Source organism: Syngnathus scovelli, chromosome 16, assembly GCF_024217435.2.
Source record: "Syngnathus scovelli strain Florida chromosome 16, RoL_Ssco_1.2, whole genome shotgun sequence".
In the NCBI taxonomy this organism is placed as follows: Eukaryota; Metazoa; Chordata; class Actinopteri; order Syngnathiformes; family Syngnathidae; genus Syngnathus; species Syngnathus scovelli.
In genome coordinates this window covers 9,674,615-9,745,832 of record NC_090862.1, presented here as the reverse complement: position 1 = coordinate 9,745,832, position 71,218 = coordinate 9,674,615, and the positions used below count along the sequence as shown (strand labels likewise).

Below are 71,218 nucleotides of genomic sequence, written 5' to 3'. Positions count from 1 at the left end.
CAGGCGGCGCTGAGCTTTCTTTGCCAGTGATGAGGTGTTTGCGGACCAGGAGAGGTCCTCACTGATGTGCACCCCCAGGAACTTGGTGCAGCTCACCCGCTCCACCACAGCACCGTCGATGATCAGTTGTTAACAAAGCAAGAGCGGGACAGGCGAAGAAGAGATAATGCGCCGAAGAAGACGGGCTAGTTTGTGTTTACATTTCGCGCATCACGCGATCAAGACGGACATTACTGAAAGGAAGCCTTTATACACAAACCGTCATCATGGGGGACAAAAGAAATGCATATGATGCCGCTTTTAAGCCAAAGACAGTCGATGTTGATGACATTATCTTGTGTCTACTCTGGAGCGTACTTATGGATTTCTACGGCCTCCGGTCTCCAGGGAGCGCTCTAGCAGGAAGTAAGAGCGAGACAGACGAAGAAGAGATAATGCGCCGAAGAAGACGTGATCGTCTTGCGCATCACGCACACACCCGCATTCACACAAAGACAGAAAGCTTTTATACACAAACCGTCATTATGGGGGATAAAAGAAATGCATATGATGCCGCTTTTAAGGCGGCTCGGTGGCGCACTGGGTAGCACGTCCGCCTCACAGCTAGGAGGGTGCGGGTTCGATTCCACCTCCGGCCCTCCCTGTGTGGAGTTTGCATGTTCTCCCCGGGCCCGCGTGGGTTTTCTCCGGGCACTCCGGTTTCCTCCCACATTCCAAAAACATGCTTGGTAGGCCGATTGAAGACTCCAAATTGTCCCTACGTGTGAGTGTGAGTGCGATTGGTTGTCTGTCTCTGTGTGCCCTGCGATTGGCTGGCAACCAGTTCAGGGTGTCCCCCGCCTACTGCCCGATGACGGCTGGGATAGGCTCCAGCACGCCCGCGACCCCCGTGGGGACTAAGCGGTTCAGAAAATGGATGGATGGATGGATGGATGCCGCTTTTAAGCAATACGTGTCGCTCGCTAGTTTAATATAATTTAGCGCTTCGTGCATGAATAAGATTACCATGAACAGAACCTCTTCACACTCGAAGAAATGCATAAAACCGACGACGAAAGAGAGACTGACAAAGTGCGAGGCGAAGGATATCTAACGCTATTCCAATCGGACACTAAGGAGGAAGACTTCGATAGTTTCAGTGCACAGGAGGAAGATGAAGACGGCTCTTTTTTTACTTTTACTGGTATGTTTTTTTTTTAACCAGCCCTGTTCGTGCTGTGCTACCGTGTTGCTGCTGTGTTGGTGCTGTGTTACTTCCGTGTTGCTGCGGTATTACTGCCGCGTCACAGGCAGTGTTTGGAAAGAAATGTTAAGGTATGTTATTAAAGCTTTAAAAAAACTTTCTGTGTCCAGTCTTTCTTCGCTAATAACTCGCGTGCACACTTCTGCGTTGCTGCAGTACTACTGCTGCATCACAGGCAATGTTAAGAAAGACATGTTCAAATATGTTATTAAAACGTTAAAAAGGCTTTCTATGTACTGTCTTTCTTTGTAAAAAATTTGTGTGCACGTGCGGCTTATAGTCCGGTGCGGCTTATGTAAGAAAAAAAATGAAATATCCCTAAATTTTAGCTGGTGCGGTTTATAATCTGGTGCGGCTTATAGTCCGGCAATTACGGTACTTGAAACAGTTGCATGCTGGGTGTTCTCGGGTTACAATGACTCTTTTTTTTTTTTTTTTTAAAGGAAGCACTTGTACGTGTGAAGAACAAACAGTTGCCTCATACTTGAACTCAACGGCGTCATTTGTGTGTAGGGGCATTTTACCCTGTCAGCCATGGACGTCTATTAGACGTCTGGTCTATGTATAGACCTAATTTAGACGTCTACAATTGGTCTCGGTATAGACCTACAATAGACGTCTAAATTAAAAACATCAAATATGATGTTTCGAAATTTTAAAGTCTCAACCAGCTGTAAGTTGTATAAATAATGTACAGAAGTTGTTTGGATTTGTGTTTAACAAGCATATTGATCCGTACCTGTGAATTGGCGATTTCTGTAACCTGATATAGACGTTTATTTTAGGTTATTTTATACACCTAAAATAGACGTCTAAATTACATCGATATATAGACCTAAAATAGACTCTAAATTAGGTCTATACAGTGGAGCCTCAGTTTTTGAACATCACGGTTCTCGAACAAATCGGTATTCGAACAAAAAATTCGAGATTTTTTTTGCTTCAGATGTCGGACGAAATTCGGTTGCACTGTTAAAAATGGCTGTGAATGGCAGGAAATAAATGTGCTGACATGCCTGACTCATCACCAGCTTTGTCCTGAATGTCTTGGACATATTGTACAAGATTAAATGAGTTTAACCCCAACCTGATGTTTATTTCATATTTCACTCATTATTTAGTATATTTGATTCATTCATAAAATAAACTTTACTCATTATTTTCCAAAGTCACAGGGAGCCACAACAAAGGATGAAAGAGCCACATGTGGCTCCGGAGGCATGGGTTGCCGAACTATGTGCTATGCCATTGCCAGCCGACACAGGTTATACTGACATTGATGTTTTAATTTTGTATTTGTTGGCTTGTAGTTGATGGTGTTATTATGCCGAATGTGTTTGTGTTTGAATAGAAGGTTGAAAAAAAAAACGTTGTGCCGACATTTGTTATTTTAGAGGGCACCAACTCATATAACAACGCAAAACACATATACATATTGTCATATAAAGCAGTTAACCAAATGTCTGATTTTTATGTTTTAATTGGCGAATATAAAAACAAGGAATAAAACACTAGACAAGTTTTAACAAATGTTTATTCAAATAATAATAATACAAGTACATCTCAAACCAGCAATCTAATGTGAAACTGCAGTCGATATATTGGGTAACAATATTAAGGCATATATATGCATACAGGTTATTTAAAACCTACTATAAGTAAATCGTAAATCTACATTCTGGCTTACATAGTTCACGCTAGAAGACGTAACACGTCCACTGACTGATCACCCATTGACTCGTTCCCTCACTCTCACTGATCCGTTATCGCGATGAACTGGAAATGTGAATCACTCACTCACTGATTCGTTCACTCACAGATTCGTTCGTTGGTGAACGGGAAATGCAATTCACGACTCGTTCGTGAACGGGAAGTTACGTCACTGACTCGTAAAGTCCCTCCTCCATCTAACGCTCGCTGGCGCTGCTGATTGGTCTTCACGAGTGAGTGAGTGAGTGAGTGAGTGAGTGAGTGAGTGAGTGAGTGAGTGAGTGAGTGAGTGAGTGAGTGAGTGAGTGAGTGAGTGAGTGAGTGAGTGAGTGAGTGAGTGAGTGAGTGAGTGAGTGAGTGACAGCATTGCCGCTATGCCATTGCCGGCCGACACACGTTATGCCGACAATGATGTTTTAATTTAGTATTTGTTGGCTCGTAGTTGATGGTGTTATGTCGACATTTGTTATTTTGGGGGACTGTTGGATTTTGTCCACAATTTAGGGAGCGCGTTATCTGCGCCTCACGGCAAAAGCCTTTGCCAATCACCTGTTATCCAATTTACTCACTGCGTGCTCGTTTGATTTCTTCAGATTTAGGAAAATGCAAAGACACTGAAGCAGAAATTAGACTTAGACAGATTGGTTGAGTTCAATCACAATTCTTGTTCAAAAAGCTCTGTTTTCAGGAAAGTACAATACAGCGCTGGGCCCTTCAAGAGCGGAAAGTCTCCATTCAGAAAAGGCAAAGTCCAAGGTTGTTAGATCAGTTTTATATTCAGTAGCACATTGTGGGCTGGGATTGATGGGCGATGAGTCTTCGGGGTGGGGCAAGTTCGAAGGAGAGTCTGCTTCCATGGGAGTGGTGCTGGTTATGGGCGATTCGGTGTGTTGGTGGGGGGCTGTTGGTGTGTGTGTGTGTGTGTGTGGAGGGGGCTGTTGTCTTCCATCCCGTCTCTCGGCCTTGGCGATCATCTTTGGCCGAGTTCTCGGGTGGCTCCTTCTGGCACCCACTGGTTTTATCTCCACGTGACCTTCCTGTGAACATTCTTCTCCAATCTTGGACATACACTGTCGTACCGCATTCAACCGTATCTTTTCTTTGTTAGACAAACTATTTCCCTCTGTGCAGAGCGTTCAGTAGTAATCAAAAACTGGCGTCTAGCATTAGTCAAAACATAAGATACAATCAAGTACTGAGCGGTCAAGACGACTCTGGCCGTGTCCATGATTCAGAGAAAAAACATCAGGCATGCATTCCACAGTTCCTTAAGGGTCATTAAGCTATTTAGGCAATATATCAAAAGTCATTTGTTATTTCAAAGTCCTCAGAAATATATATATCAGATCATAAAGTTATAAAAACCTTTCTCATCACCACTTATCAAAAATGTCTAGTTATGTCTTCTTTATTGATTTGGTGTGTACGTATAATTATATGCTTCAAATGTTTCTTTTATTTATTTAATATGTGAATATACTTGTCTGCTTATGTACTTTATTCAATGAGGTTTGAGCATTTCTGTTTTTGTAGCGAGGCAGGACTTTTTGTATTTCGACCTCATTCCTTCAGGACACCAACTCATATACATAACGTAAAACTTATTGTCATATAAAGCAGTTAACCAAATGTCAGATTTTTATGTTTTGATTGGCGAATACAAAAACAAGGAATAAAACACCAGACAAGTTAACATAAATGTTTATTAAAATAATAATAATAATAATAAAAGTACATCTCAAACCAGCAATCTAATGTGAAACTGCAGTCGATATATTGGATAACATTTAGGCATATATATGCATACACATTATTTAAAACCTACTATAGTAAATCGTAAATCTACCTTGGTGGCACACTGGGTAGCACGTCCGCCTCACAGTTAGGGTTCGATTCCACCTCCGGCCCTCCCTGTGTGGAGTTTGCATGTTCTCCCCGCGTGGGTTTTCTCCGGGCACTCCGGTTTGCTCCCACATCCCAAAAACATGCTTGGTAGGCCGATTGAATTCTCCAAATTGTCCCTAGGTGTGAGTGCGAGTACAAATGGTTGTTTGTCTCTGTGTGCCCTGCGATTGGCTGGCAACCGGTTCAGGGTGTCCCCCGCCTACTGCCTGTTGACGGCTGGGATAGGCTCCAGCACACCCGCGACCTCCGTGGAGACTAAGCGGTTCAGAAAATGGATGGATGGATGGATGGATGGATGGATGGATGGATGGATGGATGGATGGATGGATGGATGGATGGATGGATGGATGGATGGATGGATGGATGGATGGATGGATGGATGGATGGATGGATGGATGGATGGATGGATGGATGGATGGATGGATGGATGGTAAATCTACATTCTGGCTTACATAGTTCACGCCAGGAGACGCAACATATTCACTGACTCAGTGTTTCCCAACCAGTGTGCCGCGGCACACCGGTGTCACGTGAGAGATGTTCCGTGGGAAATTGTGCAACATTAAATACCGAGCGAATTGTAACAGGATTACCAAACCACAGGTCAGTTTCCGCAAGGCTAATCGTGCATGCGTGGCAAATCGGAGAATTTTGAGATTTCATGTTGTGGCATCGGCACATACTCAATTTATGTGTGTGTTGCTGTTAGTGTTGGCTCGTGAGTGAACGATTCGTTCAAAAAAGGTTGGGAAACACTGATTTACTGACTCAGTGAGTGATTCGTTCACTCACAGATTCGTTCGTTGATGAACGACAAATGCAATTCAAGACTCGTTCGTGAACGGAAAGTTACGTCATTTTCTTCTTCGTTTTAATTTACGGCGAGGTGGCACCAGCTTCAATGGGCATTACCGACACCTACTGGTTGAAGTTATATGAACGGAAAAAAGAACGAATCACTTTAGGAGTGATTCGTTCACCCTCGTTCACTGAAAGGATCCGTTCTTTTTGAAGGAATCGTGCACTCACGAGTTCTTTTCTTCGAGTTGCATCGAATTGATAACAGTCGACGCTGCTACAGAAAAAGTATAAAACGACTTTTCTACAAAACAAAGAAGGACTGCATTTAGGTACGTAATAATTTTGAACAGAGCATGCTCTGTATGTTTCAAGAATGTTTTTGCGAGTGGTTTGTTTGTATGTTTGTTGGGGGGTGGTTTGGTAAAGTTTACATCCTTTACTTTTTAAACATGGTTAAAAGTTATTCATCCTACGCTTTCAATGTAAGGCGTTTTATGTTGCTTGAAATGTATGAAGTGACCCATATAAACTACTTTTGCGAGTAGTTGGAGTGAGCGTGTTGTTTTGGGGGGGGGGGGTGTATTTGCAGGGTATAGATCACAAATTTGCGATTTTCTGATGGCATGGCAAAGATGTAATTTCCCTTTCTTACCCATGTAGTGATTTGTGACTCCAGATTTAGCTCAAGGAGTGGCACGTGAAAAGGTAGGTTTTTATCTTCTGATGTCATTAAAATGTGCACCTAACTTTGTTTTGCGCTCAAGAGGGCTTGGAACTTGTTAGGTTACGGATTCTAGTTATGCATATGCTACTGTCGAGCATATGCAAAAAGCGTATGTCTTCAATATGGAACTTGCATTTATGACATGTCATTGCCTCGACTTTCAAATGTCAAAGTGCAAAATAAAACCCTGTATATTTTCATCATTTGGATAACAACTTGTAGAACAAGAAATTTTATCAGTACTATTTTAAAATAACGTGATTGGATATGTACAACAGCCAAATTAAATTGCAGCACATTCAGAGGCACAGACAGAATGCCATCATTTTTTTTTTCAAACAGGGCAAAGTTTATCATTCATTTGAATCTTGCAGCTAACATTTGCATCATTCTTCAAATAGCTCAGAAGTGAGTGTGAAACGCCCATGACAGGGAAAAGTAAGAGGTTTTTTTTTGTAGGCATTAGTCATTTAAAAAGAGGTCATGGCTGCAGTCATTTAAGTGAGTATTTTATTTCTATTTCTCTTTGTTCTCAGAGTTTCTGAAGGTCATCGTGGAGCCCCTTCTGGCAATCTCTGGGCTGAGGAGCCTCAACTCTCGTTCAGAATGTGACGGGGAGAGTGGACGGTGCCCATGACTGATCTGGAGACCTTTGACATGATGTCCAAGGAAATAAATGACAAACAGGATGCAAGACTGAATGACAGAATGATTAAGCTTGGAATTGGTTAGTCAAAAATTTGGATGTCTCTCCCCTCACTCTTGATATCTTACAAATGGAACCTGAAGGATTCTGTTTGGTTTAATTGCTGTACTGTCAAAGTTACTTTTCAATTATTTTTTGCTTGATTTACAAGAAAAAAAAAGTCCTCAATTCTATTTTGTCTATGCTTAATTCCACTCTTCTGAGACACTGTTCGTAATTCCTTGTATACAGATTGCAAAGCAGTCTGATTTGAAGACCTGCTTGTTTCCGAGACCATGGACACGTATGACTAGTTTGACATCTGTACTGTAGATTAAAAAAAGACAACAGTGAAGACTTACGATGTGGTGGCTGCGCTCAATGTTGACTTTTTTTTTCTGTTGTAGACTCTACACAAATGACAATGACTATGTTCAATATGCGTGCTCGTGTGACTCGTGCAGAGGGCCCTCAGGAAGACTGCTCTGATAGTGCTGGTAAATAAAAATAAAAAAACGTCTGCTCGTTCCTGTGCAATTGCTTCATGTTTGAAATGTGCGACTGACATGAGATGCATCAAGGAAAAACTATTTTATAGGTAGTCGCTTTTTTATCCCCCATATTTATATTCATTTTACAAGGTCTACAATGGGTGGTGCCTGATGTCCATCGAGTTCATCTTTGTAGAAGCTGTTGGCGACACGCAGAGAGGCCATGGATGATGAAACAAGGACCGCAATGGCTTTAAAATAAAACGGGCTCCAGCGCTGAGTAGCAAAGTGGGCTATCAAAACCCCACAAGAGAGTGATGTCTATATTGTTTCCCCCTTGTGTTTCGCCGAGCTGGTTGTTTTGTTTATTTGATATGTCCTAGTACATAAAATATGTATATATTTATATTGTAACTTAGTAGTTTTGTTCTATTAAGATAGCCCCCATTTTTTACAAACCAGATTCGGCTGAAGTTGGGAAATTGTGTAAAATGTAAATAAAACCAAAATACAACGATATGAAAATCCTTCTCAACCCCTATTCAGTTGAATACACTACAAAGAGAACATATTTAATGTTCAAACTCATAAACTTAATTGTTTTTTGCCAAATAATAATTCACTTCGAATTTCATGGCTGCAACACTTCTAGTAGAAGTTAGGATAGGTGGCAAAAAATACAGAGAAAGCTGAGAAAAGCTCATCAAACACCTATTTGGAACATCCCACATTTGATCAGGCTAATTGGGTACCATGATTGGGTATAAAATGAGCCTCCCCAAACATGCTCAGTCATTCACAAGCAAGGATGGGGCACAACTGCGTGAGAAAATAGTTGAACAGTTTAAGAACAACATTTCTCAAAGCAAAATTACAAGGAATTTAGGGTTTTCAACATCTACGGTCCATAATATCATCAAAAGGTTCAGAGAATCTGGTGAAGTCACTGCACGTAAGCGCCATGGCCGGAAACCAAGACTGAATGACCGTGACCTTCGATCCCTCAAACGACATTGCCTTAAAAACCAACATGAATGTGTAAAGGATATCACCAAATGGGCTCAGGAAAACTTCAGAAAACCACTGTCAGTAAATGCAGTTCATCATTTCATCAGTAAGTGCGGGTTAAATCTCTACCATGCAAAGCAAAAGCCGTTTATGAACAACATCCAGAAACACCGCCCAACATCTCTGGGCCTGAGCTCATGTAAAATGGACTGATGCACAATGAAAAAGTGTTTTGTGGTCTGATGAGTCCACTTTTCAAATTGTTTTTGGAAACACTGGATGTTGTGTCCTCCGGACCAAAGAGGAAGCGGACCATCCAGACTGTTATCAACGCAAAGTTCAAAAGCCAACATCTGTGATGGTATGGGGGTGCATTCCTTCCCATGGCATATGTGACTTACATTTATGTGACGGCAACATAAATGCTGAAAAGTACATACAGATTTTGGAGCAACGTATGCTGCCGTCCAAGCCACATCTTTTTCATGGACGCCGCTGCTTATTTCAGCAAGATAAGCCAAGCCACATTCTGCACATGTTACAACAGCGTGGCTTCAAAATAAAAGAGTCCAGGTTCTCCCCTGGCCCGCTTGCAGTCCAGACCTGTCTCTCATTGAAAATGTGTGGTGCATTATGAAGCGTAAAATACGACAGGGAAGACCCCGGACTGTTGAACAACTGAAGCGGTTCATCAAGCAAGAATGGGAAAGAATTCCACATGAGAAGCCAAGAGAATTAGTCTCCTTTCTTCCAAAACGTTTATTGAGTGTTTTTAAAAGGAAAGGTGATGTCATCATCATCATCGGCGGTCACTCGGGACGAGTATGACTGTCTTTTTCTCAGGGTCGTCTACTTGTGGGTCCGCAGGTGGGCGTAGAGGCCGATCCGGGATCCACATATTTTTGTGCAGTGTGGGCAGGGGAAAGTGGTGGTGGGTTGTGGTCGTGCTGGAGCCTGTTTTTGTCTTTCCTTACGGAGTTGTCGTTTGGTTTCTGCGACACGGCAGAGTTCCTTTTCGTGATGTGCTGCACCTTCTTGCACCGCTGCCCTCCAGCAGTTCCTGTTCAAGGCGATGCGCTCCCAGTCCTGAGATGTTATTTGGAATTTCTTGAGATTGGTCTTGAGGTTGTCCTTAAAACGTTTCTTTTGCCTGCCCGGGGCTCGCGGACCTCTCTCCAGCTGAGAGTATAACATCTGTTTGGGGAGGCGGGTGTCAGCCATGCGGATGAGATGTCCTGTCCATCGGAGTTGGTGCTGCATTATTAAAGTGGTGATGCTCGGTATCCTGGCTTCCTCCAGAACACTGATGTTTGTGCGTCTGTACTCCCATTTGATCCTGAGTATTTTCCTCAAGGTTCTCTGGTGGTGTTGTTCAAGAGCTCTTAGGTGCCTGCTGTAGGTTGTCCATGATTCTGCCCCATAAAGTAAGGTGGGGAGAACCACAGCTTTGTAAACCAGGAGCTTGGTGTCAGCCCGGAGGTCTCTGTCTTCAAAGACTCTTTTCCGGAGTCTGGCATACACTCCACTGGCACAGCTCAGGCGATGGTTGACCTCAGAGTCAATGTCCGCTTTGGAGGAGAGAAGGCAGCCGAGGTAGGGGAAGTGGTGAACATATTCAAGTGCAGTGTTGTCCACATTTATGATGGGCGGAGTAGATGGCTGGTTGGGTGGGGGTTGATGTAGCACCTGGGTCTTCTTGATGTTCACGGTCAGACCCAGGGCTCTGTATGCCTTAGCGAAGGAGTTCAGGATGCCCTGGAGGTCTTCTGCAGAGTGTGCTGCAATGGCATTATCGTCTGCATACTGGAGCTCCACAACTGTGGTGGTTTTGATCTTGATTTTGGCTTTGAACCTGTTAAGGTTGAAGAGCCTGCCATCAGTTCTGTACCAAATTGGGATTCCGTGTGGTAGTTCTTCGTTGATGAGGTGGAGTATGGCGGCAATGAAGACAGAGAACAGGGTGGGTGCAATGATGCATCCCTGTTTGACCCCTGTCTCTACAGTGAAAGGCTCAGTCAAGGAGCTGTTGTTGAGCACTGTGGCTGTCATTCCGTCATGTAATAAACGCAGTATTCTGACGTATTTATCGGGGCAACCATACCTCAGAAGGATGCTCCATAGGGCCTGGCGATCCACCGAAGGCCTTTGTCAGGTCTATGAAAGCCATGAACAAAGGCTGTTTATGCTCACGGCATTTCTCCTGGAGTTGGCGCGCTGTAAAAATCATGTCTGCAGTGCCTCTAGCTGGGCGAAAACCGCACTGCGATTCTGGGAGAACTTCCTCAGACAGTGGCAGTAGGCGGTTGGCAAGAACACGAGCAAGTACTTTGCCAACTGTTGAAAGGAGCGAGATACCCCTATAGTTTCCACATTCCGCTTTGTCCCCTTTCTTGAAAATGGTCACTATCAGAGCATCCCTGTGCTCCGAGGAGAGTACTTCTTTTTCCCAGACCTTCAGAAAGAGGGAATGGAGGTCGTGCTGGAGCTCTAGTCCACCTTCCTTTAGGACCTCAGCTGGGATCCCATCTGGCCCAGAGGCCTTGTTGTTCTTCAGGCTCCTGATGGCATCTTGGACCTCTGCTAAAGTGGGAGGTTCACCCATGTCTTCCCTGATGGGACTCTGAGGGATGTGACTGAGGAAATCTGACTGAGTTGTGCTATCACGGTTGAGGAGTTCCTGAAAGTGCTCTCTCCACCGGTTGTTTATGGACTCATTGTCCTTCAACAGCTCCTGCCCGTCTTTAGAGCGCAGGGGGTTTTGGCCGCGATGGCTTGGGCCGTAGACAGCCTTGGTAGCACTGAAAAAGCCTCTGGTGTCACCAGAGTCTGCCAAACTCTGGATTTCCAGTGCCCTTTCTGTCCACCAGGAGTTTTTAATCTGTCTCACCCGGCTCTGGACGTCAGCCTTGGCTCTGGAGTGAGCTTGTCTCTTTGCTGTGCAGGTGATGTCATTTTGCCAGACACGAAAGGTTTCCCTTTTCTTGGAGATGAGCTGTTCTATCTCTGTGTCGTTCTCATCAAACCAGTCCTGATGCTTTCTGGCCTTGTACCCGAAAGTAGCACTGCAGGTGTCGAGGATGGAAGACTTGAGCAGGCTCCAGTGTTCTTCAATATCCTCAGGGTATTCCTGATTGAGGCTTTCTCCAAGAGAGGCCTGAAACAGCTGCAGGGAGGCAGTTTTATTCAGGGTCTCAAGGTTTAGTCTTTGCCGGCTCAGCTTCTTTTGCAGTCTCCTCTTCCTCTTGAGTCTGATGGACATCGTGGATCGTATCAGGCGGTGATCTGTCCAGCAGGCCTCTGAATCCATCATGGCTTTTGTGATGCTCACGTCGCGCTGATCCCTGGCTCTGACTATGACATAATCAATAAGATGCCATTGTTTAGAGCGAGGGTGTCTCCATGAGCCCTTGAGTTTGTTCTTCTGGCGAAAGATGGTATTGGTGATGATAAGGTCGTATTGAGCACATTTGCTAAGAAGCAAAACCCCGTTGGAGTTGATGTTTCCAATGCCTTCCTTTCCAATGGTGCCCTTCCAGAGGTGGTGGTCACGGCCCACTCTGGCATTGAAATCTAGTCAAGTTTATCAAGTCAAGTCAAGTTTATTTGTATAGCCCTAAATCACAGACAGTCTCAAAGGGCTTCACATAGCCAAAATTGACAATTATTCTCAAAGCATCCCCTGATCATAAGCTCCCAAAAGGGCAAGGAAAAACTCAAAAAAACCCTGCCAGGGGAAAATGAGAAACCTTGAGAAGGGACCACAGATGGAAGGATCCCCCTTTCAGGATCACCAGGTTGTAATGGATGCAGAGAGTGCACAAGTAATACATAATATGAAAATCAATGAAAAAAAAAATGGATGTCGGAGGTGCCCTCGATTGTCCTGGCAGTGTCCTCAAGGGGGCCAAGCCGCAGCTCCCCCATCCCAAACTGGTCCCCGAGAATCCAGCCAGCCGCTATCAGCTTTTGAGCCACCTAACCCCCTCCCCAGCCGGGGAGGAGGTGGGCAGAGAGAACAGAACAAACTCCGGCCAAATCGGCCATCACAAGTTAGTTAAAGGCCATCTCATAGAAATGTGTCTTTAAACGCGTCTTAAATGTTTCTACTGAGGTAGTAGTTCTAATATCCATTGGTAGCGCATTCCAAAGCTCTGGAGCCCGAATAGAGAATGCTCTAGACCAGGGGTCTCAAACTCATGGCCCGCGTGCCAATTGCGGCCCTCGGGACAATATTTTGCGGCCCCCTGCGTGACATCTAAGCTGTGTGTTAGTGCGGCCCGCGAATTTCTTTTCGCACATGCATCTGGCCGTTTTACTTTTTTTGACACGTATGGACTCCCGTAGCTCAGGCTCGTGACAACTGGGCGAATTAGCAATTGGCTAATTGGCGAATTAGCACTTTGACATGTTTGAATGAGCGAGTGGAGGGAAATATCTTGTCACTATCACCTAGTGCTGTACATTGTCAGCCCCCGTCATGTCTGTTTCAAAACCTGCCGTGAAGAGAAAAGTTGCGGATGAGCACAGGCAATTTCAGGAGAAGTGGGAGGCGGAATATTTTTTTGTTGAGCACAGGAACGTCGCAACCTGTCTAATATGCATGGGTAAAGTTGCTGTTAACAAAGAGTTTAACATCAGACGTCATTACTCAACTAAACATGCTGAGGAGTATGCAAAATACCTGGGAGATGAGCGAGAGGATCGGGTCGCCAAACTTAAATCATCTCTACTGAGGCAACAAGTTTTTTTTCAAAAAAACAAGCAAAGAGAACGAAGCGGCTGTGAAAGCTAGCTATGTTGTGAGTGAAATGATAGCAAAAGCTGGAAAGCCCTTCAAAGACGGCGAGTTTGTAAAACAGTGCATGATCCAAGCTGCAAGTATTGTCTGCCCGGAAAAAAAGGAGCTGTTTGGTAACATCAGTATTTCCGCCAACACAGTGGCAGAGCGTATTTCTGATTTGTCGGGTAACATTTACGATCAACTGCGTGAGAAAGCTAAACATTTCCACTCATACTCGCTGGCTCTTGATGAGAGCACAGACGTCACTGACACGCCGCAGCTTGCAATATATCTCCGTAGTGTTGACAACATTTTTGAAGTTACGGAGGAGTTGCTCTCAGTGATTCCAATGCATGGCCAGACCACCGGTCAGGAGATATTCCGACAGCTGTGTGATTCCATTGAGGATGCCGGCTTACAATGGAAACGTCTGGCCGGAATAACTACCGACGGAGCGCCATCAATGACGGGGAGAAAAAACGGACTTGTAGCACTTGTTCAAAGAAAACTAGAAGAGGAGGGTGTGGAGGATGCCATTGCTCTGCACTGCATTATCCATCAGCAGGCGCTTTGCAGCAAAATCCTGGGGTTTGACAAGGTCATGTCTAACGTCGTGAAAATGATCAACCATATCAGATCCAGGGCTTTAAAGCACCGACAGTTCCGCGACTTTTTGGCAGAAATAGAGTCGGAATATGAGGACGTGCTCTACTTCACCGAGGTACGTTGGCTCAGCAGGGGGAAAGTCTTGAAGAGGTTTTTTGAGTTGAGAGAAGAGGTGAAAGCCTTCATCGAGAAGGATGGGATGCCTGTTCCTATGCTAAGTGATCCTAAATGGCTGATGGACTTAGCTTTTCTTGTTGACATCACACAGGAGTTGAATGTACTGAATAAGAAGTTACAAGGCCAGGGCCAGCTTGTCAGTGCTGCATATGACAATGTCAGAGCATTCTCCAGGAAACTTGTGTTATGGAAAGCCCACCTTTCTCAGAAAAACCTCTGCCATTTCCCAGCTTGCAAGACACTCATGGATTCAGGCACAGCATTCAGTGGTGAGAAGTATGCTGATACCATTGGGAAGCTACAAGAAGAATTTGATCACAGGTTTGCAGACTTCAAGACACACAGAGCCACTTTTAACATTTTTGCTGACCCCTTCTCCTTTGATGTTGAGGATGCCCCCCCTGTTCTGCAGATGGAGCTAATTGACCTGCAGTGCAATACTGAACTCAAAGCCAAGTTCAGGGAAGTGAGTGGAAGAACAGTGGAGCTTGGACAATTTTTGAGAGAACTGCCCCCCAGCTTCCCTGAGCTTTCCAGGATGTTCAAGCGGACCATGTGCCTTTTTGGCAGCACCTATCTGTGTGAAAAGCTCTTCTCCACAATGAACTTCAATAAGTCAAAGTACAGGTCCAGAATTAAAGATGAGCATCTTAAAGCCATACTGGGGGTCTCAGTTGCCTCCTCCCTCAAGCCAAATGTGGCTCAGCTGTGTGAGAGGAAGCGTTGCCAAGTCTCTGGCAGCAAGGAGTAGGAGGAAGTAGAAATGAAGCCTATGTTCTGAAGAACTTTTCCTGTTCTGCATGTTCTAACTGTTAATTTGTTCAAATTGAGAAGATTGGATCAGTTGACCTTTTTTATGGATTACTTTTGTGGATTACGATTTGATGCGGCCCAGCCTCACCCAGACTCTACCTCCAGCGGCCCCCAGGTAAATTGAGTTTGAGACCCCTGCTCTAGACCCTGCAGACATTTTCTTGGCCCTCGGTATAACTAAAAGCGTTTTGCGAACGAAGGTTACGAAACGGAACATAAGGAACGACTAGGTCGACGAGATATGAAGGCGCTAAGCCATGCAGTGCTTTATAGATTAGTAGAAGAACCTTGAAGTCACATCTTAAATGGACCGGGAGCCAATGTAATTCAGCTAATATTGGGGTAATGTGATCAAATTTTCTTGACCGTGAGAGCAGCCTCGCAGCGGCATTTTGCACTAACTGTAGACTTTTAATACTGGATTTAGGAAGACCAGAGAATAATACATTACAGTAGTCCAGGCGCGACGTGACGAACGCATGTATAATAGTTTCCGCATCCCCGGTCGAGAGGATAGGACGAATTTTAGCAATATTACGAAGGTGAAAAAACGCAATCCTGGTTATATTCTTAATGTGTTTTTGAAAAGAGAGCGTTTGGTCAAATATTACCCCGAGATAAGTTACCGTATCACTCTGAGTGATGGTACGGTTATCTATAGTTATAGTGGTTTCCTTAAATAAATGTTGATAACGAATAGGACCAATTATCAACATCTCAGTTTTATCCGGGTTAAGACGAAGGAAGTTGAGAGACATCCATTGCTTAATCTCCGCAAGGCACGCCTCAAGATTACAGCAGTCCTGTGGATCTGTCATCGATAACGGCATATATAATTGGGTGTCATCCGCGTAGCATTGAAAACTAATATTATATGTACGTATTATGTCCCCAAGCGGAATCATATAAATATTAAATAAAATCGGTCCGAGTACCGATCCCTGTGGGACACCACACGTAACATTATAAAACTCAGAGGACGTATTACCATGGACCACTCGGTGCGTCCTGCCTGATAGATAGGAATTGAACCAGCTTAGTGCTGACCCTGAGATACCAACACAACTTTTAAGACGCCCTAATAAAATATCGAAGTCTACAGTGTCAAAGGCAGCACTAAGATCAAGTAGTAACAATACAGACGACGTATTTGAATCCATAGCTATGAGGAGATCATTAGTCACTTTAGCAAGTGCTGTCTCTGTAGAATGATTAGCTCTAAAACCAGACTGAAAAGAGTCATATCGATTATTAGCGACCATGTAATCAATAAGCTGCTGTGCTACTACTTTTTCAAGAAGTTTTGCTATGAATGGGAGGTTTGAAACTGGCCTATAATTACTGAGACAGTCCGGGTCAAGATTTGCTCGCTTAAGTAGTGGTTTAATAATAGCGGTTTTAAAGGCTATTGGTACTATCCCAGAGGAAACAGACAGATTGATTATATTTAAGACGGACGGTCCTAAAATTGGAAATAATTCTTTAAGTAGTTTGGCTGGAAGCGGGTCGAGTAAACATGTTGTTTGTTTAGCCGTACTAACCAATTTTGTAAGCATTTCAAGGGACACGCTTTTAAAATTTGAGAGGGTTATTGCATGATCCCCAGCGCTAGTAACCGGCGGAGCGATTGGCATGGTATTCTTGATCTCGTCCTTAATGGACTCAATCTTTTGAGCAAAAAATTTCATAAACTCGTCAGCTGAGTGGAAGGAGCTATCGGGGGTCGGCTGGCGCAGAGTTAGTTTTGCCACTGTATCAAATAAGTATTTAGGATTGTTTTTATTAAGATTAATGACTTGCGAAAAATAACGAGTTTTTGCTAAAATAAGCGCATCTTTATATTTCAGGAGGCTGTCCTTCCATGCCTGATGGAAAACCTCAAGTTTGGTTAAACGCCATCTGCGCTCATGCTTTCTACATAATTGTTTAAACGTACGTGTTTCATCTGTGAACCACGGAGTTGGCCATCTACGGCGAGTTTTCAGACGTAGCGGTGCCACAGAGTCGATGGCTTTTAATAATGTCGCATTGAATTCATTTGTAAGATTATCGATAGAGCCACTGTACGCGGGAAACATGGCGGTTGCCGGCGACAGTAACTCAGATAGCACAGTTGCAGTCATGGAGTTAAAATTACGGCTGCTATAATTCTGATTGCTCTCTTGTCTTTGACAAGGAACTAAAATTTCAAATTTTATTAAAAAAATGATCAGACAGAACAGTAGTGTATGGCAGTACTGTTATATTTGAGGTTGCTAGTCCCCGGGATAATACCAGATCTAAGGTATTTCCATTCTTATGCGTTGCTGCCTGTACAGCTTGCGTAAAACCAAACGTATCGATTAAAGTTTGAAATGCCGAAGTCAGTGGTTCTGACGGTGAATTCATGTGGATGTTGAAATCACCCATGATAACTATATTATCTGCATTTGTCACTAGATCAGCCACAACTTCTGAAAATTCATCCAGGAAGCCAGAGTAAGCCCCGGGTGGGCGGTAAATAACAACAAGATAGAATGACGGTAACGCAGTGGATCGCACAATGAGAACTTCAAATGTTTTAAATACGTGAATTGAGCGAGGCCTAAATCTAAGCTCAGAATTTGAGATGAGGGCGACACCCCCACCCTTTTTTCGAGGACGAGCCACATGCGAGCTCACAAAATTTGGAGGCGAGGCCTCGTTAAGTGGCAGCAGTTCATTAGGTTTTAACCAGGTCTCGCAAAGACCAAAAACGTTTAGATTATGTTCCGTGATAAGGTCATTAACGAGAACTGCTTTCGTATGAAGTGATCTAATATTCAAAAAACCGAATTTAAGTGTAATTGGTTGATCAGGGTGCGTATCTATCGAAGGATTTTTAAACGGGATGCGAGTAAAATTGTGTTCTCTAGGCCTAATATCACCTCTCAAAAGTTTATTAGGGCGGTGGGATGAAACGACCGTGGGAATTTGATGATGAGTATCTGTTACACATGTGAAGTTATCTAAAACAGGCACCGTTTCATCAGCAATACCGGTCGGGACGGAGTGATTGGATTTGTCTACTACCCCAGTAGAAAGTGTGTTTATGTGTACTGCAGCACTATTTAAACTGTCACGCTCTAGTCTACACGAGGAGCTATGTGTATGCTGAAAGTTTAGCCTAGCGCTAGTTAACTTTAACTTAACAGACTCCAAACCCATCCTCACAGCTGGTCTAATCACCTGTGCCCTGGCCTGCTCTAAAGTGACCTGTCATGAGTGGCTCAAACAGTAATCTATATTCCTAGAAAGAGTGAAGGCGCCTTCACGGTTAGGGTGAAGGCCGTCCTTCCTCAGCAGGTCGGGGCGGCCCCAGAAGGAGGACCAGTTATCTATAAAATACAGTCCCTGCTTTTTACAGAACCCAGCCATCCATCGATTAAGGGAGACTAATCTACTAAACCTCTCATCAGTGCCTCTCCCAGGCAGGGGGCCAGAGGCAAATACTCGATGCCGACTCATCTTTCTGGCAAGATTACAAGTCCTCGCTATGTTCTTCTTTGTGATCTCTGATTGTCTCATCCTAACATCATTGGAGCCGACGTGTATCACTATGTCCGAGTAGCTAGTGTTGTTGGAACTACGCTGTTGACTAGGCCTATTGCGAGTCAGCTCCCTAAGATTAGCTTCTATGTCGGGTGCTCTGCCCCCAGGAATACACATTACCGTGGCTGGATTTTTAAGCGTAATGTTGCGGGTAATGGAGTCGCCTATGACCAAAGTGCGAGGGCCAGTAGACCGAGATGACTTTGGACGGCTATGCGTCTTACCTGGCTCATCGCGATTAGCAAGCCGCTTGGGGCTAATGCTAACCGGGCTAGCGGGCTGACTACAGCCCACGTCTGTGTCCGCCGCAACTACTGTTATCGCACTATTCTGCTCTAACTGGCGGACACGTCCCTCTAGCAGAGACATCCTCTCTAAGAGAAGGGTGCAGTTGGTGCACGAAGCCGTACATACCTCTTCGTCCGCTGCCATACTTTGTGTCCGAAGAGCGACGATCTGTCAGAACAACCCGGAAACCGGAAGTCAACCGGTCAACCGGGGATTATATAATCTCCCAATATAATAATCTTGTCCTCCTTGGGGATTTTTGACAATACCTCATCCAGACAGGCATAGAAGGCCTCTTTTTTGTCCTCATCGGAAATGAGGGTAGGTGCATAAGCACTAAGAACTGTTGCCGTCTGGTTGTTGGCCAGCACCAGACGGAGTGTCATCAGGCGCTCACTGATTCCCACAGGGAGTTCAGAGAGCTGAACAGTTGGTTCTTGATGGCAAAACCAACCCCATGGATCCTAGGCTCATCTGTGGCCTTTCCTTTCCAGAAGAAAGTGTATCCACCCTTTTCCTCCTTCAGATGACCTTCCTCTGCCCGTCGGGTTTCTGAAAGAGCAGCTATGTCAATCTGGCATCTTCTCAGTTCCCTGGCAATGATGGCGGTTCTCCTCTCCGGCCTATCACTGGTTACACTGTCTATTAGTGTGCGCACATTCCATGCCCCAAAATTCATGTTTCTGTGTTTTCGACCGCATATTGGTGATCCCTCTGAACGCCGTAATCCAGTCAGGAGGTTTGAGGCAGGCTATGTTTAGGGCACCTTTTCTAGCCCCTTCCCCCACAGGGGTGAGCAGAGTGGATCCTAAAAAGGGCTGCTCAGTCGTGGATGCAGCTACCGAAGAGCTCTTCTGCCTCGGTCCAAGAGCCCAACGATCATCTAACATCCACCGCCTGATGTGCCAACTTGTGACTAGGGGCTTCCAGACTTCACAATCCTGCCCCCGTTGCCACTTACCGGTCGCCACAGGACTTTAATCCGGAATGTAAGGTGGATTCCCTGAAAAAGACGCCTGTGCGTGACTTTGTTTAGAGTGGGGAGACTGGTGCACAGACAGTCACCACACTGTTCTTGACAGATCAGGGTCAGAGTCAAGTGGCAAGGAGACCAAGACAACTGGTGACCCTTTTCTGCTGCAGCCTTCATCCGCCTTCCCAGCCGTTGTGACGCCACCCCTTAGGTCAGCCATCATCCTCCGCCTGGTCCACCGTTGAGGTCTTCACTATTTACCCATAGCTGGAGCTGTTTACCCACAGCCAGGACAGTGGTTGATGGGCAGTAGGGCATGTCCACGCACCGGTGGGCCTACATGCCACATCTCTGGGGCCCACTGCTGCTCCGAGATCCTGCACAACTTAGCCTGGGACCGCAAGGTGCCAGTTACCGTGTGTGGCCACGAGGAGGCGTGTGCAAGTCTTGGCAATGGAGAGGCTGTGTACCGGCTGAGGAGGCTTATGCACACAGCTCCTCTTTTCACCCCCGGAAACAGAGGGCTAGCCGGTGGCGGTAGCTGAAAGCAGAAAAGTGGCAAGCAGAGGCAGCATGCAGCATGCACAAACTACAGGCCAACTACTCCAACACTACTGCACTGACGCATCACTCGCCCTGTCATATTGAGTGTTTTTAAAAGGAAAGGTGATGTAACGAAGTGGTAAACATGCCCTTTCCCAACTTCTACTGCACGTGTTGCAGCCATGAAATTCTAGGTTAATTATTATTTGAAAAATTAAATAAAGTTTATGAGTTTGAGCATTAAATATGTTGTCTTTGTAGTGTATTCAATTGAATATAGGTTGAAAAGGTGTCATGCTATCATGTTTTTTTGGGGTTGTTGTTGTCTTGTCTTGTGTGTCGTATTTTCACTACCTGTTTTATTTTGTTACCTCTCTCGTTTCAGTTCGTGGCTCTTTCCTCTGTGCTTCTGTCGACTTGTATTCCCTGATCCCAATTGTGTCCGCCTGTGTCCTTGGGCTTAATTGTCTGCGCCTGTGTCCTCGCCCTTCTGTGTGTATTTAGTCCGTGTCTTCCCCTTGTCTTGTGCCAGTGCGTCTTGTCTCGTCTCGAGCACCAGTGATTGCGTGAGTTAAAGATATCCAGTAGAGAATACCATTGTGAGATACCCTTTTTTGTCAAGCCTGAGTTCCGTGTTTTGTCAGTATTGTTTTGCCACCGTGATTTCCCTCTGTTAGAGGCGCTTTGAGTTTTTTTCTGTCTCCAGCCAGTTGGAATATTTTTGATTGAGACTGCATCCGAGTCCGCTCCCTGATCCAAGACTGACAAAAGGCTTTTCAAATCATTGTATGTTGTTTTTATTTACATTTTACACAATTTCCCAACTTCAACCGAATCCGGTTTTTAATATTGAATATATATTTTTACATTTTTAAACATATGATTTAAAAACTATATTGTGATGGTTGGATGGTTTGAAAAATGTTTTTATTTAGGTTCAATTATCGTGTTGGTTAATTTTAACATCAAAAGGTGTATTCATATCTGCAGCTAACGTAAGTATGACTGTTACTGAAACCTATTTTTATATTAAAAAATTTAAATTTTCACATCCTGGACCATCACTAATGAAATGCATTTTCACAACATCCTGGAACTACACAAAGGTAAGGAGAACCTCAATGTTGACTAAACTTCTAGATGTTCAAATGATCACTAGCTATTAGCGCGATTAGTGCTGATCGCGCTAATAGCTATTAGCCATCATTCGAACGTCTACTCAATAAACGTCTAAAAAAAAAACTTCACATATAGACGTCTAATAGACGTCTAAAAACTTTCACATATAGACGTCTAATAGACGTCTATAGTATAGACGTCTATTAGACGTCTATGCTGTAGACGTCAACGGGATAGACGTCTATTTTTATTTCACTTTTAGACCTTTTTTAGACGTCTTTTAGCCGAGACGTCTGGGTAGCATATAGACGTCTAATAGACGTCTATTAGACGTCAAAATGCTCGCAGGGTTACAGTCAATGATGCAACACGTATTACAAAACCAAACCTCACTTTTGACATTTGACACGCTACAAAACCTTAGATTGTCTCCTTTTAAAACACCAAACGGGGGGTTTCTTGTATGACCACCAGGGCGCAGTAGACAACAAGCTGTCCTGTAACACGAGTTGGAGTAAAAAATAAATAAGAAGCGGTGGCAATCCAACAATACATAATTAGATGAGCAAACGAGACAATAAAACAAAAACTCCCAATGCATGAAGAAGAATAACGTTTACAAAGGGAATGATTAACAGCGCAGCTGCCGAGTATTGACTTCCAGAAATCAATTGAAATGGCCTGCTGTTATCACCGGGGTGAAAATAATGACATAAACGGGTCCTATTTTCTCATACCTACTGTTGCTCACTATTGTTCTTTGTTTAAATAGTATCACTTGATCAAGTCCCTTTTAACATTTTAACCAAAAAAAGTAAATAAATAAATGTGTCAATTACTGCTGGTATGATATCGGATTGGCACCGGTATTGGATGGTACGCCTGGCTGCAATATCAGTTTCATATCGCAAATCATTAAACTGCTCAAGCCACCCATCCTAAATAAAAAAAAAACTTTGTTCAACTCGCATCTTTCATTCACTCTAAACCTCTACATGAGAATATTTTAATAATGAATTAATTAAACATACTCATCGCAGATGCTTCATATTCATAGACAATATTCATACTCATTGGCTCCTCAGAGCTAGCTAGCTGTGTTGAGAACTCAAAGCTAGCTACCTGTTAAAAAGCTGCATAAATCCTTTTCCGGGTTTCATAAAAAACATCCAGTTGTATACTCAACAATGTCATTTTTTTTTTCTGAGAAAACCATTCATCCATCCATTCGTTATCTGTACTGCTTGTCCCCACGTAGGTTGCGGGCGTGCTGGAGCCTAGTATTTCCCAGTAGTCATCGGGCAGTAGGCGGGCGACACCCTGAACCGGTTGCCAGCCAATCGCAGGACACACAGAGACGGACAACCATCCGCACACGTACTCACACCTACAGGCAATTTAGAGTGCTCAATCAGCATACCAGGTACGCCTGGACTGACCATCAGGAGAACCGGGTGTATTCCCGAAGCGCCGGCCAAGGATTGGCCTGCTGGCCTGAGTCTCTCTGCGTCCCTTTATTTTTTTTTCTAAGTCTGCTGGTGCGGCGGCTCGCCTATTAGAGACACAAGCCAGGCCACTCAGGCCAGGAGCATGTGAGGAGGGAAAGACGATTGGTTTATATCAATTGACACCCACCCCCACAGTCCGTATCAACCACACGGTAGCGCACCTGCGTGAACGTGGTAAAAAAAAAAAGAGGAAAGGCGGTGCGGAGAGGGACAAAAAAAGAAAGTTGCCGGAGGAGGATGCAAATGCAGAAAAGTTATGGATTTGTTCAGGAATTTGTTATGGAATTAACAGGGCCACACCCTCATTACCTCATCATCATCCTCATTCAAAATGTTCATTCGCCAGGGACGCGTTTTGGAAGGTGTTGCTGTTTTGGTTAGCAAAAGAGTTACTCGATGTTTGTAAAGTTAATAGTTGTGTGTGTGTGTGTGTGTGTGTGTGTGTGTGGGGGGGGTGTTCACCGTGACAGAGTCAGGGTGACATTCGGCTCTGATACAGGCACCCCAGTTTTCAATCGTTTGCACAAGCCCCTCAATGGCTATGAAGCGACTTACTAAAATTGGATTGGTAGAAAATGCGCCCAAGCAGAGGTTTGAACATGAAACCCAGATGCGCTCAACTGTGAGGCACGGCGACATCAAATACTGGCTCGTTTTTTTCCTTTCTGTTCTCGGAGGCCCTCTTCTGGAATGTTCCGTATTCAAAGAGTCCGAGGAGACAAAAAGGTTTCTCGCGACAGACGCTCTCGAGGGTTGCTCGCATTCCTCATACGCGAATCTCATCATCTTCGTCGTCGAAGAAGGACGAGAAGTGGCTCTCCTCTTCAGGCGGAGCGCTGAAGCTGGTGCTGTCCGTGTCGGCCGAGTACAAGCGGGCCGCTGAGCCCGAGCTGGACACGGAGCGGCTATCCGGGAGCCGTAAGTGTTTGGGGGGGAACTCCGGGGTGCGGCGGCCGCTGTGGGGCGCCCCCGTCTCAGTCCTCCAGCACGCTTCCTCCTCCTTCTCCAGCACCGTCATCCTCCTCACGTTGTCTTCGTGGTGGGCGCCGAGCAGTGGGGAGGTATGGCCCTCGAGGTCGACGTCCTCCTTCTCCATCACACCCAGGATGTCCCCCAGCATGGACGGGCCCAGGTCCACATGGAAGGACATGACCGACTCGGCATGTTTCATTCCGCGCCTCTCAGGGAGCTCCTCAGAACCTGGCTTCACCTGCTCCGGGAAGCGACTCCCGGCGGCCGACGCAGCGCTTTCGCCAAGCCGCTTTAGAGGACCCAGGGACAGAGTCCCGGCCGCCGTGCCGTGGCCTCCGTCCTCGGCGTTGAGGAAGGGCAAAGACATGGCGCTCTTGACATGAGGAGACGATCCTTCTGAGAGCGGCGGGGACAGCTCTCGCTGCTGGTCTACGCGGGTGGTGAACTGGGAGCGCTTGCTGCTGCGGAAAGCGCGCGACAGCAATCCTGGACGGGGGGAGCCGGGGAAGGAGGCCGAGTCGGTGGTGGGCTGGCCTGAGCGCGTGCCCAGGAAGGAGGTGTCTCCGAAAGCGTTGCCGCTGCGGCCCACGTGCATGGTGTGGCGGAAGTCACCCAGCGGCGTGCTGATCATCTCCCGGCTCAGGTTGCTGCGAAAGTGCCGCTTCTTCCGGGAGAAGCCAGACGCCGGTTGCTTCAGGATGGGCATGGCGACCGCAGCTTTGCTGTGTTGCTCGAAAATCAACGATCCTCAACGCTCACCGCGAGGACCTAAAATGACAACATGACGGGTGACACCAAACACACTCCAGTTTGGGCCATGCTTGGAAGCACATAGGCCACAACTGTCATCTGGACCTGCAATGACAATGAAAGAGTAAACCTTCAAAATGAGGACCACACTTTACCGCCTTAAGCGCTCATGCGTCTCGTGTAGTGTGGGATTTGAGAATTTGGCTGCTTCCAACCAAATTGTCAAAGGCTCACCATTCACAAATCCTCGCGTCTTGTGTTGCTCCAAAGTCCTATTTGAGAGCGGGACCTATTTTCGTACATATTGAGAGAAGGCAGGCCAAATCATTTGAAAAAATGCCTTTTGACTCACACATGCACAAGTCAAAAGCCTGTGGCATGATGGGAAAAATGTTAACGTTGTAGCATTGAGCTACAAGTACGTGTGAAGGAGAGTACATCAGAAGGCAGTCAAAAAGTTCACATTGGCAGCTCCACTCTTGTGTCAAGTACCAACACTGGTTTCTACGGTCGGCTCAAATTCCTCTGAATGAATATGCTGCAGAAAACGTCCAAGCAATAGCTTGAACTACCTATATAATATGGACTTCCTGTCGATGAGCTCTCACTGAAAGGTGCCGTCTGGCGTCTCGGTCTCTCAAATCTGACGTCGTAGCGATTTGGTCCCATTCCCTCATCAAGCAACGCAAGATGTCTCGCTTCAATTCCGCTGCAACAACAACTGTGTTGCTTCTGAAAATATCTAAAAACAAAACAAAGTTTCCTTGCACCCGCAAGCTAAGCCGTGCATGCCCCATGTCTCACATCCCAGGAGGCGCTTACCGTTTATGTTGGTATTTTCCGGAATGTGAAAGAACCGGACGCCACGCACACTCACCGCAGCACACGAGCGAAAAAAAAAAAAGTACAGGCACCGAGCCGATTTGGAGCGGAAGACGAGGAAACCTGCGCAGGCTGGTTCGCAGGCTAAACCCACGGGTCGGCCGAGCCTCGTACATTTAAATGCGCGGCGGCCACCACTGACAAGTGACGTCAAAGTCTGCTTTATTGTCAATTTCTTCACATGTCAAGACATACAAAGATAACGAAATTGCGTTTCCTACTATCCCACGGTGGAGACAAGACCTATTACACCCAATTGGTCCACAGACAAACGTGTGTTCTGAGGACCCAAAGGTAATATGGTGAAGGAGGCCGAGAGCATTGTCTCCCGGTGGCGAGGCGAAGCATCGACGGAGTGACGAAGCGCATCGGATGAAACACGGCCGCTCAGACGCAGCGAGAGCTCCCACTCACCAAATGGAAATTTCTCTGCTAGCCAAATAGGTTTCCAAAAAGGCCACGTGGGCTACATTTACTTACTCTACTGTAATCACAATAGTGCATTAACGCCTCCCAATGGATAAGAAACTGGCACACATGCTATTTAAACCGACGGACCGACGGAAGGATTTTAAATGTACGACACGACGTGCAAGCAAGAAGTGTGCCGGCAGAGGAACAATAAGGGGATCCGCCACAAACGCATCAGCTGCCACACGCACACCTACGCACGCACGCGCATACACGTAAGCGCGCATCAGCTGCGTATCACGCACATACGCACACCAAGCCCCTTCTTCAGGACCCAAGCTATCAAACCCAACACTTGAGATCATTTGAGAAAAATAAATAATAATAATAACTGTCAAACAGCAGTTTTAATGCTAAACAATTAACACGCTTACCTTAGCATCCCATTGCTACGTTGAGGCACCCAGCAGATTGGAAGGGAGGAGGAAGGGAGGCTTGCACGCCTCCTGCCTGTCGGTCTGTGAAACGAGACGTTAAAAAAAAAAAAAAAAAAAAAAAGCACAAAATGGACACTGGGAAGAGGAAGCGGTGCCGCGTGGAACGTAAGTGGCTTTCTTGGCGGAGCTGTCACGTACCCCAGGAAAAGCACCGCTGCGGTAACACCAAGAATTCAAGTCTCGCTTTTGTGTGTGCGTGAGTCAGCATCGCTTGGCCGTGCCCCTCGGAGCGCGCCTTAAAGATACAGAGCCCCGGAAATCAAACGACGTCGTATTAAGTAGACAAACGGACCTGCGTGAAGTTGGCCCCCCCAACCTCGCAAAATTTAAGGAAAATAGTCCGATTCGTTTGTGCCGGTTTGTGCAGCAAAAATCATCGTTTGTGCAGCTATGGTTTTTTAGTTATGAACGATTATTTTATAGGTCATCCAGAGTTCACCCAGCCCCCCCTTTCCCCCCAAATGGACCCAAAATTGTACCGTCCGTTTGTGCTTCGTTTGTGCTGGTTTGTGCAGCAAAAATTTTCGTTTGTGCTGCTTTCGTTTCGGAGATATTACACATTTATTTTTTAGCGATGACGTCATCGAGCCCCCCCCCTTTTTCTCCAGATGGACCCAAAATGGTACCGTTCGTTTGTGCTTCGTTTGTGCTGGTTTGTGCAGCACAAACTTTCGTTTGTGCTGCTTCCGTTTCGGAGATATTAGGCATTTAATTTCTAGCGATGACGTCACCGTGAACTTGCCCCCCCCCTTTTTCTCCAAATGGACCCAAAATGGTACCGTTCGTTTGTGCTTCGTTTGTGCAGCAAAAAGTTTCGTTTGTGCTGCTTCCGTTTCGGAGATATTAGGCATTTAATTTCTAGCGATGACGTCACCGTGAACTTGGCCCCCCCTTTTTCTCCAAATGGACCCAAATTGGTACCGTTCGTTTGTGCTTCGTTTGTGCTGGTTTGTGCAGCAAAAAGTTTCGTTTGTGCTGCTTCCGTTTCGGAGATATTAGACATTTAATTTCTAGCGATGACGTCACCGTGAACTTGGCCGCCCCTTTTTCTCCAAATGGACCCAAATTGGTACCTTTCGTTTGTGCTTCGTTTGTGCTGGTTTGTGCAGCCAAAACTTTCGTTTGTGCTGCCTCCGTTTCGTAGATATTACACATTTATTTAATAGCGATGACATCACGTAGCTCCGCCCCCGTATTTACTTCCAAATGGACCCAAAATAAAATAGTGCCGTTCGTTTGGGCTTCGTTTGTGCTGGTTTGTGCTGCAAAAAGTTTCGTTTGTGCTGCTTCCGTTTCGGATATATTAGGCATTTAATTTCTAGCGATGACGTAACCGTATTTCGTCGCGAATTTCAAGCTCCTGGACTGGAATGCTCCTGATGTAGGACGAATACAAGGTAAATATGTTCTTCGTCTTTTTTTCTTCTTTTTGTCTTGCAGAAAACTTTCACTGCGGGAAACGGCTTTTGGTACGAGGATATTTCTGTTCTTATTTTTTTTTATTGTGCTTATCGATTAATTCCCTTGTTATCATTACGCCTATATGATCATTATTTTCAATTAAATCTGACGTGTAAAAGGTTCACTGCAACCTAAATACCTTGTGAGTCTATGTTTGTTCCAAAACATTGATTAATGCAACAATTAATACATGTATGTGAAGTTGATGACAGCCAGAAAAAGAAACTTGAAAACGTGAAAAAATAACTTTCTTTGTCAAAGGGAACATCATCAACATTTTTTACAACAATTCAAACAATGTATCACTGCAATGTGTAGAACACAGCATGCGGGAAGATTTTAGTGTTTACTGATGCTGGTTTCACTCCACTTCCCAGGTCATTATAGATCTCCCAGGCATATGCAGTCCTCCTGCAGTATGCCACATAATGGCCAAGAGAATCCTGGGTCAGTCCTGGTTCAAAGCCAATGACAGCTCTTAAAGTAAATGTCTTCTCTTTTAGCTCCAGACTGGAGGGAAATTCAAGCAAGGCAACTTCCTTGCAACTGCTACCAAGGTCAGTGCCAATCCACACAAACTCTCCCAGATTGTAGCTGTGAGTGACATTACCTGAACACAGAGCCTTGCCTGTACTGTCGTCCTGTGTTTCGAATGAAGACGGACATTGGGAAGGGTTTTCTATTGGCCTGAGGCAGAGAGAGTCAGGAAGACTGAGTCCCTCTTCAGCAGCAGTCTGAAGAGAAGCCATGCCACAGGTCTGCAGGACAGCAATGTTTACACAAACAAATGAAACTTGCCTCGTTACTTGTTGGCTTAAACTGCAGTACTGTGAGGAGCATTGTTTTATCAAATGAACACTTAGGATATTCCTCATTGCGCTCTCAATTACAGTGGAGATGTGGCATTGTGCATCAATTTGGAGAGCACCAGAGGTCAGGAGGACAGGTTTGAATATTTGCCCCAGCAGTTCTGCCCTCTGTGAGTATACCTGTTGGTTCACACCCTGTGTTGTGATGGTTTTCACCAGGTGGAGGAATTGGTTCCCATGTTCATAGTTCAGAACAGTCTTTTCAAATGAAAAACTTTCACAGAAAGAACAGCATAAGCATTGCAAGACAGAATCAAATGCACAGGTATTGAGCACAAACACTTTTGATGTGCGAAGTTTAACAGGCTGTTGATGATTCCCGTTTTTCAACAATGGTACCTTGACTTTTTTCCAGCCGACTCGTGTATCAATATGCAGCCATTCAGAACAAGGAGAAAGATATGACGTGATCTTTCTTTTCTTCGGTGGGACCGCTAAACCTCTTCAGTTTTCAACTGCACTGTCAGTAGATGCATCTGGCTCCGCTTCTTCAGGATGAGATTTTTTTTCCCTTTTGTTTACTACTTCAGTTTGAGAAGTACTGCAGACGTTGTCAGGCTGTTTGACAGTCGTGGCATCACACTCATCCTTTTCACTTTTTTGTTTTGCAAAGCAAATCCGCATGTTTCCTTCAATGAAGGAAAGATGACGAGCAACAAACCGGTCCACACGCATGGGTAGGCTTTCATGCTTGAAAAGGTCTTTTTTTATGTTTTTGAACTCTGCTTCAACAGCTGCGGAACTTGCAGTGATGCTGGTGCTTTTGAAGAGAGGGACCATTATTGCTGTCCAGAGTGGCAAGTAACTTCCAAGTCCTGTTATTTGGGGAATAATCTCAGGGAGGAAGTGGATGTTGTCTCTATCCCCATCAGCCATGGCAAGTGACCTGCTCTCCTCACATATTTCTGTCACCCACTGTCGGACATTAGTCTGGATGTGTTGGTTTAATGCATCACCTGGTTCTTGTCCCTCATCTTCCTCATCTGAAATGGGGACAAATTCCTCCGCGATTTGCGCTCTCAAGTATTTCTTGCACTTTTCTGATGGAATAGGGGCTCCAGAACTGTCATTACCCTCTGTCTCACTCAATGCCACAATGGTGATAGCACGGAGAAGTTCTTTTGCATGTTGCAAACATTGTGACTTAAGAAGCTGTGCAATTGACCTGACAAAGAAATCCTTAACACGAGGTCTTTTGTTTTTCAGGCAGTCCCATCGGCAGATCATCTTAATACAGTGTGCTACATCTACCCTGACAAAACATCGAGGTAGATGTCCAGGCTGATTCCCATGTGAAATGTTAAAGCACTCATTGATGTAGCTCTTCAAATCAGGATGAGGGGTAAAAGCTTTGACTAGAGCTCCAAGAATCGCCAGCGAAAAGTCACTTACTGCTTCTTTACGAACAGATGCACCTGCATGGATCCATTCCTTCAGCCACTGTGTGATAGCATTAATATCATGCTTCTCTGACAACATCTGCACGACTGGGACACTGGAGCTGGTATGCCCTGTCATAACACCCTGATACAGGAAGATATGGCCAGACATGCCATTCGGCCTCATCAGTTTTTTTAACTATTGAGCCCGTTGCATCAACACATAATATTGGGTGAGATTTCTTTAAGCTCTTGTACATACATATGCATTTGTGTTTGACTCCAATAGTGACAGAAAAACTTGTCAAGTCCAATGTCTGATGCTGTCACTGTGAGGTGCACTGTATTTCAACATTTGCAATGATAAAATTGGATTTTTGTCACCTAATGGCAAATAATTTTTCTCTTGCTTTGCCTTGCGCAGGGTGGCCAAATTTGGCAGGTGGCTTGGCTCAGGGACTCCGAAGGTCATCAGTTTATTTGCCTGTGATGCTCGCCATACATGTGGTTCCATCTTGCCCTCACAAAATTCCTTGGCTACCTGGACACCCAACTGTCCAGATAGAAACCGTTTTGAGCCACCAGTGTGTAGAGAGTCATCACTGTTCTTAATGAAACCCTGTTGCGATATGTCTTACCGGCCTGCAGAGGTCACTTTGCATGGTAATTAGTTGGATAATACATGTGTAAGAATTGAAGAGTTATGATGTCAAGTGAAAATTTGTTAGAATAAAATACATGACACGGGGTTAATGAAGATGTATGATTATAATCATGCAAACAAATTTGTTTTGCGGCACAATCAATTGGTACCATTTTGGGTTCATTTGGAGGTTACGTCATCGCTAGAAATTAAATGCCTAATATATCCGAAACGGAAGCAGCACAAACGAAACTTTTTGCAGCACAAACCAGCACAGACGAAGCCCAAACGAACGGCACTATTTTATTTTGGGTCCATTTGGAAGTAAATACGGGGACGGAGCTACGTGATGTCATCGCTATTAAATAAATGTGTAATATCTACGAAACGGAGGCAGCACAAATGAAAGTTTTTGCTGCACAAACCAGCACAAACGAAGCACAAACAAAAGGTACCAATTTGGGTCCATTTGGAGAAAAACGGGGGGCCAAGTTCACGGTGACGTCATCGCTAGAAATTAAATGTCTAATATCTCCGAAACGGAAGCAGCACAAACGAAACTTTTTGCAGCACAAACCAGCACAAACAAAGCACAAACGAACGGTACCAATTTGGGTCCATTTGGAGAAAAAGGGGGGGCCAAGTTCACGGTGACGTCATCGCTAGAAATTAAATGCCTAATATCTCCGAAACGGAAGCAGCACAAACGAAAGTTTTTGCTGCACAAACCAGCACAAACGAAGCACAAACGAACGGTACCAATTTGGGTCCATTTGGAGAAAAAGGGGGGGCCAAGTTCACGGTGACGTCATCGCTAGAAATTAAATGCCTAATATCTCCGAAACGGAAGCAGCACAAACGAAAGTTTTTGCTGCACAAACCAGCACAAACGAAGCACAAACGAACGGTACGATTTTGGGTCCATTTGGAGAAAAAGGGGGGGGCCAAGTTCACAGTGACGTCATCGCTAGAAATTAAATGCCTAATATCTCCGAAACGGAAGCAGCACAAACGAAAGTTTTTGCTGCACAAACCAGCACAAACGAAGCACAAACGAACGGTACCATTTTGGGTCCATTTGGAGAAAAAGGGGGGGCTCGATGACGTCATCGCTAAAAAATAAATGTGTAATATCTCCGAAACGAAAGCAGCACAATGGCTTCTCTTCAGACTGCTGCTGAAGAGGGACTCAGTCTTCCTGACTCTCTCTGCCTAAGGCCAATAGAAAACCCTTCCCAATGTCCGTCTTCATTCGAAACACAGGACGACAGTACAGGCAAGGCTCTGTGTTCAGGTAATGTCACTCACAGCTACAATCTGGGAGAGTTTGTGTGGATTGGCACTGACCTTGGTAGCAGTTGCAAGGAAGTTGCCTTGCTTGAATTTCCCTCCAGTCTGGAGCTAAAAGAGAAGACATTTACTTTAAGAGCTGTCATTGGCTTTGAACCAGGACTGACCCAGGATTCTCTTGGCCATTATGTGGCATACTGCAGGAGGACTGCATATGCCTGGGAGATCTATAATGACCTGGGAAGTGGAGTGAAAGCAGCATCAGTAAACACTAAAATCTTCCCGCATGCTGTGTTCTACACATTGCAGTGATACATTGTTTGAATTGTTGTAAAAAATGTTGATGATGTTCCCTTTGACAAAGAAAGTTATTTTTTCACGTTTTCAAGTTTCTTTTTCTGGCTGTCATCAACTTCACATACATGTATTAATTGTTGCATTAATCAATGTTTTGGAACAAACAGACTCACAAGGTATTTAGGTTGCAGTGAACCTTTTACACGTCAGATTTAATTGAAAATAATGATCATATAGGCGTAATGATAACAAGGGAATTAATCGATAAGCACAATAAAAAATATAAGAACAGAAATATCCTCGTACCAAAAGCCGTTTCCCGCAGTGAAAGTTTTCTGCAAGATAAAAAGAAGAAAAAAAGACGAAGAACATATTTACCTTGTATTCGTCCTACATCAGGAGCATTCCAGTCCAGGAGCTTGAAATTCGCGACGAAATACGGTTACGTCATCGCTAGAAATTAAATGCCTAATATATCCGAAACGGAAGCAGCACAAACGAAACTTTTTGCAGCACAAACCAGCACAAACGAAGCCCAAACGAACGGCACTATTTTATTTTGGGTCCATTTGGAAGTAAATACGGGGGCGGAGCTACGTGATGTCATCGCTATTAAATAAATGTGTAATATCTACGAAACGGAGGCAGCACAAACGAAAGTTTTTGCTGCACAAACCAGCACAAACGAAGCACAAACGAAAGGTACCAATTTGGGTCCATTTGGAGAAAAAGGGGCGGCCAAGTTCACGGTGACGTCATCGCTAGAAATTAAATGTCTAATATCTCCGAAACGGAAGCAGCACAAACGAAACTTTTTGCTGCACAAACGAAGCACAAACGAACGGTACCAATTTGGGTCCATTTGGAGAAAAAGGGGGGGCCAAGTTCACGGTGACGTCATCGCTAGAAATTAAATGCCTAATATCTCCGAAACGGAAGCAGCACAAACGAAACTTTTTGCTGCACAAACGAAGCACAAACGAAAGGTACCAATTTGGGTCCATTTGGAGAAAAAGGGGGGGGCTCGATGACGTCATCGCTAGAAATTAAATGTCTAATATCTCCGAAACGGAAGCAGTACAAACGAAACTTTTTGCTGCACAAACCAGCACAAACGAAGCACAAACGAACGGTACCATTTTGGGTCCATTTGGGCGGAAAGGGGGGGCTGGGTGAACTCTGGATGACCTATAAAATAATCGTTCATAACTAAAAAAACCATAGCAGCACAAACGATGATTTTTGCTGCACAAACCGGCACAAACGAAGCACAAACGAATCGGACTATTTTCCTTAAATTTTGCGAGGTTGGGGGGGCCAACTTCACGCAGGTGACAAACGGCACTTGAAGTACGTAATATTGCCACGCAAAGTCGATTTTATGTCGCTCGAATGTAATACACTCACTTGCTGGTGCCACAAAATTATAATTACATTTTTATTGAGTAGTTTTGGGAGGGAAAGAATGTGTAACCTTTTGTACCATTTCCTACTAAATTCTCACAAGTCCTCCGATACAGTATCTGTAAGTTTGACATGGCCTGCTCCACCGTGACTTGTGCTTTTACTCTTTCAGTCAGTGTCTGTGATGAATATAACGGCTAAAAGAGACACATCTTCCCAAAAAGTTAGAGTTGCTATAACTATCTCTGCAGCTGCACACAAATCAACACAGATGCCCAGCCCAGCAGCACCATGTCCCAGAAAAAACTGCAAAAGGCGCCACCATGCCTTGATGTGACAAGTCAGCTCAAGGCGTATTCGTATAAAGAGGCGCTAAACAATCAGAGACAAGTACATAGCCTAACCACAACGATCAGGCCGAGTGAGAAAACAAGGGGGTCAAGCAGGTCACAGTCTGTTTCACACCCTCGTGTGTCCTTTTTATCTTGTGTTCTTAAAGCTCTCTCTGCATTTCAATGGAACATTCTGGAGTGACAAGTCAAATTCTTTCCATGAACCAAACATCACATTGATGAAGCACAGCACGAACACACACCTGAACGCCCGCTTGGCAGAGGAGAAAGACGCCTGCCATGTCAAAGATGAGAAACAAAAGAGTGCTTCTTGGGGTGGCATCTTGTCAGACCGCGTCAAACAAAAGAGGAGAAGCCGGCGGAGGGTGGCGGTGGTGAGTTGGCGGCGCAGCCCAGGCTGCTGGGGGACCGGTAGAGGGCGGCGTGCTGGCTGGGGGCTTCCAAGGACAGCGGGGTGGGAGTTCGGCTTCCTTTGGGCCTGAAGAGGTCGCCCTGGCCCTGAGGCCGCAGGGACGGGAGTAGAGGGGGAAGCGGGGGCACGGGAGGCGGCTGCTGTGGCGACTCCTGCTCCGCCGGGGGAACGGCCCGCGAGTAGCTGTACGCCGGCGGCTGGGACACTCCCTTGGGCTGACGCCGCCATGAGTTGAAGTAGGCGGGGTCGCTGATGTAGTGGCTGACAAAGGAGTGCGTCTTCTGCCGGCTCTGCTCCATCTCGTACTCGCTGTCGCTTCCCTGCAGCGTCGAAAGTACAACGCCCATTTGTGTCTGCTCCTCCAAATTGGTGGGCTTCAACCAACTAACCCAAAAGAGTCGACTCAACCGACACGATCAAAAATGTTCAGCGCTCGCTGTGTCTGGACCCGATAGTATATGAGTTGCTCTTTGGAGTGTGCATCTATGTTGCTGAGGGCTTTCCCCCCCCCCAACCCATGCCATTGCCCGCTCAGTAGGCGTGCTCCCTATAGCTCACCTGAGAATCTGAGATCTCGGAGGGCTTCTCCGTCAGGCTGCCGCTCTCTGCCAGAACGAGGTCGTTGTATTTGGCGCTCACGTCCTCGTCGGAATACTGCAGACTTCCGGGACTGGGCCTCGGCGGCGACCTGGCGTGCGAGAAGCCGAGTAGGCGGACAGCGGGAAGACCGAGCGGTGCAGCGCGGATATAGCGGCTCATATGTAAAATGGGATCTTGCCATAATCCTCCTTTTCCTACTCGAGTAGCACACATATAAGTCGGTTCTGCAAGATGCATTGTTAAAGCAGAGCGGCTTGACTGCCATGGAAAGCAGGGACTTGACAGTGAGCTTAAGAAGCTGGACACCAGAAAGGGACGTCTCCTTTTAGGCCAAAGGGATGACTCGAGTGGGCAGACTGAAGGCAAAAAACACGGCGGAAGATAAGCATATGGCAAGATCACGCAACAATGTGCCACCGGCAAACTCAGAATTATTTAAAAGCTTCGTCTTGGTTGGAGCATGCAGGAGCTCGCGCCTCTGTCCCTCCCCCCTTTCAAGTATCCCGTAGGGAGATCCCCCAACCCACCCCAGGGAGCCCCGCCCCCTCTCTCTCTCTGTGTCTCTTGCTCATTCGCAAAGAGTACAGCAGCAGGCTGGAGCGCTTTAAAGTGCAGTGAATGCAGGAAACGAGTTCAAGCGACTGACCGTGTGTGGATGCCGTTCTTGCGACAAAAGGAGTTTTTGACCGAGAGGCGTCGATTGTTGCGCTCCAACGAGGGGAAGCGGCCCTCGTCCAGGCGCACCATCTCACCATGGCTCAGTGGCAGTGTCGTGCAGTTGCCTTGAAAAAGAGGGGTGGGGGGTTAGCTGGATTGACTGTGTGACTTGAAGAGTGTTCTCTTCCCTGCCTTGTTCACCCTCGCGCATACTTTTGGGGACTTGATGAACGCCGCGTCTACTAGAAAGCTCAGCCGGACGGGCGGGCAAACTGGTCCAAAAGCGGTCGCCGGGGCAGGGTGGACAGTGGTCCACGCCACTTTATTTGCTAGCTGAAATGTCGAGGAAGGACTATGTTCCCGCCGTTCTGGCCCGCTGTTGATTTTTCTCCAATCCGTCATAAATGGCAGAGATGGGGAAATTGTCGGCAAGTTTGCTTTTCAAGACCATGCATTCATCCGCCGCCACAGCGGCCACTCCGGTGAGCGTCTCCGACTGACTTTGAGTGAGGCGCACACACACCGCACACGGATGCGCGCGGGCGCTTAGGTTGAGGCTCCGGGCTTACAGCGGATGGTAATTGAGCGACTCCAATGTTGGAGAAAGGTGAAGAAGCAAGGGCGGAAAGGCGAGTGAATTTTTACCTGAATCAGTCTTCTGGCTGTATTTTTGACTCTGTCCGCGGATGATCAGGACAAAAACCAGCAGCAGGATGAAGATGAGGCCCACCAGCGCGATGACCACCAGGAACCACCACTCCTCGTAGAAAGGCGACACTTTGTGGGCTGGAAAACAATCAAGGTCCAACAAGGTCCACGAGATGAGCTGCCTGCCGCTCCGCTCATGCGGCTTGCCTGAGACGGAGGGTGAGGGCAGGCTGGGTGAGCCATAGCCGTAGTCATTGACAGCGATGACACGGAAATCGTAGCTGACGCCTTCTCGCAGCAGGTCCAGGTTGAGTGTGTATGATGTGACTTCTTTGGGGATGTCTTTGATGAAGATGTCCCACAAACCTTCATCTTGAACACAACATCCATCATATTTGCTAATGGTCAAACATACGCATGTTGTTGGCTTTTCTAGGGCACAGGGCTTGCCAAGGAACTACGCTGCTGACTACACTGCTGACCAATTTAATTGTGGCAAAGGCATTCTTTGGAAGTCCCTTGTCTTACCAGACGGCCTCGATTCAATGACGTATCGCGTGATGGGCGCGCGGCCTTGATCGCCACCGCTCCAGTGCATCGTGAGGGCGGAGCCGTAGCGGGTAAGAAAGGGTTCTTCCGGCGGGCCCGGTGCTCCTTGGGGAGGAGGAGGGCGGGTTTATTTGAGAACATGCTGGCAAGACCTTTTTTTTTTCTTAGAAAAAGCGGCATACCCTCTCCGGGCCCCGTGGTGATGTTGGCCTCCGCCTCAGGCCCGTAGGTGAGCGTTTTGGCGCGGATACGGAACTTGTAGGTGACACCGTCGGCCAGGTCCTTGATTTTCAGCCACAGGGGGGCGCCACCTTTCACGTCCACTGTCACTATCTTACTGACACCTGGAGAGCAAGTAGAGGAGTCTGGAGAGGCTGCGTTCTGCTCAAACGTGCGCAAGTGGGCATTTATGGACTCTATGCCACGGCCGGGCCATATGACAGGTGCAGGTAGGACTGAGAAGCACCCTGTTTGGCATGCAACCCAGTCTCAGCTACAGTAGTTGGTTGTCTAAACAAGATAATCGTTGCCAGCTGTGGCTTTAGCGCTGCTCAGCTCAGCTCAGCTCAGCTCAGCATTGCATCTCTGCCCCCAAATGAGTTTGCAATCTGGTTCAGGTGGCCGCCCCGGAGTGACCATTAGTCGTGTTCCCCCCATTGAGAGCAGGCGAGCCGCACGATATGTGACCACGCGTGAATTGGTACGAGAATCCGTCAATATTCTCCGCTGTGTGCCGCCTGCATGTGCTCTGTGTCCGTGCAAAGTGTGAGCAGCGCAGGTGTTTTACAAGACGCTCAATGGCAGGGGACTTGGCGAATTCCTCACCATCAACCGGAGCGCATGGCTCGTGGACCAGGCGGTAGCCCTCCACGATGCCGTTGGCCGGCTCAGGCTCACCCCACGACACGTTGACCGAAGTGGTGGTCAGCTCGCCAAAGTGGATAAAGCTGGGAGGGCCGGGGGCTTGCAGAGGAGACAATCAAAACATGGTGAGCAAATATCAATATTCAACCAAGTGCACCCATGCACAAAACACGTTTTGGTCCATGAGCTTCGAAGAAACGTATGAGAAAAGTCCAAGATATTGATCATTGAATCCAGGCAAAAAGTGCAAAAGTGACTTGGCTCTCTGGAGCGTGTGAGCCAGTCAGGCGTGAAAGGACACGAGAAAATCAATCTTGCCACGAGAGTCACCTGCTTGCTGAGTGCGCCCTCTAGTGGGCAGAGAACGGGGCCCGTCGCCAGCCGCGTTGAAGGCGGCAACGCTGACCATGTAAGTGGTGTAGCCCGTCAAGTTCTTCAGCTTCACGCCCAGCTCAGGCACAAAGAGTGTGCGCAGGCGCTCCGTCCCGTTCTGCAGCGGAAACTCCCAAAAGTAAATCTGCCGCCCGTCAAAGAGAAGAGTCACAACAGGAATCGGCTGGAAAATTGCTCTTCAATTTCCATGACAATTTCCAAAGCTTGGCATACAAAGAAACGCTAAATTTGAGCAAACCAAGCCCCAAATCACAGTTCCATTTCAAATGTTGGAAAAGATTTTGCTTCTTACAAACTTGGCAAAGTCTTCATAAGAAGAACCCTGACCTCAGAAGCCAATGTGTGCCGCTCGCAATGTTGCGAGCCAAGGAGGGAACCATGCAAGATGGCCAATTTGGAGCCGGATGTGGAGCTGCTACCTTGTAACCTTGTAGGTCGCCATTCTGCGTATCCGCCGGTGGAGGGTCCCACGCCACATCCAGCTGGGTGGCGGCAGTGGACTGGACCACTACATTCTGGGGCGATGCTGTTGGGACTACAACATTGCGCAGTCACAAATGTGCAAAGGGGGAAAAAGCATGACGAGAGAAGACATACCTGCTTCGCCCACAAAGACCTCCTGCGGGGTGCTGCTCGGACCCTCCCCCACTGCGTTGTACACGCTCATTCGGATCTCGTACCGCTTGTGTTGACTCAGATCTAGGAGAAGAGCCGAGATTAAAAAGGTCGAGGTAGACTGGTGATACGGGTTAAAAAAAATCATTGGAAAATAATAACGGCGCAGATTGTGGAGATTAAAGTCACGTACATGAATGAGAATCAACAACTGTGTAGGCAATGAAATACAGTCGACAGCACGTAAATGGACGGAGGAGGGGGGAGGGGCGGGGATTTCAAACTTACGGTCAAGTTCGTACTGGGTGAGGGAGGATTGGCTCAAGTTCCTGATGCTGTAGGGAGCTGTGGGAAGAAGAAGAGAACAAACGCACTTGGCCTGCTTGCTCACAAGATTGTCAAAATGTGGACTTCTTTCCAAAGGAACCACTATGGGCCATTTGGAGTCATTTCACCGCCTTTAGCCTAAGAAGGATTCTCTCCAAAAGATGATCCTGTGGTGCGTTAGGAGCAACTTTACCTCCCCGAACGGCGAAAACCTCCCGCCAAAAAAACAACGGGTATGTCCAATGATTACGTTCAAGATTTGCGATTGGAATACCGACGATTGAAGCCAATTTCTCCCTTCGGACCGACATCAGCAAGAACTTGTGTAAAAGAGCCATGTCAGCTGTGTTCAGAGTGAGTTTCTTCCTCCGTATCTGCTAAGAAAACCTTCACGTAGCTCAAAGGTGTCATCACAAGTTTTGCATGACTTGAGGTTCTTTTTTCCTTGTACGACTTTGAAGGCTTGCTCACCAATGAGATGGGCCCAGCTGGGGGACGGGCTGTTGGCGGCGTGCAGCGTGAAGCTTTGCAGGCGCTCGTAGCGCAACTCTCTGTAGCGGAGCCGGAATCCCAGCAGGATGCCGTTGATGTGATCCTCAGAGGGAGACTACGGACATGCAGCGTCGCCATCACAATCCAAAATTAAGGGCTTAATTACGACTCGCACTACCTGCCAGCGGAGCAGCACGGATGTGGTGCTGTGCGGTGTTACGGACAGAATAGTCGGGGCTTTGTCTGGTGCTGCATGTGTAAACAAAAAGAAAAGACACATGCTTATCACTTTGGGGAACCCTGCTCTGCTTCTTTTGCATGTCATTTGAAATTCATTGGTGCCAGCGAGAACGGTAGTCTTTCTCTTGGTGAGGACGACAACGGCAGGGGTCGATGCGGGCTCTCACCATCCTGCAGCGTGGTGACGGCCTCGCTCTCCTGACTGTACTCGCTGTCTCCAATGTCATTGGTGGCCTTGACACGAAACTGGTACGACGTGAAGGGCTTCAACCTTTCAAGAAGAACTTCATTCAACTCAACTCTACTCGACTCGCATGCAGCAATTTGTCTTTAGGAGCAATGCCAAGACAAAAAAGTCCTCACACCATGACAGCTTCTTTGAATTTACCGTCCGCCAAAACATGAGAACAAAAGACAACGAGGCACCTGTCCACTGAGTAGGCCTTGATCTGGTGGCTGACCGAGGCGGAGTGCATCGTCCAGTTGTTTCCTGGCAGCTCTCGATACTGCACCGTGTAGTAGCGCACTGGGGAGAGCCCGTCACTGCCCGGCTCCCACGTCAGCAGCACTCGGCGAGCGCGCACTTCCCGTTGTGGCGCCATGGGTCGGCCCGTGGGTTGGGGTCGGGCTGACCGGAACACCGGCAGCGTGAGTGAATTGCGCTCTTCCTTTCTTTTGGAAACTGCAGGAGCTCACCTCGTTTTTCCGTGGTGACCACCAAGGCCTCAGCAGCTTCGCCCCAGCCTTTCCGCGTTTGTGCGCTGAGGCCAAAGACGTACGCCGTTTCGGGCTTGAGGCCCGCCGCCACGTACTGCCGCGCGCTTGGGCTCAGTACATTGACGGTGGCACCGCTGCTCACCGACGAGTTGCCTCTGTACGTGATCTGATAGGCTGCAAGGACCAGCAGAAAGATCCTCGAATAAACATGACTTTCTTTCCTCATTCAACGTCAACATCAAAGTCCAACTTGATCTTTGAAATTCTTTGATTGTGTGAAGGCGATGGCCTTCACACATATGTTATTCTACTCCATTCTCTATTATTAGTGTGAAGGCGATGGCCTTCACACATATGTTATTCTACACCATTCACTTTATTAATATTATTATTGTGTGAAGGCGATGGCCTTCACTCATGTTATTCTACTCCATTCACTTTATTATTATTGTGTGAAGGCGATGGCCTTCACACGTTATTCTACTCCATTCTCTATTATTATTATTGTGTGAAGGCGATGGCCTTCACACATATGTTATTCTACACCATTCTCTATTATTATTATTATTATTATTATTATTATTATTATTATTATTATTATTATTGTGTGAAGGTGATGGCCTTCACACATATGTTATTCTACACTATTCTCTATTATTATTATTATTGTTTGAAGGCGATGGCCTTCACACATACATATGTTATTCTACACCATTCTCTATTATTATTATTGTGTGAAGGCGATGGCCGCAAATTTACTACAAATTTTTCCCCATTCATTCTTAATGGCACATTCGACATTTCACATTTACGTCGTTCCAATTTGAAATTCACGTCATTCAGCACATTCGAATCACATTCGGAAAGATTCTAGACATTCCCAAAATTGCCAAATTCAAAAATTTCCCGTTTTCACTTTTAAAAATTCGACAAAATTTTACAAAATTTCGTTTTCCCCCCCCCTCATTTCTACATTTTTCAACCGATTCAACCCATTCCAACTTTCAACTGTTCATCTTTTGCCTACCTATTCCACAACTTCTCACCTACCAAAAATTCCAAATTTTCAAATTTGAAATTCAACCAAATTCTCCAAAATTTCGGTTTTCTACTCTAACGTCTACGTTTTTCAACCGATTCAACCCATTCCAACTTTCAACTGTTCATCTTTTTTCTACCTATTCCTTAACTTCCCACTTACAAAAAATTCCAAATTCTCAAGTTTGAAATTCAACCAAATTCTCCTGGATTTCGTTTTTCTACTCTAATTTCTACATTTTTCAACCGATTCAACCCATTCCAACTTTCAGCTGTTCATCTTTTGCCTACCTATTCCACAACTTCCCACTTACCAAAAATTCCAAATTTTAAATTCAACCAGATTCTCCAAAATTTTGTTTTTTTACCGATTCAACCCATTCCAACTTTCAACTGTTCATCTTTTGCCTACCTATTTCACAACGTCTCACCTACCAAAAATTCCAAATTTTCAAATTTGAAATTCAACCAAATTCTCCGAAATTTCGTTTTTCTACTCTAACTTCTACGTTTTTCAACCGATTCAACCCATTCCAACTTTCAACTGTTCATCTTTTGCCTACCTATTCCACAACTTCCTACTTACCAAAAATTCCAAATTTTAAATTCAACCAGATTCTCCAAAATTTTGTTTTTTTTACCGATTCAACTCATTCCAACTTTCAACTGTTCATCTTTTGCCTACCTATTTCACAACTTCTCACCTACCAAAAATTCCAAATTTTCAAATTTGAAATTCAACCAAATTCTCCAAAATTTCGTTTTTCTACTCTAACTTCTACGTTTTTCAACCGATTCAACCCATTCCAACTTTCAACTGTTCATCTTTTCCCTTCTTATTCCACAACTTCCCACTTACCAAAAATTCTCCACAATTTTGTTTATCTACTCTAATTTCTACATTTTTGAACCGATTCAACCCATTCCATCTTTATTCACTTTGTTCACCTTATGCTTACCATATTCACCCCCTTAACCTCCACTTCCAGTGTGGCGGCCATCTTGGATTGACCCTGATGTGCCCCAATGAACCCAGAATGAACCGGAAGTGCCTCAAATCAAACCGGAAGTGACCCCAAATGAACCAGAAGTGACCTTAGGGAAACCGGAAGTGACCCAAATCAAACCGGAAGTGACCCAAAATAAACCGGAAGTGACCCCAAATAAACCAGATGTGACCTCAGCTAGACCGGAAGTGCTTCTAATCAAACCGAAAGTGATCCAAATAGACCGGAAGTGACCCAAATCAAACCGGAAGTGACATTTCAACATTAAGTGCCCTAAATACCTACATTTGCGCTAACTTTTGCAATTTTTTTCCGATTAAACCCAATTCGACATTTTAACCCCAAAAGTGAAACTCCTGAAGCCGTTTTTTTCCTTTTGTTCCAAATTTCAAAAAATTTTGGCGCAATTTTTTTTTCTTTTAGTTCCCATTCATTCTCTATGAGGATTCAAGATTTGCTCTGACTTCTACATTTTTTAACCGATTCAACTCGTTCCAACTTTCAACCATTCATTTTTTGCCTTCCTATTCCACAACTTCCCCCTTACCAAAAATTCTCTACAATTTTGTTTTTCTACTCTAATTTCTACGTTTTTCAACCGATTCAACCCATTCCAACTTTATTCACTTTGTTCACCTTAAGCTTACCATATTCACCCCCTTGACCCCCACTTCCAGTGTGGCGGCCATCTTGGATTGACCCTGAAGTGCCCCAATGAACCCAGAATGAACCGGAAGTGCCCCAAATCAAACCAGAAGTGACCCCAAATGAACCGGAAGTGACCTTAGGCAAACCGGAAGTGACCCCAAATCAAACCGGAAGTGACCCCAAATAAACCGGAAGTGACCTTTTAAACCGGAAGTGACCCCAAATAAACCGGAAGTGACCTCAGCTAAACCGGAAGTGCACTAAATTAAACCGGAAGTGACCTTATTTCAAAGAGAAGTGCCCTGAATGAAACCAGAAGTTACCTAAATTTAACATTTGCTCTAACTTTTACAATTTTTGTCCGATTCAACCCGTTTCAACTTTTGAACTCCAAAGTGAACTTCTTGAACCTGTAGTTTTCGTTTTGTTCCAAAGTTAAAAAATTTTGGGTGCAATTTTTTAAAAAATTTTCAGTCATAGTCTTCGCTTCCACAAGCAATTTCTCCAGAAATTGCATTTTCTAGTTCTACTTTATCGTCTCTTATAGTTGCCTTGTGTATGAAATGGGCAACGCAAAAAGCTGCCTTTCTTCCTGTGAAGATTGCAACTTTGTTTTGTTGAAAAGAAATGTGAAAAAATTCCTTCAAGATGTTATTCTTGTAACACCATGACATTTTCCTCTTTGGCAGCTTTGTAATTCAGGCTGATGAGACGTCCATCGTTCCTGGACAATATGAAACAGCACACCTTTCAATTAGAATGTAAAAAGGCGACGCCTTTGAGCTCACCCAGGATGATGCCGTTGGGTTGGGAAGGGGGTTGCCAGATGAGCCTAACGGAGGTGGTTCTCACTTCGGGGAAGAGGATGCCGACTGGGGGGCCTGGCACTGCAATGCCACAAAGTCATTTGCAACGAGCGGTCATGAAAACGATGGCCTTTTACGGATGCGTTCAGCAGACATCTTGATTGACATGGCCAACCACATAGTACATTTTCAAATGAGGGAGGGGAGCATTTTCAATGACCGTCATCAAGGGTCCTTTCCAAGATGGACGGCGCGCTGCTCCTCCCATCTCCAATGCGGGTGAAGGCGAGCACCCGTATCTCGTAGAGCACATACTTGCTGAGCCCCGTCAGAAGGATGCTATGGCTGCCATTGCCCTCCACCGTCCAGAAGCTGGATGCTGAGTCAGAGTCCTTCTCCTTGTAGAGAACCTGCCAGCGAAGAGGAGATGCGCTTGGCCAAACACGTGCCAATTTTGGCTGGTCATAGGCTGGGTCAAAGCGGCAATATTAGCTGACCTTGTATCCAAGGATGGGTCCGTTGCGATCCGTCTCGGGGACCTGGCCCCAGCGCACCAAGATCCTGCTGGAGGTGGTGGCAAAGGCCGACACATTGGCGGGACCATTGGAAGGAACTAAAGCCAGAAAAGGGCAACTGTAGAAAGTCCAGTCCAAAGCTTGTCGCGCACCACACCGCCCGATCACTCTTCCTCACCGGACTCCCTGGTTCTCCCGTGGACCGGCGGGCTCCAGGGTCCCGACCCGATCCCATTGACAGCCTGTACCCGGACCTCGTACTCGGTCCACTCCTCCAGGTCCTCAATGGTGAACTCCCTCTCCAGCCGGTCGGCAACCACGTGCAAGAGGACACCTCCTTTGGCGCCAACTTTGGAGTACTGGACACGGTAGGCCACCAGATGGGGATTCCCGTTGTACTCCCACTCAGGAAGCGGCTAAGACGGGGAGCGTTTTCGGCATCATGGCGTACAGAACGTCAGCAAAAAGGATGAGCTGAGCGGTGGCAACATACCAGCCAGCGGAGCCACAGACTGGTCTCGCTGGCCGTACACAGGCTGACGTTGGCGGGGGAGACGTCCGGGGGGGCCTGCAAGGTCTGGATCTTTCGAGAAGGCTGGCTGGGGGGGCTGCTGCCCACAATGTTCACCTGCCGCATTCTGAACCTGCGTCCAGGACACCGTGTCATCAGGAGACACAAGTGGAGGTAAAGCTTCCTGCAAGGTGCAAAAACGCAAAGCACAGCAGCTCTTTTCACCTGTAGAAGGTGTAAGGGTTAAGATCCAGCACCTCCATGGCACGGGCGTCCGGCTCATTCACCAGCTGTTGAACCATCAGCCACTCTTCATCCTCACCAATGATGCCGATCTGCAATGCGTGTGGACAAACTTGTTGATGTTGGCAGTTTTCCGTCCATGTTAAGTTAAAGTACCAATGATCATCGTCACACACACATCTGGGTGTGGTGAAATTTGTCCTCTGCATTTAACCCATCCCCATGTGATTTTGATCCATCCCCTGGGGGAGAGGGGAGCAGTGAGCAGCAGCGGTGCCGCGCTCGGGAATCATTTGGTGATCTAACCCCCCAATTCCAACCCTTAATGCTGAGTGCCAAGCAGGGAGGCAATGGGTCCCATTTTTATAGTCTTTGGTATGACCCGGCCGGGGTTTGAACCCACAACCTTCCAGTCTCAGGGCGGACACTCTACTACTAGGCCACTGAGACGAGACATCAGCACCTTGCGGGACGGGACAGTGCGGGTCGGAGCGGCCTACCTGGGCTTCCACCTGCCAGCAGGAAATAGATGTCTTGCCGTCGTAGCCCGGCGTAAATTGCAGGCTGACGGAGCGAGCGCCCATGTTGGAGATGGCCAAGTTGGTCGGAGAGCCGGGCAGCTCTGCAGCGGCAAACAACACGCGGGACAGCAGAGGAGGCGGGGAAAGAATAGTCACATAATAAACTTCTCTCATCTGCCCCTTGTTGTCATGGAAACAAAGGCCAGAATCGCCATCTGGCCAACAGTAAACAGGGGTGGGCTTGGAAGGAAGCATGGGACGTGTCCGGTGCGTGTGCTGACCTGGTGGGACACCCGAGGAGATGGTGGAGGCGGACGGCTGGCCTTGTCCCTTGGCCGTCATGGCCGCCACCTGGATGGTGTAGGTGGTGAGTGCGGTTAGGCCCGTGACCTTGTACTCCTGAGTCAGGTTGGGCAGGTAGTGGGTCACACGCGTGTTGGTCCTGTTGAACTCCTCCCACGAGATGCGGTAGCCTCCAAAAACAAACACACCTCGTCTCAGGAATTCAGAGAGCGCTAGAGCGCTTGTCTTCCAACCCGGAGATCGGTGGCCCAGTAAGACCGCATGAAAGCTTCCTTGAGTGAGACACTAAGCCCCCGGTTTGTTGCACCTGACGGCGTGTCATCGAGGGAGCACAGTGAAGTGCTTCGAGTACCAAAGGGCTAGGCAAGTGGAAGCCCATTTACTCTTATTAAAAAAAAAAAAAGATAAATAAAATAAATACTCAATCACCTGTGAGAAGGCCGTTTTTCTCCTGTGGCTCCTTCCAGCTGACTTTGAGAGAGGTATCCAAGATGTCAGTGAAGCTGAGGTGTCCCACAGCACCGGGGGCTGGCGAACATTCAGAAGAGCGATGCCAAAATGACCTGTCAAGTCAGGACACGAGCGAGAGGGCACCCTTACTGTCCTCGTGGGTGCGTAGCCTCTGAGGCAGGCTGCGCGGGCCGTCCCCCGGCGTGGTGAAGCACAGCACAGACGTGTAGTATTCGGTGAACTTCTTCAGGCCAGAGATATAGCCCACGTGGATGCTGTCCTGGAAGTTGGGGCGCGCCGTCACCACGGTCATCTCGCCGGCCCGTCCAGGTTCCCATGCCAACAGCTGGAGGAAGGTGACGGAAAGTTTTGAGGTGATAAACCTAGCATCACTAACACTGGTAATGATCCCTTAGTGGTTTGTGCCCTAGCTCACCTTGTAACCCTGGTTGATTCCGTTGACAAACTGCGGGCTAGGGGCGCTCCAGGCTAATCGCATGGCGGTGGAGTTGACTGGCTCAGCTCGCACATTTCCCGGCGGCACGGTGGGCACTGAACGGGACCAAAGAAGATGAGGAGGAGACGGAGAAAACCCATCATTGACACAATCAGGCCATCGGTGTGCGAGCTGTTGCCTCAGGCGCCTTTCCTGCAAACCCCGTGACACGTCCCTCCTAACGCAAGGCCGCAAAGAAGGTGCTGGCAAAGTCGAGTCACGAATGAAGCCGCTCGGTGCCATCTCCAACCCGGATAAATGCGCATCGCTACTGCATGTTTGATGGCTAAAACTGAACCAGAGACCTGCTCCAAAATGTGTCCGTTGCCTTTGGTCGACAGACAACGAACCGGGATGACGAAATGAAAAGTTCGACTTGACAAGGCAAAGAAGGAGGAAATGGGATGTTGACCTTTTTTGTACTTTCGAGGAATCAAACGATTGGCTTTTGTTCAACAAATGCGGCTGTGGCATAAGAGTGCACACATGAGTGACACCATCCACTCTGATTTGACTCTGAGCGGATTCAGCAGCATCGGCTCCAAAAGCAAAGGTATATGTGCAAACGGAAAGGACGGTGTTCCAACCGCGGGCGTGGTACTCACCTCCTTGCAGTGTCCATTCGGTCACCTTGTGGCTGTAGACGCCCCTGCCCGCCCCGTTATAGGCCGCCACCTCTATCTCGTAGTTGGTCCAGATGATGAGGTCCTCTAGCAGCAGGCTGCTTTGCTCCGGGCTGGTAATGTTCTTTATCTGACAGTCCACGGGAAGCCCAGACAGACAGTACCTGGCCAGGCGGGATCGGGTGCGGGGCAGAGATTGTGAAGCAGCCGTCGCAAAAATCGGAGTGCTAAGCGCTAGCTATGCTAGCAAGCAGCTGTTTTGTAGATAGTCAACATTTCTTTCCAAAAGTGTCCAAATACTTGTTTACCGTTTATTGCCATTTAAGTGCTGCTATGCTAGCTCGCTGCTAACACAAGCTAAATTAGCGAGCACGTCGTCATAACTGTGACTCACTAAGCCGCTTGCATTTCAACAAAAGCGGGGTAAGACCATTTGCGATCAGATTCTTTTGACTTGCATAAGTCAGGACGGCGGTGTCATCAAAAGACGATGACAAAGGCACAAAGAGGCTCGGTGACAGGTGGTGACATGAGCATCGACAGGCAAAGGCAAGCCGATTCCCACCTAATTACGTAGCCCTGGAGCGGTCCGTTCTGGTGGCTCTCGGGGGGCGGCTGCCACTGGATCATGATGGACTGATTGGTGCGGCCGCTGGCCATCACCGTCTGCGGGGGTGCGCTGGGGGGCTCCTCTGGAAGGGTGAGGCTGGAGAGAAGCTGCTCAGCTTCGCCCCAATAGCGCTGCCTCATTCCTTCACCTTGGCCAAAACTTACCGCTCGCTCTCTTTGCTGAACTGCCCTCGGCCGACGTCGTTGACTGCGCACAGGCGGAATTGGTAGGAGCGCGCCGGGATGAGGCCGCCCACCGCCACCCCGGTTGACTCCGGCTCCTTGTCGGCGATAAGCACCGTCCATGGAGCGTCTGACCAAAAAAAAAAAGTGAAAAGTCCTCAGATCACATTGCAACTGTTTTGAGATGGCACACCTTTTTAAATGCCCAAACCAAGTTCGGCTCTTCTAGTAGGCTGGATTTTTAGAGAACCGAATCACGCCTGTAACAACATTTGAGTCCCTCCTATATTGCAAACTCATCAATGCACTTTGCCCCAACGGTGCTTATGGCTAAGTGTCACGTTCAAAAAAGGAGATGAATTGCGACATCCTTGCGTGATTTATCTTGCTGTCAGTCACTTTGCCTCACGCATAAGCCAGCCCGTGGCCAAGCCAAAAAGCACATCCACTCACTGTTCTCTGACACTTCCACGACGTAGCGGAGGAGCGGGCTGTTGCCGTCAAAGGCCTGCGCCCAGGTTAGGTTGATGGTGCGCTTCTCCGTCCGGCTCAGCACCGCCACGGGGTTTTCGGGCGCGTGAGGGAGTTGCCTGGATCCGTGACAAGACAGGCACACATGAAATTATTGCGCTGGCCGGCTTGACTGTTGGCCGAGAGGAGTTTGGTGAATTTTAAAAGAGGGACTCGGGCAAAGCAACAACAACTTCAATGAATTCAATAGACAGTGAGTGTGAAGTAGCAAAAAAGACCGCCCAACCCCTCTTTAAGAAGCGATTGATTCTTTTTGTATGAATTGATCTCAGTCAAAGCATTTTGGAAAACACATCAGCGGGCGGGCGGACGGGCTGCTGGGGACGGATGGGCTGCTGGGGACGGATGAACATCCGTGGCACACCTGACTCTGAGGTGGGCGCTGCGGGAGTCATTGCCGCCCACGGAGGTGACGCGGCAGGTGTAGGTCCCAATGTCGCCGGACCAGGTCTGGGAGATGTGGAGGGTGCCCTCGCTGTCCAGTCGCAGGCGGGGCGACGCCGTCACGTCCAGCGGAGAGCTGTTTTTCTCCCAAGCGTAGCTGGAGCAAAAAAGTGGCAGAATCTTGAACGGAAGGCATCTTTGCTCCGCTGCCACATGTAGCCGTTAGCCCGGCCCAGCGTGGCCCGGCCCAGCCTGGAGCCGTCGGTGACCGAGCGGTTCGTCAGAGAGCAAAAGCGTTTTGGTTGAAATCCAGTATTGTAAGATGAAACCAACGCTGTCCAGCGGCCCAGCGCCTTGATCAATTTCCACTGTTAAATGGGTACGCACATGCACACGGAGTCACGCGAACGCACACACACATACGCACACACACAAACACACACACCTTCGTTTGTGTGCGTGTGTGTGTGTTGTGTTTGTGTGTGTGTGTGTAAGTGTGCGTGACTCCGTGAGCATGTGCGTGCAGGGCTCCCGCACACGAGCTGGGGAGATGCAGTGATTAATTGCAACTGTTGGGGCTAATCTCCTTGGCACCGCCACACAATCAATGCCACCGGGCCCAGCGCCGACGCACACGCTCATCGCTCAAAGTACACATGGCATCATTGGCTGTGACAGGTGGAGAGGAGATTGAGCGCCCATTTGGCAAACTGATTAAATGCAGCTGCGATAAGCCGTGCTTGTTTTCCACACAAACTTTATTCTGGGCTACCTGATGCTGACGCTGGGGTCGTGGGTGACGCCACAGGCCATGACTGCCTTGGTCCCCTTAATGACGCTCTGCTCTTGAGGCGGCTTGCTGATGCGGGTGCGGGCTACACACACACACACACACACACAAACACAAACACACACGCACAGAGGGAGAAAGCGTGGAGAGGTCACCTCGCCTTTGATCGGATTGCACTGCGATGCATTCTCATTGAACGCTTGCCTCGGAGCCTGTTTGACTTTTCTTCCTTTTCAAAGAAATTCCAAGTCGAAGCCAATGAGTCAAATGAAGGAAACGCCAAAAGTCCACACTTTTGGCAATGTCTGTTTTTGGCATCACAACAAAATTATGTTCTGTGATGCCTGGCAAGAAGGAGCGGTGGATGAAAAAGTTAGCTTCTGTCGCGCCAGCCAACGACCAGTGTGGTGACAGTTTATTAAAGGAGCATGGCTCCGAGATCCAGACGACTACATTGGCCTCTGGCTAGCTCATGATGTAATGAGCGATGAGTTTCCCGCTCACCCCACACCAGCAGGTCGGCGGAGGCTTCGTCGATGCCTCTGGAGTTGCTGGCCATGCAGGTGTAGGTCCCCGCGTCGAACAGGTGGGCCGGACTGATGAGCAGGCTGCCCGACTCCAGCAGGGCGAACCTGGGCAGCTGCACTGAGCCGCTAGCCAGCACGCGTTCGCCTGGGAAACGCAGCGCAGCACAGCGCTGACGAGCGGCCCACTTTTTCACCTCGTGAGTCGCCAATTGCTCCATGTTGGGCTTATTCGTGCGAGGCCGTTTTGCAACTTGCGAGCCATTTCAATTCATTTGGACAAAAGTGACTTGACATCCAGTGTGTAAATGTGCACGAGCGGGATGCGCACCTTTCTGCCAGGTGATGGCCGGCCGCGGCGCTCCAGACGTCAGGCAGTGCAGGATGACTGACATGCCGTCAATCACGGCGCTGTCAGCCGGGCCGGCCGTGATGTTGGGAGCGATGCCTGATGTGAAGCACACACAATAAATAGAGAGAGAGGTGATGCGAATGCAGATGTCAGCTTTAATGGACTTCAGAATGACACAAAGGCACCAGCGTCCGTCAGGTCTCCGTCGCTCCGAGAAAACCATCCAGAGCACCTCTATGGCAGTGGTGCACCTCCGTGTCCATCTTCGAGTAGCTTGAACGTAACATTGATGCTATTGTGACAGCACACGTCTTGCGTTTAATGTTTGAAAGAAGCGTTTAATGTTCAACACTTTCGGGACATGACTTGATTGAACGACCGACAAATTCAGGGCTACGCAGATCCTGCTCATAAGCCCCAACACCCCAAAAAAAAAAAAGAATACTGACTGGTGACAGCGAGATAGGTGTTGGTCTGGATCTCTCCGGCCAGATTGCGGGCGAAGCACTGGAACATTCCGGTGTCGTCGGGCAGAAGGCCGTTGATCTGCAGACTGCCTCCCGCCAGGATTTTGTACCTGGGGGTCTTCAAGGGGCTGATGGCCGCCGCGTCCTTGTACCACATGATGTCCGGCCGAGGTGTGCCTGCACCCACACGCACATACCAACTCGCTTTTCCCGCTTATTGGACTTGACAGCTCGATGAGCCTCGAAAAGACCAGACCTCGAGCCTGACAGGGGATGTCCACCACCTTCTCCATCTCTGCAGCAATGCGGCTCGGCGGCTCTTTCACAAACCAAGGATATTCTGGTAGAGGGAGGAAATAAAATGAGCAAATGTTGAACCATCCACACAAAGGTCCATTAGCCACATGCTAAAGTATCAAGAAACGGCCCGCACAGAAGCAAAAGGAAGTCTAAAGATTCTTCTATTTGAACATGCGCAGTCGCGATACATCCAGACGGGGCATTCAACGCTGCTCACGGGCATATCTTCTTTATCCTCTGTGGAGAACAATAAATTGCAACTCTTTTGTGACACTCTTCTGTATCTCATCACCCAATCAATGTGGAATTGTTTAATTCTTGACAGTTCATCCAATGATGTCACTCCCGTAGGATTTACAACTGTCACGGGAAGCACGCGACGACACGCGTACCGAGCACGTGCAGAAAGGCACCGGCGGTGGCTGGTGGCACGCCGCCGCTGCGGAGCGTCGCCTTGCACTCGTAGTAGCCGCCGTCGCCGTGCGTCGGCTGGCTGATGACCAGACGACGGCCAAAATCTCGAATTCCCGCGTGGAGCACCACGCCGTCTTTCTTCCATGTGATGTCCATCTTGACCAGCGGCCTGCCAGGTGAGGAAAAACTTTATTTTTATGGTTCGAATTGATGACGTGGCTCCCAGCAAGCAAAGCGATGCATTGGGCTTTCTCAACGAATGCAGATGATTGTCAGGGAGGTGCGAAATGGAACGGAGTGGAAAACCAACAAAACAAGTGACCCACTTTAGCAAAAGGGCTCTGTGCTCATTGAAATGACAAAAGCATCATTGTGCTTAAAAAATTCCTCAGAATTCAAGGATTAGCTGGGCTGGGGATGAAAATAATACGTGTTGAGTTGAGCTGCAGGCCGCACCCCTCTCTGGCTGAGCTGCCTCAGGTTTGGGTGTGTCTTCCTGCCTGGAGGCAGCTGATTGAGTGCACCAGGTGGAGATGTTGGGAAAATCAGTGTGGTTTGGAGGCACTCACAGACAGGACATTGAGGAGCAAGCAGTGTGTGTGTAACAAAGGGAAAAGCTGGATGTGAGGAAAAGAGACTGCAGGACAAAGGCTAGTAAAGACAGAAGAAGGAGCCGGTGAGCTTTTGGACATTTCCGTGTTTTGCAGAGAAATGGACCAGTAATGTGATGTATAAGTTAAAATGTGTTTGTGATTAATCATGTGAAAACTTCAAGATAAAATATTATATTCTTAATATTATTCGGGTGAAAATACAGTTAATAATGTGGTGTGTTTAAAAGGTATTTGAGCTAGAAGTAATTGATCTGCGTGTGTATTTACAGGGGTTAAAACTGCTTTGTTTGGGAAAAGTGCTTTAAAAAATGTATTTAGTTTATTTTGGGTACTTTAAATATGGGTATTTTCTACTTATATTGAAGTTGGTTTTGTGGGTTTGTGGGTTTTGGGTTATATTTTGACCACCTATTTCTGGTTGTGCTTAAAGGTTTTTCACCTGTGTGGATTGGACAACTTTGAAAAATAAAAGAATGAAAGAAAAGAAGTCCGAATCTTGTACATTTGAGTGAATTCCATTCGAATCTTATCCCACCTTATCAAGTGGGGGAGCTGCAGTTTAACCTCACAAGAGTGAGGTCCACTTGACAATGCGAATGGGGGCAGAAAAACAATCAAGTTCAGCTGTTCAGCGAGATCGCTCGCTGCTTGCTTGAATCGAGCTTGCAAGTATTTGTACAAGCTCAGCAGTTTGCTGCGAAGAAGCGACTGACATTGTGGAAGGCGTGCGCCTGTGTGCGCGCGCGTGTGCTACCTGGCGTTGGCGACACACTCCAAGATGGCTTCGTTCCTGCCCGCCGTCACGCTGGTGTTTTTAGGCGGGACGAGGATGGAGGGGGCAATGAGGTCCGCGGGCCCTCCCACTTCTATTACACACACATCCATCAAGCACTCAACTAGTGAAATGAAAGGCTGGCAAATAAAATTGGGGCGCGCAGACTTACCCTCCACAACCAGCGTGACAGGCTGACTGGTTTTGTTCTCGCCGTTCTTGTCGTTGACGGCCTGCGCGTAGTAGCGGCCGGCGTCGGGCGCCACCGTGGACAGGACCACCAGGGTGTTGTCCAGGGTGATGGCGCTGAGGAACACAAAAGACCAGACAACAACACACGGACGATGTGAGTGTATATGTTGGATTAAACATGCAAAAGAAGGAGAAAGAAAAAAGAGTTTACTAAACACACACAGAGTTAAAAGCTGAGCTGGCTTACATGCGTCCGCTAGAGGGGATCTTGCGCCCGTCACGGAACCAGGTGATCTGGGGCTTGGGGAAGCTGTGGATGCGGGGCGTCGGGATGAGGGCACCGTCGCCCTGCGACACCGTCTGAGAACGCTGGGCCTCCACGAAGCCGGTCATGTCTACAGGAGGGCGCACTCAGGAGCCGCGCCACCTACGTATGCCAAGTGCGTGAAGCGGCGCACTTACACGCCACCCGGACTTCAGTGCTGCACTGCATGACGGCCCCCACTCGGTTTCTGACGATGCAGCGGTAGTGGCCGGCTTGGGATCGTTCCAGCAAGGGTATCAGATACCTGAGGAGAGCCAGAGATCGCACACTTGGGGCAGCTACCAAACGGCCGCCGCTCCTTTTGGGCTCTGGGATCAGGGCTGGGGAGGAATAGAAAGCAGAGGGAGCAGTGCCAAACCGGAGGGGCGAGGCGCACGTGTGCATCACAACACAACGCCGCTTATTTTTGAGTGTCGTTCTCAATGTTGGCAACATTTCTCTCATAAGATGACAACTTGATTCTCAAAACCTTGGCCTTTTCTCAATATGACAACTTTTTGTTTTCATGGAAAAATGCCATTTTGGAACCACACTATGATTTTCCTTTCATCTAATGCAGTGTTTCCTAACCTTTTTTCATTCCCGGCACACCTTTTCATTGGAAAAAATCTCGAGGCACACCACCAATAAAAATCTGAAGTGTTACACCAGCTTCTATATTAAAATCAGTTATATTACAACAAAAGACGTAAAGTTCTATTCCTATATATATGTATGGAGAGTCGAATAATTGAATAAAAATAAATACTAGATATTCTCTAAATTGTATTTCTTTTGTAAATAAAAGTGAGCGTTTTTGAAAAAAGGTTTTAGACAGTGTAAGGTGTAAACTATTGAAAGTGATCAAAATCCAAAAGAATCAATATGACTTTATTTACTGTTTTAGACTAGCTCTATAAATATTGCGACAATAAGAACAAAGTCACTTTTAAAGATGCTCTGCTGTTCTGACAGCGGCTGAGTGGCTATCACAGTCGAGGTGTCTCGACTTGACTGTGTATTTTATGTTGTTGAAAAATGAACAATCCAGGTTCTCCCAATGAACTACATGCTCTGATTTCCATCGGACTAAAAACGCATGACAGCCGTCATAGTGTCACTGTTAGTAAAAGCACACGGCAACACACATAAACTGAGTATGTGCCGATGCCACAACATGAAATCTCAAGATTCTCCGATTTGCCACGCATGCACAATTAGCAAGTGGCTGTCCAGGCCTTGCGCTAACTGACCAGTGGTTTGGCGATCCTATTTACAATGCGCTCCGTAATTAATGTTGGACAATTTCCCACGGCACAGCTGAACATCTCTCACGGCAGTGTGCCGTGGCACACTGGTTGGGAAACACTGATCTAACGAACTGCGCAGGATTACAATTTTGTTCCTAGTAATATTGCAACCATGATCCTGTGAAAAGCAAACATGAGAGTCTCACGAATTGGAGCTCGCAGGAAGCAAATAATAGGAAGCGAAGAACAAAGATTTATTCAGCCTCAGCCGGGTAGGGAGGAGTTGCTCGCCTGTATTCCAAGGAAAAGCGGGTGAGCGCACTGCCGTTGTAGATCCACTTGAACTCCAGAGGCCAACTACCCTCCGCCATGCAGGTGAGGACCAGACGGTTGCCCTCCAGCTGAACCTGGACCTGAGGGGGCTCCATCTTGAAATACGGCGGCACGTCATCTACTGGACACACAGAGTGGACAACACCCACACAATCGCACCAGTTCTCAGGACGCCAGTTCTCCTGGTGAGCACCCACCCTACCTCCACCCTACCTCCCTTCGCCGCACCCATTGAGGAGCATGCTGTCGCAGCCTTTTTGGCATGTTTTTTTAAACACGTTTCCGCTTCTCGTGGCCAATCGCCACTCGGAGTGGAGTTTATCCACGCCTTCTCCTTTCTAGTCTCGTGTGTCGCATTGCGTGTTTTGTTGTCATGGTGTCCGTTAGCGTCTCTGTCCCACGCCTGTGGTCTCGCCCCTCCCCGCCTGTGTTCTACCCATCATCATTTTAATCACTGTCACCTGCCCCTAGTTACCCGTCTTGTATTTAAGCCCTGTCCGCGTGTCACCCCCTGTCGGATCATCCTGTTTGTCCCGTTTTCCCTGTTCACTCCGTCTGCGTTTTCCCACGGCTGGTTTGACATTTTTCTTGAAGGCATAGCAAGGTTGGAAGTGGGCCTGGCTTAATTTAGAAAGTGGGGCAAAGACTAATCCAGGAAAATAAACAAAGACCCAAGTGTTAATTCCACAGGGCCCCGGGTCGTTAGCGTTAATAGCGCGTGCGTGCTAAGCCATCTGCCGGGATTGTTTACACTTGGCAGGATAATGAGATCCTAATTAGGAGATAGCGTTACAGGAGCTGGGTTGGAGATCATCACCTACACATCCTCGAGTCTCGCCGGGAGAGGGAGGAAGGAAGGGTGGTAGCACTAGCGGACGCATTCCTCATCGCCTATGGCTTGCGGCTGTCTCTTCAAGGAGTGCGCCTGTACTCCATATCCCATCCGCTTTTTTCAAATCTCGTCGAATGTCCAAATTGCAGTGCTCCGGCTGGCCAGCATGCTAATGTCATTTTCTATGCGTGTGCACAAGATATGTGTGTGTCGGCAAGGGCTGCCGATTGCGATTCTTATCGACGTGGCAGAGTGGCAAGCCACAATGCTCCTTGTTTGAGACTTGAAAATCTGGCACCAAGTCAAGCTGGCGCCAACGACGTGATGTTTTTCTAATTAAGTTCTTAAGCCTGCACTCCAGCTAAGGTTGATCATTTTCCGCTGCCTTTCGAGCCGAGGGGAGGAAGATTAAGAAGCCCAAAGCTCAGCGTGTCCAGTCGACAAGTTTTCTTAAGTGCGTCAAAAAGCCAAGGTTAGAGCGGGTTTGGAATTTCACAATGAGAGCCAGCACATTTGTTGACAATGCTAAAGAGCTCACGCGTGTTTCCGCAGCGGACGTCAACTGCCGTGCATCATTTTGACCTTGGCGCCTGCTCTGCTAAAATAAAGCACACGGCCTCTCCATATTTAGTTCATGGCCATTGTTTCCGCTCCAGCCAGCTTGAAATCAAGAGCACAATGCATTCCCGCATGGCCCGCGCTGCACAGCAAGCCCACCAGCGCCTGTTCTCTTCGCTCTGGACAGCATGAATAAAACAAGTCTTCAACAATGCAGAGTGCACGGCCACATCGCTGTCATGAAAGCTTCAAAACACCAGCGCCAGCACCCTTGGTGCAGAAAAAACAAAGATCTTTTCCTCTCCAAAACTTGTCCACCTCACATTTGTTGACATTTACAACCGAGGATTCCACCAAGAGCGACCGTTCTCATCTTCCAGTTTCCCGCAGTCTTGTTTTTTGATTAGAGTCAGACGCAACATCGGACGCATTTCCCAGCTTTGTTGAAGCAAACGCGTCGATTTTCACCTTGTGGTTCGCAGTGTGGTTCATATGGGCGGGTCGCATATCAACCGCCGTCGGGTCCGTCCGCAACAAGAAAAACACCAGCGTTCACAGCGACTCGAGTGGCATTCTGAAGGCCATCCGTGGGCCACCGCCTGGCAGTGGGCATCCCAGGGGAGGAGGAATTGTTTTGGTACATTTGTCTGCAAAACCTCCTCTAACTGTTCCATGTCAACATTTAGACAACACAAAGACAAAAGTCAGGTGTGAATTTTTGTGTGCGTGCATGCGTGGGGGCAGCGTGCGGCTGGGTGTTTACGCACAGCTAATCCCATTGATCCCCCGTTTGACTGTCAGCTCTTTCCGAGCTACCGGTCGCCGCGTCCGGGCAGCTTCCCAAACAAAACACAACAATTCCCCCTCCCGTGGGGTGCCATTTTCAGGATGCTTTAAAACGGCTTCTTCAAGCGACGAGTCCAGGGAGTCACGTGACATCCAGACGTCAAATAAAATGAGCAGAGACGCTTTGCGTAGCATCGGACCTCCCCATGGAAGGAATCTCGGTCTTGGTCTTGTCATCCTGAGCCGTTGGCCAGAGGGCGACTCTTCAAATTCATTTGAGAACATTTCCGTTGTGCGACGGTTTTGCCGCTCCACTGAGCCAATCCAAGGCCTGGTGAAGCCAAGAGGTGTTCTTCCGTTATCATTTGTCACCAAGTCGGAAGCGCCGCTTCTTTTCCCAGACGATGACCCCCTTCTTCTCATTCCTTGATTATCGATGGATTCAAGAATCTGCATTCAATCTCATTTTGCACATATTGATTATTGTGCGTGTGGATCTGTGTGTGCGTGCACGTAGGCGTGTGTGCGTGTGTATTTGCAAGCCCGTCGACGTTTGTCCTCACATAGACGAATTATGACGGGCCGCCTGCGTTAGAGGCGGGCACTTTTAATCACACGCGGATTGCCGGCGCTTTAAACCGATGCTTTTTATGTGTAAACGTGGCGGATTAGCGGAAGATTTACAGATTTGGAAATGGTCAACAGCTGTCGGGCCGCACGGTAGCGCGCGTCCAGAAAATCACGGTGTCAATGGAGAGGAAAGTCAAAAGACAGGAAGGCAAACGCCGTCGTTTTAACTCCGAGGCAAGGAAATGATTGGCAGGCGCACCGCCGAGACGGAAAGCGAGAGACCAAACAACCCGCCGTTCTGAGAAAAGCTGTGGCGAGGTCCGACAGACACGTTGCTGCTCACCGCTGTCTCTGATGAGCATCGCGGCAGATGGAAGACGGGCCTCTCCGTTTCCAGCCTCCTTGAATGCTTTACGCGTACGGCTACGCGTATCAACCAAGTGCGCCACAACTGTCGACAATTCTCAAAAGTGTCACACCTAAAGCGGGCAAGCCAGCGAGCGGCCAGCTACCTACCATGTAGTAGTAGAAGCGTCAGCAAGCTAACGCGGCAATCTAAACTTGTCGCACATTCGAAACATACAAAGACGTCGCTCGTCAAGCAAATTTGCCCATGTCGGACAAAAAGTACGCAAGCACTGAACCTCAACTCCATGCGGCACTTCTTGGCCCACCCGAAAAAAAAGGTGTTGCCCCTAAAATCCAAACACTTTAGTTCATCCTTTCAAGGCAGCAAAACCCGCGGTTCGCAACATTTGGAAGAAACCTGCCCGTGAAATTGGAGTTTCCCTCCAAATTTGACGAGCTTTGACAAGTATTTAGGAACCGCTATTCTCCCGAGCCTCAACAAATGTACGCCAACCTTGCAAGAGCCAACGCCTACGTCCATGTCATTCAATTTTACCTTGATTTTAATCGTCTTCATTGTTAACAGCTACCTACTCAAATCATTTGATGTTGGTGGCATTATCTCATCTTCGAAGCTTTTGGCTAATCTGTTGATGGTGACATGGAGGGGCAAAATAATAGGGACACCTCCAGCAATGCAGTGCAATGCGTTTCAAAGCAGCTGGCTGGCATTTGTTGAGCAGTGATTTGTACTCAATCACGTCTCATTACATTGCTCAGCTCTGTCTAATGTTGTCCGAGTAAGAGTGTTTCAGTGGCTTGAAAACAAACCATTGCTAGCTTTATTCAATTCCGCAAAACACTTTCATTTAAAAACGAAGAAGGAAGGAAGAAAATGCCAAGGGGATAGGGGGAATCAATAGTGGCGCATATTACCTTGAGCCCGTGCGCAGAAGCACGTCGCCGAGAGCAGAACCCAACAGAAGACCAACACCTTCCCGATCCGTCCAGTCACTGCCATGCTCTGGCACCGCTGTTGCTGTCTCACCTCCAGTGCCGCCGACGCCGTCGAGCCCCCGGCGCACTTTTCTCCGCGTCGCCTCGCAGGAAACATGTTGCTCCGGTCGCACGCACTCCCAGGAAGCGAGAAAGAGAAACAATTGTGTGTCCTGGATAATGCTTCGGCGTTCGGACTTGACGGCGCTGTGCTGCTGCTGCTGCTGCTGCTGCTGCTGCTGCTGCTGCTGCTGCTGCTGCTGCTGCTGCTGCTGCTGCTGCTGCTGCTGCTGCTGCTGCTGCTGCTGCTGCTGCCGACGATGCTGCCGACGATGCTGCCGCTGCTGCTGCCGACGATGCTGCCGCTGCTGCTGCCGCTGCTGCTGCCGCTGCTGCTGCCGCTGCTGCTGCCGCTGCTGCTGCTGCCGCCGCTCTTGTGCGTCAGACGATGCTGCCGACGATGCTGCTGCTGCTGCTGCTGCTGCTGCTGCTGCTGCTGCTGCTGCTGCTGCTGCTGCTGCTGCTGCTGCTGCTGCTGCTGCTGCTGCAGTGTGGAGAGACCGGGCTGGCGCGCACGCGCAAGGTAGGAGAAGAAGAATGTAAAATCCCCAAGGTTGTTATCCGTCACAAATATGTGCTCGTTTATCTAACTATGTCGGCGTGATATCGTGACGGGCAGCATCAATGGGAAGGTACAATAAAAATGAGTCTCCACCTGTTGCCATTCAAAGAGCATGCATGCAGACTACATCACGGTTTCTTGCTTCGTCCTCATTTCACAAAAACTATTCAGAAGAATTCGGGGGCCTGATCATTATTGTTTCGCTAATCCTACTTCATGGGCCCTTTTGGTTTAGCGGTATGCCATGGGATTTTTGCGACGTAAACGCGTCTGAAGGTTGCGGAAAATCAGGAATCACCGTGAAATGAACTCCTCCTTCGTCATGGCATCGTGCTTTTAAGCATTGCTTTCCAACGCGAAGATGAACGACTTTGCTTGAGTTTCATCATCGTGCACTCAAAAATTGCATTTTACAAGGGAAGGGTTTTATAGCACGTAAACACTGTACGGTGCTGCCACCATGCGGCAGACAAAATCCCCCCTCCTCCTGTTGGGATTGCTGTGATTGAGTTTGATCCCGGATTTGATTAAAAACAAAGTTGATGAACAGGCAAACATATAAAACATGCATTTAAAAATACGACTGCACGTCAATCTGGGAGTGGCCACGAACGCAGTCGGCCACACGGCCACATAGATCTTTTCGCCATGGCATAGATCTTCTCGCCATTTATTGTCTCCCTGTTTGAGGAGCTCGTCGAAGTCTCATCGCCGGTGTTACATATGTCAAGTTGCTCCCATTATATCTTGCTCCCCGTCTCGAGTTACGACTGTTATGATAAAGCGAGTTGCGCAGTCTTGTGTTTCGTGACTGCAGATACGTCACAACTGATTTTAAACTTGCCTGATTGCAAAACTGTTCAAATTCTCAATAAAAACGCTGAACTAAACGTCTCGTTTGCAATTCCGACTGGCTGCAAGAAATAGCAAACACTAAAAAAATTAATAAAACCAAAAAAGAAAAGTCCATAAGCGGGATTTGAACCCGGGACGCAAACAAATAAAGTACAGACTACTTGGCACCGCCTTGACCGCTTTGCTATCGTGACACACATCAAAGGCAAGCGATAAATTTGAATATAGCCAATACTAAATTACCCGGCGAGGGTACGCCTTGTGTATACCCGCCCATGTTAACTGGCTCCTCTGAACCAACTTGACATGGTCGCGTTCCAAGGCTTCACGCCAACGTCGCAGCAGGGCATCATGCATTTATGACAAGATCAACTTTCTAGTCACATAAGGAATGGGTCCAAGTACTAACGCAGCAGTGTTATATTGATCGGCTTTGTGTGTGGAGACAACAAAATTTCACAAATGTTTGTCAGTCATGCAACGCGCGGAGGGTAAGCGGTAGGCTATACAAAAGTTTACCACTGAAAAGGTGGTACACTTGCACAGCCCCCAGCCATGAAATATTGTTCTGTTAAAGGCCCAGGGACACCGGTATATGTATAAATCGGTTTTAGTTAGCTTATGGGCTTATAAATATAAATTGACGATCGAAACAACGAAAAGGAAGCTGTTGCTCTGAAAAATATAATTTAAATTTGCCGCGCAGACGAGTTTGACTGCACCGAGCCGCCAGCCGGAAGTGACGTCTCATGACGTCTCAAGTTGTACGCGTTTAGCTTCAGTGAATGTAAACAAAAAGAGAAGAGGGGCCAGCGCGGAGACGTCGGGCCAGGCTTGCGGCCAACCCAGGTCGCCTAGCCGTGCCTTCCATTCTCCTGGCGTACGTTCGTTCGCGGGACGACAAGATGGGTTGCGTTCGCCTGATAGGATCCACGAACCGGACAGTGCGTGCCTGCTGTGTGCTCGTGTTCACAGTGGCCTGGTTGACTGTCATCTTTCCGGACTCTGCTGTGCATCGGGAGCGGCTAGCGTGCTATCACTCTTATTGTTCATCTTCTTGTTTTATTTTTCCTGTGTTGTTTACTTTTTTATTTTTATTATATATTTTTTTTGTTTATTTCAGCTCGTACACAGACATCATCAAAGTCACACTTTCTTTACAGAGCTTAGAGTTCGTTCCGTACTCGCTGAAAACGGAACGGGTGGAAGCAGCCTTGCTTATCGAGTCCCGTCCCAAAAACTTTCATCCAAAGATTTTTCGTGTTTTCACAGATATTTATCACACAGCAATTTCATGAGAGTCTTCACAGATATTATGTAACACATTGTCACGTCTCGTCCCCAACTGCTCCACTATGTGTCTTGTCTTGGTTTCTGTCTGTGTGCTCGCCCCTCCCCTCCTGTGTGCCCATGATCAGTGTGATTGTTCCCACCTGCCTCTCGTTACCTGTCGTGTATAAAAGTCCTGTCTGAATGATTTGTAACGAGTGTAACAAACAGCTATCAATGCTTTCGTCCCAGGGTTGCCGCGGACTCAGCTTACGTAATTAGATATGAGCGAGGCTCTCAGTTTCTTCTTGAAGTCCTTGAAATTATCGGACAGTTTTAGTTCAGTTTGTTCCAATTTCTTACACCGACAACCGTCAGCGATTGACCTCCAAGTGTACTGGACACTTGTCGTTGGTCAAAGTTTAATAATCCTCTGAGGTCGTGTTTTGTGTCCCTCAGGGTGAATAGGCTTTGAATATTTGCTGGTAGCATACATGTAGAAGCTTTGTACACATTTAACAGTCCTGCAAAAGTGATTAAGTCTTGGAGCTTCAGTATTCCAGTGTTTATAAAGAGGTCGTTCGTGTGAGAATTGTACAGCTTTTTGCAAATGATCCTCAGTGCTCTTTTCTGTTTGTAAAGTGCTTCTAATGATGTCTGGTATGCGTGACCCCAGACCTCTGAACAATAATATAGATGTGGCTCTATGAGTGTCAAATACATTATTCTTAAAGCCGATGTACTAATTTTATTTTGCAGCCTCCACAGAATGGCCATATTTCTTGATATTTTTTTGCACAAGTTTGTAATTTGTTGTTTCCAGTTAAGTAAACAATCAAGTGTTATGCCAAGCATTTGATACTCATTAACTTGTTCAATCTTGATACCGTTTGACACTAAGTTTAGGTCTTTGCTTGGTTTTCTTTTCCCAAATAGCATATATTTAGTTTTGGATGGATTTAAAGATAATTTATTTGCATTGAACCAAGCCTGTAAAATTGACATTTCTCTGTTTATACAAGCTTCCATGTGTCTTAAATTATGTCCAGTACATAATATACTGGTGTCATCGGCAAACATTACCATTTTGAGGGAACATGCCTTTGCAATGTCATTTATGTATAGCGTGAATAACCTAGGGCCCAAAATTGACCCTTGGGGGACGCCACACGTTATTTTCAATCTAGGTGACCTTTTGGTCTCTACCCGTACAAATTGGGTTCTATTTTTTAAGTAACTCCTGATCCCTTTTAAGGCTGTACCCTTTACCCCATATCTATACAATTTCTCAATCAATATTTCATGATGAATTGTGTCGAAGGCCTTTTTAATATCAAGAAATATTCCAATTCTATATAGTTTTCTATCCATCGCCATTTTAGTGGTTTCTACAAAATCTAAAAGTGCATGTGCAGTCGAATGTTTTTTACGAAAACCATATTGATTTTTCGACAGTATATTTTTTTGTTCAATGTAATTCTCCAGCCTGCTATTGAATAATTTCTCAATGATTTTAGAACATTGGGGGAGGATAGAGATTGGGCGATAGTTGGTGATCTGGTGTTTGTCTCCTTTTTTAAATATGGGTAGAACTTTGGCAATTTTCATTTCATCAGGAAATATCCCACTGTTGAATGATAGATTGCAGATATGTGTAAGTGGAGGCGAAATGGCATGCACTATATATTTTAGCGTCCTCATCTCTAGTTCATCAACATCAATTGATTTCTTGCTTGAACAACTCAGTATAGTATCTTCGACTTCCTTCAAAGTTATCTGGGACAGTGAAAAGTCGTCAGCAGTATTGTTTATTCCACGATCAAAAACATTCCAGTTTATCTCCTGAGAAGGAATGTCTCGGGCGAGTTTTGCCCCCACTTCGACAAAGAACTGATTAAACTTATCTGCGATTTGCTGGGGGTCATCCACTATTTGACCGTCAATGACCAAGTGTGTTTTTTCATTTCTTTTTCTTCTGCCCTCTGTGATAGAATAAATTATGTCCCAAAGTTTTTTTGTGTAATTTTGGCTTTCGGCTAATAATCTTCCGTTGTACTCTTGTTTGGCTGTCCTCAATTTATTATTGACAGAATTTCTATAAGTTTTATACTTCTTGTGAGATCTATCCGTCTTATCCTTCAGAAATTGCTTATATAATTTATTTTTTTTCTTAGATGCATTTAGTAGTGTTTTGTTGAGCCATGGTTTGACATTTTTTTTTTTTTTTTATTGTACGCTTGTATTTTTTTCTGTGACAATAGGGCAGTGCTTTTCATATGTTTCAAGCAATGTTTTTAGAAAGTTTTCATAGGCTCAGTTGACATTATTTTCCATATAAACCTCGGCCCATGAATTTCCTCTGAGTTCTTGGTCTAGGTTTCTAAGTACGGCATTGCTTTTTGTTCTCTTTGGTGAGTTTGCTGACTTTTGAGGGTTTGGCATTCTTTGGCCACTAATGCAGAAGACCGGTAAGTGATCAGATATATCACATATCAGGATGCCACTGATATGTTTACCGTAATAATTAGTATAGATGTTAATTAGTGTTGCACTCTGAGGCGTGATTCGGCTTGGTTTGGTAATGAGTGGGCGTAGCCCGTGTGAGTACATTTGGTTCACAAAAACTTCCGTTTGCGTGTTTTGACTTCGTCGTAGTAGGTCAATGTTAAAATCACCACATATGTAAATTTCTTTGTGTCTTATTTTTGAGAGTACGGTCACTTGATTGTTGAACATTACAAGGTCGTTCAACGGAGCTCTATACATACAGCAAATTACAGACTTTTTCCCTGTACACAATTCAATTTCTACCATCAGACATTTGAGCACATTCTCTATTGCAAGGGACAAGTCTTCCAAAATCTTCCAGTTGAGCCTGTCGTCAACGAACAGCGCGACTCCACCTCCAGATTTCTCCGACCGTTTTTTTTGGGCAAAATTACCGTATTTGCCGGTGTACAGGTCGACTCGGTGTATAAGTCGACCCCCTAAAATTCGACGGAAATTTACGATTTTATGATATATCCTTTGTATAAGTCGAGCTCAATTGTTGCATTATATTAAACTTCAAAATTCAATTTGCGAAATTTATTGACGAAATGTGTTCAAATTCCGGGAGGCCGTGCGCATGCGGCTGTTTATAAGCACCGCGGAGGAGATCGCGGCCGGCGAGCTCGCGCACGCCGCCCGGCACCAACGGGAGGCCGGAAATAGCTCCAAGCCGAGCGGATCGGCACTTTATAAGCACCGCGGAGGAGATCGCGGCGCCTCATTCGACTTCCAGCGGCCGGCGAGCTCGCGCACGCCGCCCGGCACCAACGGGAGGCCGGAAATAGCTCCAAGCCGAGCGGATCGGCACTTTATAAGCACCGCGGGGGAGATCGCGGCGCCTCATTGGACTTCCAGCGGCCGGCGAGCTCACGCACCCGCCCGGCACATCCGGGAGGCCGTGCGCACGCGCCAAGTGGACGAAAATAGCCCCCGCCGAGCGGATCGGCTGTTTATAAGCACCGCGGAGGAGATCGCGGCGCCTCATTGGACTTCCAGCGGCCGGCGAACTCGCGCACCCGCCCGGCACATCCGGGAGGCCGTGCGCACGCGCCAAGTGGCCGAAAATAGCCCCCGCCGAGCGGATCGGCTGTTTATAAGCACCGCGGAGGAGATCGCGGCGCCTCATTGGACTTCCAGCGGCCGGCGAGCTCGCGCACCCGCCCGGCACATCCGGGAGGCCGTGCGCACGCGCCAAGTGGCCGAAAATAGCCCTCGCCGAGCGGATCGGCTGTTTATAAGCACCGCGGAGGAGATCACGGCGCCTCATTGGACTTCCAGCGGCCGGCGAGCTCGCGCACCCGCCCGGCACATCCGGGAGGCCGTGCGCACGCGCCAAGTGGCCGGAAATAGCCCCCGCCGAGCGGATCGGCTGTTTATAAGCACCGCGGAGGAGATCGCGGCGCCTCATTGGACTTCCAGCGGCCGGCGAGCTCACGCACGCCGCCCGGCACCAACGGGAGGCCGGAAATAGCTCCAAGCCGAGCGGATCGGCACTTTATAAGCACCGCGCAGGAGATCGCGGCGCCTCATTCGACTTCCAGCGGGCCGCGCACTCGCGCACGCCGCCCGGTTCAAATTTTCTAAGTGCAACGCACAATGAGATGCACGAGAAACGGCCTTGGTTACCATCACATTTGAAGCGATGAATACGAAGTTAAATTTTATGACTCGGTGTATAAGTCGAGGTCGATTTTTTTCGGTCGATTTTGGATCGAAAAAGGTCGACCAATACACCGGCAAATACGGTATATCCGTTATGATGAAAAGCTGCTCCCCTTTCTTCAGTAATCCATGTTTCCAATATTGCAATAATGTTGAAGCGTTCGTCCAAGGTCAACAGGTAATCCTGGATTTTGTCAAAATTTGCGTATAAACTCCTGCTGTTTATAAGGATCAAAAAAAGTTTCTCTCCGTCATTTATTTTGTTTAGGTTTTCTTCCAAAAAATATCCACGAGTGTCCACTTCGCTTGTATAAAAATTACTTTCCGAGTCCATGCTTAGATTTGGGTCATGGGCACAATATTGATTTGTAGGCAGAGTCACATTTTCATAGGCTTTTACCAGGTCCATCAGGATCTTTTGTTTATCTTGATTAGCCAGATTCCATGATTTATCCGAGCTAATCAAAGATGTTTTTGGACTTTCCATTTTCTTAATTTGCAAATTGATCCAGCTCAACCAAGGCCCTGATGAGCACTGGTCTTGTATTTTCTGGGGTAGCTCCATTTGGTTTCACGTAGATTTTACAGTTTGACGTCCAGGTGCTATGAATTTTCCCTTGTTTTCTTAATTGTCGGGCTTTCCAGGCTTGTATGTGCGTTGTGAACTCTGTCTTGTCACCCTGGGATAGTGAGAAACGTAATTTCGATCTCTTTGTGTGTCTTGACATGCGGAGGAAAAGTCCCAATGATCATCGTCACACACACATCTGGGTGTGGTGAAATTTGTCCTCTGCATTTAACCCATCCCCATGTGATTTTGATCCATCCCCTGGGGGAGAGGGGAGCAGTGAGCAGCAGCGGTGCCGCGCTCGGGAATCATTTGGTGATCTAACCCCCCAATTCCAACCCTTAATGCTGAGTGCCAAGCAGGGAGGCAATGGGTCCCATTTTTATAGTCTTTGGTATGACCCGGCCGGGGTTTGAACCCACAACCTTCCAGTCTCAGGGCGGACACTCTACTACTAGGCCACTGAGCTGGTTTTGCCACTGAGCTGGTTTATTGACAATAAAGGAGACTTTGACTTTGAAAAGTATGTCGAAGCGTGACGGGAGGGGCACAACTCAGAAAACGTGATCAGCTCGTCGAAAAAATGCGATTTAAGCAATAAAATTAAAAATGCGCCTAAAACCTAAACCAAACGCTGCAGATGTTCATTTCTCCATGCGCAGTGGTCAACTCGGCACTCTAAAGCCCCCTGAGAACTTTTTACTATGCCAACGTAACCACAGTGACGGGAGAGGCACAATTCAAATAACGTGCTCAGCTCGTCGAGAAAATGCGATTTAAGCAATAAAATTAAAAATGCTTATAAAACCTAAACCAAACGTTGCAGGTGGTCATTTCTTCATGTGCCGAGATCAACTCGGCACTCTAAAGCCCCCAAGAGCACTTTTTACTATGCCAACCTAACCAGAGTGACGGGAGGGGCACAATTCAGAAAATGTGCTCAGCTCAGCCCAAGTGAACTGCTAAATTCATCATATTCTGCGTCAAAAGAGGTTTCTGAATCGGATAAAATGATGCTAATATTGCCGCAAGAAACGGAGCTGTCGCTATCATCTGCCATGTTGTTTGGGTTTGTTGACATCCAGATGTACAACTTGTGACGTCACAGTAATGGCGCCGCCAGCGTGGCTTCGTGCGGGACCCGATCGATAAACTGGCATTTCATTTTAGCTTTATTCTTAGTAATCGGTGTCCATTTTTAATGTCCAATGCGGCAAATGTGTTCACTTTATACATTCTATCAAATTCCGTTATAATTGAAAAAAAAAAAAAAAGAGGTGTCTCTAGGCCTTTAAATCGGTTTTAGTTAGCTTATGGGCTTATAAATATAAATTGACGCTCGAAACAATGAAAAGGAAGCTGTTGCTCTGAAAATATCATTTAAATTTGCCGCACAGACGAGTTTGACTGCACCGAGCCGTCAGCCGGAAGTGACGTCTCATGACGTCTCAAGTTGTACGCGTTTAGCTTCAGTGAATGTAAACAAAACGAGAAGAGGGGCCAGCGCGGAGACGTCGGGCCACGTTTGCGGCCAACCCAGCTCGCATAGCCGTGCCTTCCATTATCCTGGCGTACATTCGTTCGCGGGACGACAAGATGGGTTGAGTTCGCCTGATAGGATCCACGAACCGGACAGTGCGTGCCTGCTGTGTGCTCGTGTTCACAGTGGCCTGGTTGACTGTCATCTTTCCGGACTCTGCTGTGCATCGGGAGCGGCTAGCGTGCTATCATTCTTATTGTTCATCTTCTTGTTTTATTTTTCCTGTGTTGTTTACTTGTATGTGCGTTGTGAACGCTGTCTTGTCACCCTGGGATAGTGAGAAACGTAATTTCGATCTCTTTGTGTGTCTTGACATGCGGAGGAATTGACAATAAAGGAGACTTTGAGACTTTGACTTTGAAAAGTATGTCGAAGCGTGACGGGAGGGGCACAATTCAGAAAACGTGCTCAGCTCGTCGAAAAAATGCGATTTAAGAAATAAAATTAAAAATGCGCCTAAAACCTAAACCAAACGCTGCAGATGTTCGTTTCTTCATTCGCAGTGGTCAACTCGGCACTCTACTCTTTTTACTATGCCAACCTAACCACAGTGACGGGAGAGGCACAATTCAGAAAACGTGCTCAGCTCATCGAGAAAATGCGATTTAAGGAATAAAATTAAAAATGCTTATAAAACCTAAACCAAACGTTGCAGGTGGTCATTTCTTCATGTGCCGAGATCAACTCGGCACTCTAAAGCCCCCAAGAGCACTTTTTACTATGCCAACCTAACCAGAGTGACGGGAGGGGCACAATTCAGAAAATGTGCTCAGCTCAGCCCAAGTGAACTGCTAGATTCATCATATTCTGCGTCAAAAGAGGTATCTGAATCGGAAAAAATGATGCTAATATTGCCGCTAGAAACGGAGCTGTCGCTATCATCTGCCATGTTGTTTGGGTTTGTTGACATCCAGACGTACAACTTGTGTCGTCACAGTAATGGCGCCGCCAGTTTGGCTTCGTGCGGGACCTGATCGATAAACTGGCATTTCATTTCAGCTTTATTCTTAGTAATCGGTGTCCATTTTTAATTTCCAATGCGGCAAATGTGTTCACTTTATACATTCTATCAAATTCCGTTCTAATTGAAAAAAAAAGGGATGTCTCTAGCCCTTTAAGTTTGACATCAGAGCACTCTTTGCACAATGTTGATATTCAAAAGTCATTAGAGGCGTTTGAATACACGCGCGCCCAATGTTCAAGTTTGACAGCTTCCTCGCGCATGTCTAATTGATGTTGTATTGTTGTAACTGCATCTGTGGCAGTATTTCAGCTCAAAGTATTTTTGTTCTTACCTATTAATGGTGATCAATGAGGGGTTCCCTCATTGTTCTGTGTCGTTTCACACGGACCCGTTTTAGTAACGGACCACCGGCGAAAATCTCCGCTAGGAAAGGCCAGTTTTTCTAAGCTGTTGACTAGCCAAGTTATAGTTAAGTTTCTTAAGCCTTATGTTCGATTTTGTCCACAATTTAGGGAGCGCGTTATCTGCGCCTCACGGCCAAAGCCTTTGCCAATCACCTGTTATTCAATTTACTCACTGCGTGCTCGTTTGATTTCTTCAGATTTAGGAAAATGCAAAGACACTGAAGCAGAAATTAGACTAAGACAAATTGGTTGAGTTCAATCACAATTTTGTTCAAAAAGCTCTGTTTTCAGGAAAGTACAATACAGCGCTGGGCCCTTCAAGAGCGGAAAGTCTCCATTCAGAAAAGGCAAAGTCCAAGGTTGTTAGATCAGTTTTATATTCAGTAGCACATTGTGGGCCGGGATTGATGGGCGATGAGTCTTCGGGGTGGGGCAAGTTCGAAGGAGAGTCTGCTTCCATGGGAGTGGTGCTGGTTATGGGCGATTCGGTGTGTAGGTGGGGGGCTGTTGGTGTGTGTGTGTGTGTGTGTGTGTGTGGAGGGGGCTGTTGTCTTCCATCCCGTCTCTCGGCCTTGGCGATCATCTTTGGCCGAGTTCTCGGGTGGCTCCTTCTGGCACCTGCTGGTTTTATCTCCACGTGACCTTCCTGTGAACATTCTCCTCCAATCTTGGACATACACTATCGTACCTCATTCTTCCAATTGTGTCATCTTGTGCGAATTTATGTTAGCTTTTGGCTGTGACATCATTAATCTATTGCTCTTACCTGACTATGTAAAGTTTGTGCTTTTGATACTTCATGTCTTTGCTTACGTCATTATATTCTTAGTTTAATCATGTTTCCAACC

General features: G+C 47.1%; 2 protein-coding genes across 6 annotated transcripts; both read right to left on the bottom strand.

Moving 5' to 3' along the window:
• Window positions 1-21,098: 21,098 nt before the first annotated feature.
• Window positions 21,099-26,647, bottom strand: LOC125983653 (cdc42 effector protein 4). 5 transcript variants are annotated; one of them, XM_068653497.1, is made up of 3 exons: window positions 26,595-26,647; window positions 26,394-26,477; window positions 21,099-25,408 (listed from the first exon to the last, which is right to left on the bottom strand). In XM_068653497.1, the coding sequence occupies exon 3, from the start codon at window positions 24,620-24,622 to the stop codon at window positions 23,711-23,713; it is 912 nt and encodes a 303-aa protein (XP_068509598.1). In that variant the 5' UTR covers window positions 24,623-25,408; window positions 26,394-26,477; window positions 26,595-26,647; the 3' UTR covers window positions 21,099-23,710. The 5 variants fall into 5 exon arrangements, with proteins under 5 accessions (XP_068509598.1, XP_068509599.1, XP_049601055.1 ...); XM_068653498.1 differs by lacking the exon at window positions 26,595-26,647 and having other exon boundaries at window positions 21,099-24,771; window positions 26,394-26,490; XM_049745098.1 differs by lacking the exon at window positions 26,595-26,647 and having other exon boundaries at window positions 21,099-24,684.
• Window positions 26,648-33,819: 7,172 nt separating this feature from the next.
• On the bottom strand, window positions 33,820-60,291 carry LOC125983636 (protein sidekick-2). The gene is given in 46 exon segments (XM_049745055.2): window positions 33,820-34,608; window positions 34,611-34,884; window positions 35,123-35,252; window positions 35,811-35,946; window positions 36,467-36,607; window positions 36,677-36,841; window positions 36,998-37,123; window positions 37,201-37,362; window positions 37,844-37,981; window positions 38,213-38,399; window positions 38,695-38,810; window positions 38,873-38,974; window positions 39,179-39,235; window positions 39,689-39,824; window positions 39,888-39,958; window positions 40,117-40,220; window positions 40,376-40,577; window positions 40,646-40,840; window positions 44,148-44,246; window positions 44,386-44,575; window positions 44,663-44,778; window positions 44,859-45,096; window positions 45,174-45,324; window positions 45,417-45,526; window positions 45,935-46,056; window positions 46,237-46,428; window positions 46,688-46,786; window positions 46,859-47,054; window positions 47,145-47,260; window positions 47,810-47,991; window positions 48,393-48,533; window positions 48,602-48,749; window positions 49,073-49,209; window positions 49,515-49,691; window positions 50,307-50,409; window positions 50,829-50,996; window positions 51,180-51,296; window positions 51,650-51,844; window positions 51,924-52,007; window positions 52,360-52,550; window positions 53,750-53,861; window positions 53,940-54,073; window positions 54,207-54,354; window positions 54,422-54,528; window positions 55,805-55,964; window positions 59,877-60,291. Coding segments are annotated over 46 exon segments (6,882 nt in total). The 5' UTR covers window positions 60,055-60,291; the 3' UTR covers window positions 33,820-34,279.
• Window positions 60,292-71,218: the final 10,927 nt, after the last annotated feature.

What these genes read in the sequence shown, in the direction of transcription:
- LOC125983653 (XM_068653497.1), bottom strand. Translation starts at nt 24,622, where the DNA reads ATGCCCATCCTGAAGCAACCGGCGTCTGGCTTCTCCCGGAAGAAGCGG.